This window comes from Misgurnus anguillicaudatus, chromosome 19, assembly GCF_027580225.2.
Source record: "Misgurnus anguillicaudatus chromosome 19, ASM2758022v2, whole genome shotgun sequence".
Classification (NCBI taxonomy): Eukaryota; Metazoa; Chordata; class Actinopteri; order Cypriniformes; family Cobitidae; genus Misgurnus; species Misgurnus anguillicaudatus.
This window is the reverse complement of record NC_073355.2, coordinates 20,478,485-20,543,495: the sequence shown is the minus strand read 5'-3', so window position 1 is coordinate 20,543,495 and position 65,011 is coordinate 20,478,485. Positions and strand designations below refer to the sequence as shown.

General features: G+C 41.7%; 3 protein-coding genes, 1 long non-coding RNA gene and 1 pseudogene across 4 annotated transcripts in view; 4 read left to right on the top strand and 1 right to left on the bottom strand.

The window, feature by feature from the left end:
• Positions 1–4,333: 4,333 nt before the first annotated feature.
• On the top strand, positions 4,334–8,986 carry LOC141351040 (uncharacterized). The gene is made up of 2 exons (XM_073857112.1): positions 4,334–4,711; positions 4,924–8,986. Exon 2 carries the CDS (start codon positions 7,442–7,444, stop codon positions 8,984–8,986), a length of 1,545 nt encoding a protein of 514 aa, XP_073713213.1. The 5' UTR covers positions 4,334–4,711; positions 4,924–7,441.
• Positions 8,987–10,980: 1,994 nt separating this feature from the next.
• On the bottom strand, positions 10,981–14,716 carry LOC129435093 (uncharacterized). Its single transcript, XR_012359183.1, has 5 exons — positions 14,435–14,716; positions 12,957–13,016; positions 12,766–12,854; positions 12,599–12,672; positions 10,981–12,405 (listed from the first exon to the last, which is right to left on the bottom strand). It is a non-coding gene; the product is annotated as an uncharacterized lncRNA (long non-coding RNA).
• A 12,319-nt stretch (positions 14,717–27,035) lies between these two features.
• On the top strand, positions 27,036–31,188 carry LOC141351038 (polyserase-2-like; annotated as a pseudogene).
• Positions 31,189–56,776: 25,588 nt separating this feature from the next.
• LOC129424741 (transmembrane protease serine 9) lies at positions 56,777–60,447 on the top strand. Its single transcript, XM_073857111.1, has 10 exons — positions 56,777–56,998; positions 57,117–57,137; positions 57,219–57,381; positions 57,457–57,725; positions 57,823–57,965; positions 58,059–58,329; positions 58,558–58,729; positions 58,819–59,075; positions 59,345–59,442; positions 59,581–60,447. The coding sequence occupies exons 1-10, from the start codon at positions 56,944–56,946 to the stop codon at positions 59,896–59,898; spliced, it is 1,767 nt and encodes a 588-aa protein (XP_073713212.1). The 5' UTR covers positions 56,777–56,943; the 3' UTR covers positions 59,899–60,447.
• A 3,998-nt stretch (positions 60,448–64,445) lies between these two features.
• Positions 64,446–65,011, top strand: part of LOC141351039 (polyserase-2-like) — a 3,628-nt gene continuing 3,062 nt past the window's right edge. The window contains exons 1-3 of the mRNA XM_073857110.1: positions 64,446–64,584; positions 64,705–64,725; positions 64,827–64,989. Of these exons, the coding sequence (XP_073713211.1) occupies positions 64,530–64,584; positions 64,705–64,725; positions 64,827–64,989 (239 nt within the window). The 5' untranslated portion in view covers positions 64,446–64,529. The remainder of the gene's footprint in view (positions 64,585–64,704; positions 64,726–64,826; positions 64,990–65,011) is intronic.

Genomic DNA, 65,011 nt, shown 5'->3' with positions numbered 1-65,011 from the left:
GAAGTATGTGATGGAGCACCATCCAGCTGCAGAATTTGGCCTCTTTTATGGTTGAGAGGCAGCTAAGATTTCTTGGTATTTTAGACTATTGATGTTGCCTTCCACCCTGCAGATTTCTCACACACCCCCATACTGAATGTAACCAGACCATGATTTTTCCGCCACCAAACTTCACTGTTTTCTGGGTGAATCTCGGACCCATGCGGGCTCCAGTAGGTCTCCTGCAATATTTGAGGTGAATGGGGTGTAATTCAACAAAAGATTCATCTGAAAAATCAACCTTCTGCTTTTCCAGCATCCATCCTTTTAAAAGGCTGTGGGCCCTGCCAAATGCCACACGTTCTTTTGTTTAGTGCTGGCTTCTGGGCACTGACTCAACCATGGAGGCCATTTTCAGACAAAATTTGACAAACTGTTCTGGTTGACAAAGGAAATGCAGGTGACCAGGTCTCGTGGAGCTCTGCTGCAGTGGAAAATGGGCTGACCTTGGATTTTCGAGCCAACAAACGGTCCTCTAGAGCAGTTATCTTGCGGGGTCTGCCTGACCTGGGCTTGCCAAAAACGTATCCAGTCTCTTCAAATCTTTTTTCTTCCTCTGTACTTGATGCTGAGACACATTGAAGGTGTCTGCCACATCAGCAGTGGATCTGGTCTTCAGCCTCTTGATAATCAAAACTTTAGTCTCAGGGTGAATCTCAGGGCATATTTGCAGAGGTCTAGTTACAGTTGATGTGAAGGTCTAGTGTACTGGAGTTCTTTTTATACACATGTGAGACCTAATTGATCCATTATTAGTCAAAGATGAAGCTCATATGACAAGGCGACAACACTTATGTCTTTGCAAAAATTGACTCAATGGGCTTTACCAAGCTGTGAATATTAGAATACTTTTTTGACAGTTTCGTTTCGCACTGAAACATTATTACAAAAGCGGTTGGGATTACATTGAGCCATTTCTTGAAAACAAATCTTGATTAGAAATATATTTCAGCAGCACTTCAGGTCAATTTGTACACAAGCGACAAGAGTTTTGTCAGGATAAAACTGATCTTAAACTTTTAGTTAAAACAATAAAATTTGCATACACCACATATACTACCTTATGATACCTTATAATCCTACCTTAGTATTATGCTGGTTTTAAACAATATTGTCATTTGAGGATAAAAATTAAGTAAGTGACACATCCTTGGTCAAGACTACTAAATTATGATTTCAGTAAATATCTGTATTAATCTCAAACCAAAGTTTAAGGCACTTTTGTAGCTTAGCATGTCAATGCAAATGACTAATTCCAGTGATCAACCAATAACAATGACCAGTTCCCTTTCTTTATTTTTTATCAGCTATTCTTAATCAAAGGAACATGTTACATAAAACCTTTCTATTTGTCTAGACCCTAATGAGAATAAAGTTTTCATACAAGATAGCAAGACAAAATGCGAACTGTACATTTCAGTACATTTTCAGCTGTACTAAAAATGATTGGTTTGGTTTATAGTTTATAAAGCACATTTCTACTGTCGTCAGGACAGCCCAAAGTGCTGTACAGAAAAACATTAAGATACAAAAATAACGGAAACATATCAATACATGAGACTTAAAACTAAGAAACTGTAAAAAAACATACAATAAAACCAGTAGAAACAAAACATTGAAGATAATAAAAAACAAGCATAATGGGGTAATCGGGTGGTGATACCCTCAAATGACTGTCTTTTAAATAGGCTAAAAGTCATTGTGACCGTTTAAAAGATTTCTGATGACGTGTGAAAGAATGAGCCCAGAGCTGTGTCGTTATTCGTATAACCCTCTGCATAATTAATATTATACAACAGTTCTTTCTGGTTCTCGAATCTGATTGGCTAAGAGCTATGCGATATTGTGCTAATATCGGCACTGTAACCGCTTCACCTTTCGTATCATTCCGCCACCTAGTGAATGGAGGTCCTAAGCAGGCTCATCTCTGAATGGAAAAACACAGACGCCTTGTTTTGAATCACTCTCCGTGTATCTCATTAGTTTACTAGCTCATAAATCAGTCTGTGAATCCCCAATCGGAAGTTATTATTGGATGTTACGTTAAAGTTAATGGGAGAAATGTCTTGTCACATCGTGTGGACGATTAACACTTGGACAGAGGAATATAAACACTCGTTTTTTTTCTGGAGCTATATCTCATCAGAACGCGAAAACACCGTGGAACTGCAGGTAAGCACCGCAGCTTTTAAATGTGGACATTGATCATTTACTTTATCGTGACGTGACTATTAAAACATGTTATGAGATATCGCCACTGGTATAACGTTATTTATAAGCAGCATGCAAAAACATCTCTGACACTTATAAAAACCGTTTTATATAGTACTGACAAGAACAAAGTTTAATAATAATAATCGAGTGCTCGTATCACGTTAAGAATAAATGAGAAAGCAATAGTTACGTTATACAAGTAGTTTTATTAACTTTTACCTCGCGCCAAAACAATAACAACACAAAAGACACTAAATATGAATTAAAAAACAAGTAATAGTTTGATCATGACACCAAATACTGCTGATTTGATATCATTTTGACGATCATAAACAAACAAGGCCCACATGAGAGCCAGGGTATTTCTGTCAGAGATGTAGCCCAGAGAGGGCGGTGGTCAGCGGGGCGAGTGAACACTGAAGTCCGCTCATGCTTTGGTTCTCATTCGTACCGAATCTCACTAAGCAAACGTTCAAACAGGCGCTATCTTTACTAATCGACTGCAGATTTAAATATAATACATATACATTCACGACTGAACTAATCTTAAAACTACACTTTGTGACCAAGAAACGGTAATATAAAGTAACGGCTTTTACATCCATTGAGTTGTTATGAGCTTCAAAGCAGCCGAAAGTTTTACCTGTCATTCTGGCCGCCCTCAAATCCGTGGCGGAAGAAGTAGTTCTCAAACAAAGAGGCTTTTAAAATAACTCCGTTGTTGTTTTCTAGTTTTCGTTTTTCAAACGTGTGCCGTCGAACTGTTGTATAAAAGCAATATCACTCTCGGAGTCGTGTGATATAGCTCTATATCATCACGGCTGTGATTGCCTCCGGCACTCGGCCTACGGCCTCGTGCCTCTGGCCTAATCACAGCCGTGATGATATAGAGCTATATCACACTCCTACTCGAGCGATATTGCTTAAAAAGCACATTTATTATGCACAGTAGACTTCAAATGTTTAAAGTGATTGGAACATATTAGACTGATCACCGCAAATTTTTCGGACATTTTTGTTGCATGATATTCTCTTGATTTTTCCACTTTCCTTTTTTGAACTTTTGAATGGGACACACACAAAAATGTCACATTTTTGCTCACACGTAAGTGAGAATTTTAACATGCTATAAATAATAAATGATCTGTGGGGTATTTCGAGCTAAAACTTCACAAGCATACTCGGGGGACACCAGACATTTAATTAACATCTTGTGAAAAGTGCCGTAATAGGTCACCTTTAACAATAAAAAATAAAAAAGTAAGATAATAATCATGATCATAGGCACTGATTTATTGTTCCACATTTTGTATGTTTCTTTCATCAGTGCAGTTCATAGAGATCTCTACTAATGAGCTGATGATTTGAATCAGGTGTGTTAAAGCTACAGTCGGCAACTCTGAAGGTTTGAGATAATTTAGAATGTTAACAATTGTCATGCCCATCCCACACTACCACCGAGCAACCTCCCATCGAGCTCGTCCTCGTCAGTGCGTGTGCACCAGTATTACCCACCGAATATACGTAAATAAACATCGTCTGACTGAAACGCTCTTATTGCTATTTTGGTATATGCAGCAGACATGGTCACTACACATTATACTACTGGTTATATAACTCAGCTAGTACACACATTAACAGTAGCTAACACAGTTCATCTCGTAGGAAAGCTCGAGTAGCATTGCTTCTTGCAAAAAAGCCAATCATCCCTGCATCTGAACATGCAAAGATAACGACGACGCTGACCCACCAAACAAACCCATTTAGGCAAGCATACTTATTCCTATTTAAAGCTTGCATCTTTAATTAAAATGTATAATATATAGGTATAAAATATTTCATTGTTTTGTAATATTCACAGAGCACATTCTCTCAGATCGTAGTTATATTTCTTTTTTTACTTACATTTTAAAGCATTTTTTTGTTTGTTAAAGTTTTTATGATAACCAAGCGGTTAGCAGCCGGCAGCAAGTTGACGACATGTTTGATCAGTTGAGCCTCTCAAATCAACACTTAACTTGCCTACAATAACATCTATATAAAATATATATTTTTTCAGCATATCACAATGTTAATGTCACAGGGTGACGATCGCTTAGGGGCGGAACTGAAAGTTGGAGAGTTTTGTTCCGCCCGGAAGCGTTTCTGTTCAGACGGAAGATCACGAACACCGGAACTTCCGGTAAACCCCGCAAGCGCAAAATCAGCAAATCCGTCGCAGGTGCGGCTGATTAACCGTAGCGGTTGCTGATTGGGGGAAACAACGGATCCGGGGAGTATAAGGAGATCATCTAAATACGCAGTTGGGAGTCGATTGTTGGAGTCTTTGTTGGCGTGAGTTCGCGTTGCTGCTGTGTTGTATATTCTCTTCAGGCTGGGCTGGCGTGGCTGTATTGGGACAAAGGAAAGCATACTGCTGGAAACCTGAAACGAAATAAAGAGAGAAATCGGCGTCAGAGTGAGTAACAAACCATTTGAAGGAAACAAGAGTTACTGACCTTATTGGTGTAAACATCGTGCTGTAGGTGTACACGCTAACTCGACTGCGGCTGTGGATGTGAACTTGTGTGTGAGGAAAGACTGCCACGGAGCATACTGTGCGGTGCTTGTGAGTACAAGTAACTACCTTTAGACATTGGCTGTTAACCTGTTGTGTGACAAACTGTTTAGTGGGAAAAAGGACGGCCCTACCGCGGAGCAGTGTGGTGGGAGTGCCGGAGGAAAGCCAGCTCGGGTGACTATAGCCTCTAGTAACGTAAACTGAGTCGTATAAACAACGCCATACCGAATTCCGGGGAAGAAGGAGAAGACGGGGTTTTCCAGCGCTCACTTATAGCGTGGTGCGGTGAGTCTATATTGTGTGGAACTTTTCACTTGAAGTTGTGCAGTGTCTTGGCTTTGCTGTGTGTGTGTACATTATCTGCCAGTCCCCCGCTGTCATCTTCTGAACTGTGGAGAGCGTAAAGGCTGTCGACGCCAGTCGCTGTATCCTCTCTATATATGCTGTGGGTGAGCCCGAGTGGAAACGCTCTATCGAGGCTGGGCATCAACAGACTTTCTGTGAACTTGGGTGGTGAGACGGAGTGGTGGTGAAGCATTGGCCGCGAGGAACTGTGTGAGTAACCTGAAAGATACAAAGTTGCATGTATTATTGTGATTCATAATCTGTGCTGTGCGGAGTGAAGCGGAGTCGATCTCCTCTGTCCCGTAGCCTCTTCAGAAAGGGTGCCCCTGTCTAGTGTTCACCAGCGGACGAAGTGGAGAGAAGAGGGTAGCACTCGGCACGGTGTGACGGAGTGAGTTGTGCCCCCGCAGTAGTCACAGTCGTCGAGAGGCGTTGTTCCTCGACGCCATTATTGTCATCTGCCTTAAGGCCTTCGGCGAGTTGAGGAGTTACGGCCACTGTAAGTCCATCTTTTTCGTCTCACACTCACCCAAACGAAGCCTATACCTGTATTTATTGTCGACTAGCCACATGTGGAAGTAAGGTAATTATAGAAGAGGAAATCATACCTACCATACTTACTGTATGCCGTGTCCGCTGGAGAGGTGAGAGAAACCCCCAGTGTGTACTAACCATTCTTTGTGTCCCAGCCAGCAGCCTGTGTGAAGAAAGAGAGAGAAGGAAAGATCATACCTACCATACTTACTGTATGCCGTGTCCGCTGGAGAGGTGAGAGAAACACCCAGTGTGTACTAACCATTCTGTGTGTTCCAGCCAGCAGCCTGTGTGAAGGAAGAGAGAGAAGGAGAGATTATACCTACCATACCTACTGTATGTTGTGTCCGCTGGAGAGGTGAGAGAGACCCCCAGCCGTGTGACACAACCCCTCTGTGTGTTTGACCAGCCACCTGTGCAGGAAGAGAGATATACCAGTGACTAGGGGTACTTTCCGGACACACACACGCGCCGCTGTCCAACATTCATTTTATCTCTGTTCTGCCTCCAGGAAGAAGAGGAGGGCGCCACGGGAATTACGAGCCAGGCGGAGAAAGCCTGAGATACACACCCCTCCCCTCTTCCATTGCTCTGGACCACGACCCACCTGGAGAACAGAGCGAGAACTTTAGTTTTAAATATTCCCTTTCCCCTGCCCTTCTCAAAAGTTATTTTAATTAAATTTATAAAGATATTTTTATACTTATTCACGCTTGTGTTGTTTGGTCATTGGGTTGGTTTTGGGGACCTCCTCGAGGTGGAAGTTAAACAGGGGCGTGGCCTAGTTACATTTGTGGCCACCCCCGGCTTGTGACAGATTTTGGCGTAGTCGGCAGGGTTCCACCTCGAGTTGAGTAACCAAGGCCGCCCAATGACCGACAACGAAGCGCCCGCAGCCCAAGCCCAACCCCGAGTAATGCCCGTGTTCATGGGTAACCCCCGGATACAGAAGTATGGAGGAGCAGAATCCGAGGTACGTCTGTCAGAATGGAAAGCCCAACTAGAATATTTGGCCGACCTGCAAGGCCTGAGTGCGGCCCAGCGGTTACAATTCGTTCTAAACTCCCTAGAGGGAGAGGCGCGGCGAGAAGTACAAGCCGCCCCCGAAGCTGTTCGAAACACCGCCCAGACCATATTCCAGTTCCTTACCGAGCAATATGGCGATCACACCCCCGTAGCTGTCCTCCGCTCCCAATTTTTTAACTGTAAGCAGGGCCCCCGCCAACCTATTAGAGCTTTTGCGTTGAGACTGCGAGAGCAGTTTACCCGACTACAAGGACGACGTGACCATGGGCTGGGAGATGGAGAGGCCCTGTTACGCGATCAGTTTCTCCTAGGGATGCGAGAAGGACCAGTAAGGCAGAGCCTGAGGGTACAATTCCGAAGAGACCCAGGACTCACATTCGAAGATCTGAAGAAGGAAGCGGTGGCATTGGAGAGCGACGAGACGGAGGTCAAAGAACCCCCAGTGTGTGCAGAGGTGAGTGAGGTGACGACAGCGAAGCCTGAAGGTATAGACTGGAAGCAAGCGTTAAAGACAGAGCTCTTGAAAGACGTTCAAGATCAGATGTCCACACTGTCTAAAACCCTCCTGGGGGAGTTACGCCAAGGACGGGCGCGAGAGGAGACGAGGCCGGCTCCCCGAGACAGAGTGTACTCGGAAGGGGGCCGAGAGCCATATCGACGGCCAAACCGGTTCAATCGACCTCGTTTTGAATGGGATGAGCAAGGGAGGCCCATCTGTAATCGATGTGGAGAGCCAGGCCACTACAGTCGCCAGTGCGGGCCCAGCAGAGCATCCGAAGGGGGTTTTTAGGTCGGCCGGCCACAGTGGGTCGTGTGGCCGGGACCCCCATAGAAGACCCTTTGGGAAGAGATAGCTCTAGGAACCAGATGATAGGGCATAGCCCGACAGCAGAAGTTAAGGTGTGTGGTAATAAGATTCAGTGCCTGGTAGATACGAGCTCACAAGTCACTTTGTTTGCAGAAAGCCTCTCGCAAGAGATATTTGGAAGGCAAGGAGTCCATGGAACGGAGGCCCCCTGGCTCACCCTGAAAGGCGCAAATGGCCTAGATATCCCGTACATCGGCTATCGATTGGCAGACCTGGAAGTTCACGGTGTGGTAGTTCCCCAGAAGGGAGTGATAATTGTACAGGACCATTGCTTGGGCACGCACCGAGCCCTCCTGGGGATGAACGTCCTTTCAGAATGCTGGGAGGAATTATTTCGGGCAAGGCCCGTTCAGAAAATACCACCCGCTGAACGGCCTCAATGGGAACGCGTGGTGGCCGACTGTCGACGGGTACAAATGGCCCAGGTCCGAAGAGACAGAGAAGACGTAGGTAGAGTGGCATGCCGGTTTGCATTATCTATCCCCGCAGAGAGTGAGGCGATTGTCTGGGTACAAGTGCCGTCGCGAGTTGTTGGCCCCGAAGAATGGGTGCTTATAGAGCCCCATGGAGACTGCCAGCAGGTGGAAGTGGCACGAGGTCTGGCGGCGGTCCGACGAGGAAGGGTCCCCGTGAAGGTGCGAAATGAACATCCCTATGCAGTGCATCTGCACCGGCACCAACAGTTGGCCCGGCTAATGACAGTCACATCCCACCAGGTACGGGAAGGGAGAGACGTGAGCTTTCGTCAGGTGTGCCCCACCGTCGTTGAGGTGCCCCTGACACAGATGGACCTGCCCCCTAGTGATGCCGAGAGAGGCGTACCGGGCCATATGAGGGGTGAGTCCCTACAGGGAGAAGATCTAGAGCGGGTCCAAACCCAGAAGCTGCAGGCATTACTCCGACGATGGCAACATGTCTTTGCAACGCACGACGAAGATTATGGGTGCACCCAGGTAGTGGAGCATCACATCCCCACGGGGGACGCAGGCCCCAGCCGAGAGAGGTATCGGCCCATTCCACCTACCTTATACACCGAGGTACGTGCACTGCTACAGGGCTTGCTGGAGCGAGGCATTGTCCGGGAGAGTAGCAGTCCCTGGGCTGCCCCCATTGTACTTGTGCAGAAGAAGACGGGGGCTTGGAGATTCTGTGTCGATTACCGTAAGCTCAATTTAGTCACCAAGAAAGACGCCTTTCCTTTGCCGCGGATTGAAGATTCCCTGGCTGGCCTCACACAGTCCCCATGGTATTCCACCTTGGATTTGGCCAGTGGCTATTGGCAAGTACAGGTGGCCCGGGCAGATCGGGAGAAGACTGCATTTACAACCCCGTTTGGATTATTTCAGTGGGACCGGATGCCCTTTGGCTCTGTAACGCTCCGGCCACTTTCCAGCGCCTGATGCAGCGGTGTTTGGGAGGTCAGTTAATGGAGTCAGTATTAGTGTTTCGGATGATGTGATTGTCTATTCCCCAGATTTGGAGTCCCACCTCCGGCACCTGGAGGAGGTCTTTCAGGCTATGGAAAAATACGGATTGAAGTTGAAGCCCGAAAAGTGCCACCTGTTACGCCGAAAAGTCAAGTTCCTGGGCCATGTGGTAAGTGCTGCGGGAGTGGCAGTAGACCCGGAAAAGGTCTCCGCGGTGAAGGATTGGAGTGCCCCGAAGACAGTGAGACAAGTACGGTCCTTTTTGGGCTTTGTGGGGTACTACAGGCGTTTTATTAAAGATTTTTCCAAGGTTGCCAAGCCCTTGAACCAGTTGCTGGTTGGTACGAGCCGCTCTCGGGGCCGTGGGTCGCCCACGATCGAATGGATTACAGACTGTGAGGCTGCCTTTAGAAAATTGAAACAGGAATTGTTACAGGCCCCCATCTTGGCTTATGCTGATTTCTCGAAACCCTTTGTCCTTTATACAGACGCCAGCAACCTGGGGTTGGGGGCAGTGTTAGCCCAACGACAAGACGGGGCCGAGAGAGTCATCGCTTATGCGAGTCGGAGTCTACACCCGGCAGAAAGAAACGATGCGAACTACAGCTCTTTCAAGTTGGAACTGTTGGCACTGAAGTGGGCACTCAGTGAAAAGTTTAAAGACTACCTCTGGGGCGCAAAGGTAACTGTGATAACCGATAATAATCCATTGGTGCATTTACAGACGGCGAAATTAGGAGCAGTGGAACAGCAGTGGGTGGCCCAACTGGCAAATTTTGATTATCAGTTGCAGTACCGTCCGGGACGTGAACACACTAATGCCGATGTACTCTCGAGGCTCCCCAAAGTGGAAGACCCCAGGAGCCGGGTCGGGCCCGAAACGGCTAACGCCGAAGGAGATTTTATGGTAGGAGTGATCGAAGCACCAGGAAGTCAGCGAGAGGCTGTGCCTGGGAGCTGGGGATGGGACCCCCGCCGGTGGAAGGAACGACAGGCTGAGGACCCAGAGGTAAACCTCATTCGAGAATGGCTAGAGCAAGGCCGACGGCCGACACTGGAAGAGAGGAAGGAGTACAGGAAGGAGTGCTGTGCAGGAAGGTAAGGGACCCGAAGCTGGGCGAGGAGATGCGCCAGATCGTGGTGCCCGAAGACCAGGTGGCCGCATTGATCACGGCCTACCACGACCAGTTGGGACACCAAGGACAGGAGAGGACTGTGTCCTTGCTGCGGCGGCATTTTTATTGGCCCGGCATGGAGGCGTCGGTGCACGCCCTGATCCAGGCGTGTCCCCGGTGCACGCTGTTTAAGACGAGAGGTGAGGTCCGGGCGCCCATGGTACCTATTCACGCCAAAGCTCCCCTCCATATTATGGCCATGGATTTCCTGACGTTGGGTCGACCCTCCGATCGCTACCAGAACATCCTGGTGATCACTCACTGCATGAAAAGAGGTGTATCCGTACTAGGAAACTCCTGTAAACACTACTGATTTTCGGAAGTATCTACTAGTTCCACTGAGGGTAAACCACTAATTCCACCATGTTAGGAAACTCCCGTAATGATACCAATTCGGATGTATCTTGCTGAGGGGATATCCCCGTGGTATATGCAGCCATTTGTTGCCATGGCAAATAATCCCATTGAAGATTTTGTCAGGGGACATTTTCACACCTACAGAGGTACTGGAATTTCACACCTTTGTACAATTCTAGTGTCCCCATTGGTGTTTAATCTCAACACTGATTGGTTGCTTTTAAAACCCCCTCCCAAAACTCTGACAACTATTGGGACAGTACTTTGAAATTTTCCAGTTGAGATGATTTGATTGGTTACACTTTGTATTAAGCCCAACCCAAGCCCTGTAGTGACTTGATTGGTTATTTGCCTGCTCTGCAGATAGACTACACCCCCCCCCCCACTATATACTACTATACATCCCCAAAACCCTTAAAAAAATAAAAACTTGAATTGAGTTTGAAATGTTTATTTAATAAAAAAACTGAACAATCCACAATTGTCACAATCACAAAATAATATTATACACAAATATTAAAAGTTGCATACACAAACAACACTATTTAAACTCATAAATATACAGACAGAGAAAGCAATATTAGAGTAAAATAAAACAACAAAAGAAACAATGAAAACTACATTCAAAGCAGTACAATGTAATGTAGCAGTGGCGCCTCGTGACTGCTCATCCGAGGGTTGCAAATTCAAAAGTGTTTGGAGTGCCATGTGTGTTGCTTGTGTTTTTAAAATGTGTGTTTGTTGCTTCATGTAAACCACGTGCATCACGTGTTTAGTCAAAACACGTGATGCACATACACGCGCTCGACACACAGAACACATATTTTGAAATTGGGAACCACACGAATGACGGGCTATATACATGTTCTGACAAACTTCGCATCGAGTGCTCACAAAAAAAGAAGTCACCAGCTGCCACTGTAATGTAGTAAATATATAAATAAAATGAACAACAACTATATTGATCTTGCTTTAAGAAATCAGTCCTACACTGCAAAAAATTACTTTCTTACTTAGTATTTTTGTCTTGTTTTCAGTAGAAATATTATTTAAATTAAAATGCTTTTTCTTGATGAACAAAATGACCCAAGAAAATAAGTCTAGTTTTAGACTAAATAAATAAAATACACACACACAATTTAAGTGAATTTGTGCTTAAAACAAGCAAAAATATCTGCCAATGGTGTGAGAAAAAAAATCTTAAGTTTTCTTTTTTCTTAAAAACTTAATTAAAACACAATTTTCTCACCCCATTGTTAGATATTTTTGCTTGTTTAGGCACAAATTATCTTAAATTGTTTATTTTTGCCTAAAAACTAGACATATTTTCCTAGGTAACTCTGCTCATCAAGAAAATACATCTTGATTTAAGAATTTTTTGTTTTTCCTACTAAAAACAAGATAAAAATCCTAAGTTAGAAAGTGATTTTTTGCAGTGTAGAATCAATCACAGAGCTCTGTCTTGGAATTACTCAAACATTTCTCACTGTAACACTGTAATTTCTCACATTTAAGAAAACCGGTTCAAGTTTTAAAACACATAGATTTGAGTACTGTGAACTTAAGTCTTGTGCAATTATGCACTTATATTTAGATAGTGTGAACTTAAATATAAGTGCATAACTGCATGTGACTCAATTTGTTTAAGTTCACATTACCCAAACACAAGTGCACAACTGCACAAGACCCAAGTTCACAGCACTCAAATGTATGCTCTCTAAAACTTAATGGTTTAAGGCAACCGATTTCCCCAAATGGTTTGAGTTAAGTTAACTGTTAGGTTTTACATTGTAAAGCATATACTTGTCAGCAAAGGTAACGTTGATGCACCCTCATCTGGACAGACATCTCTTTGGAGCCCTTTGGAAATATATGTACATATAAGTATTTGGCATAATACTAATACACATATACATATACAGATACACACACACACACACACACGACAAATCAAATGAAATAAAGTTGTACATTTTAGAAAGTTTACATTAAACAGTACAAAGATACAATAATATATGATCAAAGAACTTCATAATGTACATCTTCTTCTTACTTCATTTTCTGTGTTGATGTCCTCAGAGTCTCTGTGTTGTTCTGCAGCTTCATTACAGTAGGCAATATAGTTGTCTATCAAACAATAAAAAATACAATCACATACATCATAACACATCCATTTACTATTTAACCTCTTTGATTTAATAATTTCATTATTAAACTTACATAATTTTGGCCAGATTGCAGTGACCTCAATTTCTTCAGTGTCTGGATCAGTCTGATGTTTTAGCTTCCACTGTTACTTCATTATTTCTCTGTCAAACACAGAATTAAAAATCAAAATCACATACATCATAACACATCTGTTTACCATTTAACCTGTTTGATTCATTTCATGATTGAATGAATAAACTTACATCATCTTTACCCAGAAACCTCTTCAGCGTCCACAAAGTTGACCACAGTGTACATGACCTCTGTAAACACAAACATGGATAGACTTCATATTTAAAGAGATGAAGAACAGCAAACATATTACGTTAAAATATATTATGACTCCAAGCTTCTTTACAATTAGCATCTAGGTTATCTCAAAGTGAATCTGGCTTTGTTACAAATCAATATAAAGCTATTAAACCGTCTTGAAAAATAAGCAGCATCTACCAGCACTAAAGCAATGAGCTTTTAAACAACAAAAGATCGTCTGTATCATTTAAAATAGCAGAGAGACACTTGCTAGCTGCTAACATTTCCAACACACAAGATACTGTTGTTTTGTTTGTTTTAAGTAGGTATGTTGCTAACTCCGCTGTCGCGGCTGACTTTTTGGTTCCACTCAGCGAAACTCAAGATTTTCTCAGGCGGCGCGCGGTGTTGTTGAAAATAATGCTTCTGCTGGTTTGTTGATGGCGAAATTTCTGAGTTTTTATTGTTAACACCACCGGAAGAACCATAGGTACCTTCTCGTTTTCAGTCACAACCTTTCATGTTTAACCACTGGCCGTGCGAGCTCGCCAAAGTCTGCTGTTTGTAAAATCGTCGTTGTTTTTGCTGAAGTTGAGTAAAGACATTCTTGAAATTGTAAAGACATTTAGTTTAATTGCTAAACTACAAGTGAACGAAATTTTAATAAATTTGACCGACTACCACAGGTGGTTTTACCTCTACCAAAATCTGCTTGAATGGTAAAGAATGGGATGCAGCCGTATAGCCATGTAGTAGATGTCTGTATATATAGACTGAATAAAGAGTGTTATTTGGTGTAATTAGTAGTTTGTTTTATTATATATCCGACTTTTCACAAGTAGAATATGTAGAGGATATATCAAACAGCTTATCCTGAAAGATTCAGGTCAATATCTTAAAAATTTTAAAAGTAATAGCAAAAAACTTAATATTTTCATGATTCGGTCACACATTTTCTTGAATTTTAATGGAAAACATGGGACCAAATAAAGTGATGATTTTCGAGTTTCAAATGGCCAGTATTTTGTTATTCTTGAACCCATAAACATGATCTTTGTCTCATTTAACAGCTTTTTTCAAACTCTTTCTATCTGAACAACTAGTTTTAGCATTTAACCATTTTGAAAATTTTAGCAACATACCTATTTTAAGCAAAGAACGTCTCATCTTGGCTTCTTTAAAGTTTTGTTTTAAAAAATGTAAACATCGAATTGATTCTTTTAACAGCCCCGTTTGAATGTTACTTCGCGTATTTTTAACCTCGTGTTTACCGCTGTGTACCACGTATAACCTTAATGTTTTACTGTTTGTGCTTTAAATTCAAACAGTTCTAGTATAAAGAAAAAAACGAATCATAGTAAATAACATAATATGAACAAATAGGCAACCGATCAGCGCGATGCAGACAAATTAATTAAATCAAACTTACCTTACTGTTGATGAGCAAACAAACAAAGACACCGAGTAGTACAGGCTGTAACGGTTCACGATTTTGAATTTTCCCGTCAAGCCCATAGGTGAAGCGGTCGCACCTGAAGGGTGAGGGCAGATGAGTGGGTGCAGGTGCATTCTGGGAAATGTAGTCCTTTTCTTTGGCGTTGTCACTGCTGTAGCATAGATATGCTGCTGTAAGTTAGATGTAAACGGACTACGAGTTCCAAGATCCATTGGATGCAGTGCACTACATCATTTCAACCCAAGTTTGATTGATCCTCTGCTCGCACTTTATATACTTTTTTTATAATCCGCGTTTTCACACTATGCATTGTTCTTTATACTTGATCATTAATAAAAAATAAAAAAATATTTCTATAAAGTTTATAACGTTGACAAAACATGTTTAGTTGACAAACATGTTAACAGTTATTTTGAATGATGCTCAGATTTTCTTAAATATAAAATCTTTGTGAATCAGCACTTTCTTGATGAAATACAAAACTCTTTAAACATGCCTCAGGAATTATCTCTGGGTTTAGTGGATTAACTGCTCATCATTGGAAACATTGAACGTATACCTAAATGAATTCTTACTTAAATATAAGTAAATATAAACTAATGCTGAGTTAAGACATGTAACTTACTGAACTTACTTAATTACAACATGAACTCAAATTAATTTATTGTAAATGAATGCATTAACTAACAATGAAAAACATGTCATGTTAATGATGACTCTTCATTAGTTTATGATAGTATATGCCTTAACTCAGCATTAGTTCATGTTAAAGTAAAAATACATGTATGTCTTTTATCACTGTGATATATGGACCATTATTATATTATAAAGTCCCCATCTCTTTTATTTAAATTGATTGATTGAAGACAAACATGATTATATGTGGTCTGACTTTGTACAAGCATGCATTATCATATGCTAACAGTTCCTCAGATAGACTATACATTGATTGGTGCCCGAGCATTTTCCTTACAAGGGCCAAACCTGACTGAGGGCCATGGGCCAAATTGTAAATGTTGGTGTGTTATATTAAAATTAAAGTTGCCCTGATAACCCCTAATTTATAATTTTCTAATATTTTAAAAATAAAAAAGCAAACATTACTCTGTTTATGCATAACTTATCCAGTTTTATTTTCCAATGCTTTTTGTAAAAAAAAAGAAATAATTTTTCCAATCAATTTTAAATATCCTTTTCTCTGTGTGCCACTGCCAAAACCTCTTCATTTTTAGCCTGTAGTACCCAAGTTCATTAAGTTTCGTGATGCATTTTATACACCTTCAAGTATGCATGGAACATAAAAAATCACTTTAATCCCTTGCATTTAATATTAATTTACATTTTTGTAATGTAAAAATACAACAAAAAATGATACATTTTAGAAAATGTTTAATTAAAAATATGAACATCTGCGTCAATGACTTTTATTCTTTTTCCTTATGTAACGTGGCATGATGGGCCAAATTAAAGATCTATTGTGGGCCAACTTTGGGCACCTCTGGATTAGAAGTACAGTAGCTGACAGGTATCTGCAGATATGTTTACCCGAGTTTATCAGTCTGTATCACCCAACATGTTTTGCATTCACATGTGAAAGACTGTCTTTTAGATTATGGACCTGTCTATTGATATTTTTGTTTCTATTTTAAAAGATTTAATGATATGTTAGGGTAGAATTATAATAACAATAGAAACAGTGAACTTCAAATCATGAGACATCAGCAAAATCAAGCAGCTTTACATTTCACTGACTAATTTATCAACATCCTAGCTAGCAAAAATGTGTTACATGATGTCATTTGAACGGCTTCTTTTAAACGATGTATGCAGCATTGAGACATACGTGCACAATATTCTAACATAGGGCAGTTGGAGACATGTTTTCAAAGTGTTGAAAATAAATCTTCTGAAATAACATTTGTTGCATTTCTCTTGAGTCAGAGACATAATTTTCACACATTAAAATTGTAATTGTGTCCATTGAATTTTAGTTATTTTGAATGATGCTAAGTTTCTTAAATAGACTAATTCAATTATATTAATAATAAACATATTTAGAAAACAGTTTTTATGTACCACAATACTGTATGTGCTGTCTTAAAGAGACATGGTTAACCCCCCACCCCACCCCACTCAGCTCTGAAAACAAAGGCTATGTTTACATTAATGCGTTTATCCTTAAAAACACGTTACTTTTGCTACGTTTACGCCTTTCATCTACACTACATCACCGTTTTCGACCCTCATAAACGGATTCGTTTGCAAACGCTGAAGACCCTGTTTTAGTTTGAGAACTCAGACGTTGCTCTGAGTGTAAATGAACGTAGACGGAGTCTTATGTAAACGAACAGCTGATGTTAACGTGACAGCGCATCATTTTCAAAGAAAAAAATATTTTTATTCAGGTAAATGGAGGTTTGCAACGGAGGTTTTGCCAAAAATAGTAGGCTAAACATCTACCAACCAGCTATTATAAACGCTATATCGGATTGTTTTAACATGCATCCTTATAGATAATGACAATGTCTGTTTTATATTAATGTTTAAGTATTGTTGCGTTTAATGTGTTTATGTTTTGTTTAAATTTAGTTAGCTTACGAAAGATAGACTGTAATTTTAAACGCAATATAGGGTGTTGCAAAGGCCAATATGAAGGGAGAATTGTAATGGGTCAGACATTATTTTCCAGTTTAATGTAAGTTTTGTTTGCTACTTTAAAATGATTTTCGTTTCAGATAAATTGTCTCTTAATTTTAATCGATGTTTTGTTGATAAGTTTTGTGAATATAAATGAATAAAAACAATAAACTCAACGTCATTAATATAATGCTTGTTTAGGCGCTTGCGCTTTTATTTGTGTGTTGCTACCGTATAGGACGTGCACAGACCTCGCACACTTTTAAAAATTAATGCAATAAGCATTTCGGGTAGGCTAAAGCAACACTTCACCTCTTACTATGTTTGATTGAAGTTTGCATTTGCTGAAATTTATTTTTGCTTTAAGTTTGCTACTATTTAGTACTGTTCACTTGAATGCTTTCTTTTAAAATCATAAAGACCTTTCTGTTTAGTTATAAAATCAAAATTAACCTATTAATCGTGTTAATATGTTGTAGGGGGGAGATAGAACAGTATAAGTGTTTATGTTTTGTATAAATTTAGTTAGCTTACGAAAGATAGACTGTAATTTAAAACGCCATATAGGCGTTGTAAAGGCCAATATGAAGGGAGAATTGTAATGGGTCAGACATTATTTTCCAGTTTAATGTAAGTTTTGTTTGCTACTTTAAAATGAATTTCGTTTCAGATAATTTGTCTTTTAATTTTAATCGATGTTTTGTTGATAAGTTTTGTGAATTTAAATTAATAAAAACAATAAACCCAACGTCATTAATATATAATGCTCGTTTAGGCGCTTGCACTTTTAGCTAACCTTATTCTGTGTTGCTAGCGGAGGACGTGCACGGACCTCGCACACTTTTAAAAATTAATGCAATAAGCATTTCTGATAGGCTAAAGCAATACTTCACCTCTTACTATGTTTGATTAAAGTTCGCTACTGTTTAGTACTGTTCACTTGAATGCTTTCTTTTTAAATCATAAAGACCTTTCTGTTTAGTTATAAAATCAAAATTAACCTATAATCATATTAATATGTTGTAGGGGGGAGATAGAACAGTATAAGACTTTCCCAAACACATTTTTATAGGTTCAAAAATAATGTCTGTTATAGTTGCCAGCAAAGGACCCATGTATGACTTTTTGTCAATATCGCACACCCCTAGGCTGCGTAAACGCGCAAAGGTAAGCTATTATTAGAGTAATAAGTTATTTTACACTTTTATGCGCATGCCCAGTTACATGATTGGTCATGTTTCATGCGTTTATGGTCGTGTATAGTGTGGATGAAGATTCTTTTTAAAATGCCAGTATAAACGAGGATCGTTTTCATTTTAAAATGCCGTTTTAAAACGCAAATGCTCTAATGTAAACATGGCCAAAGAAGACACCTCTACCTGTGGGTCATTAACATATAAAAAGCCCTTCACACCTCACACCCACCGCTCCTCACAACCAGCTGTAAGGATTCCTGGAAACTTCCACCAGTTCCTATATACATCCACAAACGTAAAGTTTCTGGATGTTTCACAAGTTTACTTTGGTGTATTACCTTTCCAAGCACTCTTCCTAAAAAATCTGGCAAACCTAAAGTTTAGCAGGGATTTCCCATCCCGTATTTGTCCATATACAGCTCTTTTCATGCAGTGACTGATCTGTTCACGAAATATGCATGGGCTGTCCCTACTCTTGACCAGACAGCGACCACCACTGCCATGGCCTTATGGAGGACGGTCTTCCAGACGTTTGGATGCCCGGAGTTTTTACATTCAGATCAAGGGGCGAACTTTGAATCACGAGTGATCCGGGAGCTGTGTAGCTTGTATGGGTGTACAAAAACACATACTACCTCTTACCATCCTCAGGGGAACGGTTGTTGTGAAAGGTTCAACCAAACCCTACTAGGGTTGCTGGGTACCCTGGATCAAAGGAGACAAGACAACTGGGTGAGTGCTTTACCAAACCTTCTTCAAGCATATAATAATAGTGTACACAGTACAACGGGGTATGCTCCTACTTACCTGATGTTTGGCAGACATGCACCGACCTGGTGCTGGGAGTGACGGCGAGTCAGGAGGCAGCGAGTGTGACCGAGTGGGTGGGGCGTCATAATCAACGCCTACACTTCGCATATGAACAGGTATCCATACAGATCCAGAAGACAGGAGAAAGAAACAAGCGACTGTATGATCGGACCGCTCGAGACGCCCCCCTTCTGCCGGGCGAGAGGGTCCTGGTTAAGGATAATCGGAGACCAGGGAAAGGGAAACTGAGCGACCGTTGGGAGCCCGTCCCGTATGTGGTCTGCAGGCAGCAGAGGCCAGGGCAGCCCGTGTATACGATCCGGCCCGAAGGAAGGCCTGGACCCGACCGAGTAGTACACCGGAACATGATTCGCCCGTGCCCAAATTATCCTGAGACCGTGAGAGTAGCTCCTACGGAGCCAGCGCCCGTGACCCCATGGGTAGGAGGCTGGGTCGTAATCCCAGGAAGACCTGCCGTGGCGCCACCCCCGATTGCTCCGGTGGAGCCAGAAGCTATGCCAGCGCACCCCGAGCCCGACTCACCCCCCAGGCGATCCCAGCGAGAGACCCGTGGCCGCCCCCCTGCCCGCTATGGTGAGTGGATGACCCGAGGACGTTCTAGGGACTAGAACGCATTGGCGGAGGAGGATGTCACAGGGTGACGATCGCTTAGGGGCGGAACTGAAAGTTGGAGAGTTTTGTTCCACCCGGAAGCGTTTCTGTTCAGACGGAAGATCACGAACACTGGAACTTCCGGTAAACCCCGCAAGCGCAAAATCAGCAAATCCGTCGCAGGTGCGGCTGATTAACCGTAGCGGTTGCTGATTGGGGGAAACAACGGATCCGGGGAGTATAAAGAGATCATCTAAAAACGCAGTTGGGAGTCGATTGTTGGAGTCTTTGTTGGCGTGTGTTCGCGTTGCTGCTGTGTTGTATATTCTCTTCAGGCTGGGCTGGCGTGGCTGTATTGGGACGAAGGAAAGCATACTGCTGGAAACCTGAAACGAAATAAAGAGAGAAATCGGCGTCAGAGTGAGTAACAAACCATTTGAAGGAAATAAGAGTTACTGACCTTATTGGTGTAAACATCGTGCTGTAGGTGTACACGCTAACTCGACTGCGGCTGTGGATGTGAACTTGTGTGTGAGGAAAGACTGCCACGGAGCATACTGTGCGGTGCTTGTGAGTACAAGTAACTACCTTTAGACATTGGCTGTTAACCTGTTGTGTGACAAACTGTTTAGTGGGGAAAAGGACGGCCCTACCGCGGAGCAGTGTGGTGGGAGTGCCGGAGGAAAGCCAGCTCGGGTGACTATAGCCTCTAGTAACGTAGACTGAGTCGTATAAACAACGCCATACCGAATTCCGGGGAAGAAGGAGAAGACGGGGTGTTCCAGTGCTCACTTATAGCGTGGTGCGGTGAGTCTATATTGTGTGGAACTTTTCACTTGAAGTGGTGCAGTGTCTTGTCTTTGCTGTGTGTGTGTACATTATCTGCCAGACCCCCGCTGTCATCTTCTGAACTGTGGAGAGCGTAAAGGCTGTCGACGCCAGTCGCTGAATCATCCCTATATATGCTGTGGGTGAGCCCGAGTGGAAACGCTCTATTAAGGCTGGACATTAACCGACTTTCTGTGAACTTGGGTTGTGAGACGGAGTGGTGGTGAAGCGTTGGCCGCGAGGAACGGTGTGAGTGACCTGAAAGATACAAAGTTGCATGTATTATTGTGATTCATAATCTGTGCTGTGCGGAGTGAGGCGGAGTCGATCTCCTCTGTCCCGTAGCCTCTTCAGAAAGGGTGCCCCTGTCTAGTGTTCACCAGCGGACGAAGTGGAGAGAAGAGGGTAGCACTCGGCACGGTGTGACGGAGTGAGTTGTGCCCCCGCAGTAGTCACAGTCGTTGAGAGGCGTTGTTCCTCGACGCCATTATTGTCATCTGCCTCAAGGCCTTCGGCGAGTTGAGGAGCAACGGCCACTGTAAGTCCATCTTTTTCGTCTCACACTCACCCAAACGAAGCATATACCTGTATTGATTGTCGACTAGCCACATGTGGAAGTAAGGGAATCATAGAAGAGGAAATCATACCTACCATACTTACTGTATGCGCTGTCCGCTGGAGAGGTGAGAGAAACCCCCAGTGTGTACTAACCATTCTGTGTGTCCCAGCCAGCAGCCTGTGTGAAGAAAGAGAGAGAAGGAGAGATCATACCTACCATACTTACTGTATGCCGTGTCCGCTGGAGAGGTGAGAGAAACCCCCAGTGTGTACTAACCATTCTGTGTGTTCCAGCCAGCAGCCTGTGTGAAGGAAGAGAGAGATTATACCTACCATACCTACTGTATGTCGTGTCCGCTGGAGAGGTGAGAGAGACCCCCAGCCGTGTGACACAACCCCTCTGTGTGTTTGACCAGCCACCTGTGCAGGAAGAGAGATATACCAGTTACTAGGGGTACTTTCCGGACACACACACGCGCCGCTGTCCAACATTCATTTTATCTCTGTTCTGCCTCCAGGAAGAAGAGGAGGGCGCCACGGGAATTACGAGCCAGGCGGAGAAAGCCTGAGATACACACCCCTCCCCTCTTCCATTGCTCTGGACCACGACCCACCTGGAGAACAGAGCGAGAACTTTAGTTTTAAATATTCCCTTTCCCCTGCCCTTCTTAAAAGTTATTTTAATTAAATAAATAAAGATATTTTTATACTTATTCACGCTTGTGTTGTTTGGTCATTGGGTTGGTTTTGGGGACCTCCTCGAGGTGGAAGTTAAACAGGGGCGTGGCCTAGTTACATTTGTGGCCACCCCCGGCTTGTGACATTAATTTAACGTTTATTATCAACACGCCCTATTTTCAAAAAGCGGAGGCAGGTTGCTCTGCTGCTCGCATTTGCAACGGGTGCAGAAAAATAATAAAAAGGGCTATACAAAACAAAACAAAATAAACATGAAACGGAATACACATGCAGGTTGTCTTATCTTACAACTTTGCTATGCATAATTTTTTTTAATGTAAGGACTTTACCACAGAACATGGCTATTCATGTATCCCACAGTTAAAACTAAGAATAAAGTCTATCCATTCACAAACAAGAAAAAAATGACAGCCTTCTTACATGAATACATGGAGAAGTCTTTTATAGATTATGTCTTGGATGCTGTTTGCATAGATTATGTGCAGTATCCAAGGTTTTAATCTAGTCATCAATTTATAATTTTTCCCAGTGCGCTGTTAAATACACAACAGCTGCATTGTAAATGTGCAGCTGTGTGTAGCGGACTCATGCAATAGGTTAAACGTCTGCCTATGTTTGTTTTACAATCATCAATGTCTGTCGAAAGGTTCTTTTAATTCAATAGAAAAATATAAAAGATGTAGAAGTCTAAAAAAGCCTGAGGTTCGGCCTGTGTATCAGCTGTGACATTAAAATTGGCCCGAAACCCGACCCGAGGGGCGTAAAAAGGTTGGGCCCCGTCGGGCTTGGGCTGAAATGCCGGGCTCTAGTCCGTAATCCCCAACCCCAAGCGACAATGGTAAAAAATTTGGAACAAAAATTGAGTAGTTACCGTCCAGAAGCGGCATGATCCTGCCGATCATCGTATAACGTGACGGCATCACCTTCCGGGATTCCCTTTCGTCTATATCCGACGCTGAGGGATTAGCATGAAAGCAATGGAGTTCCCATTTCGTCGATATAGTGACGCATAGGGGCACCCTTCGCGTCTTCATACTGACGCTGAAGCCATTTGAACATGCTTCAGATTTTGACGCCTTGGGGAGTGAGAATGGGTTGAAATAAAACTCAAAACTAAATGTAAAGTGTGTAGCCTGTGCTCATCTTTAATACATTTAATGACTAACAAGAGCAAAATATGTTCATCACAATTTGTCAGGACTTTTCAGGAACAGAACCCAGATGCAGGCCAGATAAACACTTAAAGACTTTATTAAAAACAGGGAAAACAAAGACCCAAGAGGGGGCAAATTAGGGTAAATACAATAAACAATATCAAACATGCTAGACTTGACAATACTACTCAGACAGATACTGACAAAACAAAGACTTGCATAATACTCCTCTACAACATTCACACAGACAGAACCTCACAGGTATGTGACACAGTAAATACACAACCAATCAGCACAGGACAGCAAACACAAGGACATTAAATAGGGGAGAACCAATGAGGGCAACAGGTAACATGAATCAAACAATAATAGAATGATTAACCAGAGACGAGGTGGCCGGGGTCATGATCCTGCCTCAAGACTAGGGCTGCACGATTAATCGCATACGATTGTCACACGCATCTCATTAGTAAAGCCGGTTCCTTGATAAGCAATAAATCCCCATCAGCTGCTTTCAGATGGAGCGGCATTTACTACTGTCATAACTCTGTTCTGTGTTCCCCTGTCCTGTGCTCTTAGTTTGAAGTTATGTCTGAAGTTATGTTGATCCTTGTGTTGATTGTTTCCCAGGTGTGTCTTGTTATCTTATTACCCATGTGTATATAGTCCCAGTGTCTCAGTTGTCTGTTGTCAGTCGTTGAATGTGTAATGTTGCTGTTTGTTAGCTCTGTGTTCTGCCTTGTTTACCTGCCTGTTTTTATATGTTTTGTGTTTATTTAATAAATACATTCAAAACTGCACTTGGATCCTCAACTCACCATTACAGACTGACTGACCACAAAACCAGCGATGCACCTCCTCATGCTCCGCCAGGGCTCTCGCTTCCCTGAGGATCACACCCAGGACTTTTTAAACCTTGCACCATAGACCCACTTCCCAGATAAGTCACTTATTGTTTTTTACTGTGCCGTTTAAATGATCCTCTTTGTTCACAACTATGTCAATATGACCCTCAAGAGAGTTTTGAGAACTTCATAGACCTGGCCCTGGTGTTGAGCAGATCCTACTTCACTGTGGGCGAGGTTGAAGAGGAGGAGGTCTCGCCTAGACAGTTTTTTTTGGGGGGGGGACAGTCAGCACCAGGCTCTACAGTTTGTGGAACCAACAAGCCAGTTACAGGAGCCTGTGTGCACCACGCCCAAGATGGCCGCTGCCATGTCTGCACCTGTTCCCAAGATGGCCGCTACTAAGCCTGTCTCTTTTCCCAGAATGGCAATCAGGGGAACACCCTTCTCTAAGAAGGCCGCCATGCCTGTATCTGTTCCCAGGATGGCCACCGCCATGCCTGCAACTGTTTTCAAGATGGCTGCGACCATACCTGTACTTTTTCCCAAGAGGACCGTTGCCATGCCTGCACCTGTTCTTAAGATGGCCAATGCACTCGAGTCACTTCACAAGATGCCCTTCATACTTGAGTCACTTTACAAAGAGGGCCGCCGCACCTGAGCCAGTTCACAAGATGGCTGCCACACCCGAGCCAGTTCACAAGATGGCCGCCGCACTTGAGCCACTTCACAAGATGGCCCCCACACCCGAGCCACTTCACAAGATGGTTGCCTTACCACCCGCTCCAGTTCATGCTAGGACCCAGCGGTTGAGGTTTAGTCTGGCGGATACCCAGATGATGTCTGTACAAGCGGCTAGGATCCCAAGTCCTGGTGTTTCCAGTTCTGTGATCTCTATGGCATCGGAGGTATGTCCTATGAACTCTGTGTTACCTTGTATTTGCCATGGCTTTGTGGTGTGTGTGTGTGTGGTCTGCTTTCTGCTCTTCTGTTCCACAAGAGGTCTCTCAAGCCCATAAACCAGAGTCACCTGAACTTCCTGTCATGGCTGAAAAGTCTGAACCTGAATCTCTTGCACTTCCTGTCACAGCTGAAAGGTCCGAACCTGATTCCTCTGCACTTCCTGTTTTGACTGAAAGGTCTGAATTTGAGTCCCCTGAGCTTCTTGTCTCGCTTCTTGTCTCGACCAAGTTAGCTGAGCCTAAGTTCCCTAAGTTTCCTGTAAAGGCTGAAATGATTACTCCTGAGTTTTCTGTGTCCTGTAGGTCAGCCAACAAGGTCGCTCCTAAGCTCCATAGACTCTCTTCGCTTGTCAAAATGGCCATGCACAACTCCCATAGACTCTCTGCCCTGGCCACAATGGGTCCACCTTCATTCCTCCACCCACCTGGACTATTGTATTGTTATTGTGAAAGCGTCTGGAAGCCGCTCTTAAACGGGGGCTCTGTTATGAACTCATTCTTTGTTTCCCTAGTCTTGTCTCTTTTTTTTGAAGTCCTTTTGTTCATTGGTGCTTGTGTTGATTGTTTTCCAGGTGTGTCTTCTTATCATATCTTATTACCCATGACACTTAACTTATTTCCTCCAGCACTCAATAAGACAAAAAGTTTTTCATGCCTAAGGGGATATGCACACCAAAGCTTTTAAAAGCATCTAAAAACACCTTGGAGGACAGCTGTTTTTTCAGCTAAGTGCTTTGGTCATTATGGCCATTGTATGATGCAGCGGTTGGTTGCTCTGGTAATGTCCGCCCCTCCTTCATTGTGATTGGACGGCCATGTGAGAAATGACATTGACGAGCTGAATTTTTCACCCAAAGTTGAATCTTTTCCAACTCTCGACATTCAGCGCTGAGCGCGGAAAAAACGCAAAACGCCGGTTTTCAGTGTGGAAGAAAACCTCTAGCTGCTGTTTTTTTTTAAACAAAAACCTAAGGGGGTGTGCACACCAAAGCTTTTAAATGCAGCTGAAAATGCATGGAGGATGCGGAATGCCAGCTGTTTTTTTTTAGAGCTTTGTAGCTGTGATACTTCTGCTTTGTTTATCAGTCGTTGTACAATGCGCCGGTTGGTTGTTGTGATATTTGTCCCGTCTCTCTTCCACTGTGATTGGATGGCGTGTTAGAAATGACATTGACGAGCTGAGTTTAGACCCAAAGTTGAATATTTTTAAACTCTCAGCATTCAGCACTGAGCACAGAAAAAACGTTGAGCGCCGGCTTTCAGCGCGGAAAAACGCTAGCTGCTGGCTTTTTTTGAAAAACGCTGAGCTTCCATTGGAAACGATTGAAAACATACGCCGGCCACGGGTGTAAAAGCTTTGGTGTGCACGCCCCTTACTCTTTTGTTCTGTAGAGAGAAGTTTTCATTGAAGAATGAGGAATAACTTCTTTTACCTGTACCAGAATCTTGATCTTTTGTGTGTTGTCTGTTTTAAACAAGTAAATTGAACCTGCTGTTAAGTTGACGTCTACATAATATCACAAATGAACCTAATTTTCTTTACACACTCAGTTTTGTGATGAAACTTTCATCAATCTATAAAAAATGAAAATCTGAAAATGCACATTCCTTTCTGAAACAGTAGTCCTAGATTTACCATTCAATGCATTCGCGGGGGGAACAAGCCATGCCCTCTATTTTACACATTAAATATTTTGTTTCCCTAGGAAATGTGTCAATTTACTAATAAAATTTACCTTAAATTTACGCATGCTGTATTCATTTTGATAAATCAGTTTCCAAGGAATGGTGAGGAGAGAGAATAATGACTAAGACTGGCTGGAGTTTGTCTATTTTAATACTGAAAATATACTTCATGCCCTTGTGTTTTTGTAACCCAGCTGACTTGTAGCTCCAAGGTCATAGGTTCAATCCCAAGAAACACATTTTAAAGCGATATGGAACTGTAAACCAAATGCATTTAATACATTTAGCTTCAGTCCAAAGTTTTTTTTTTTTGATTGCTTGGGTCATGCTCTACCAAGCCCACAGGCAAGAAATGACTCTCATATTTCCAAAACAGATTATTCAAAAAGTTTAACTCATTGACTGAAAGTCTCCACCAAGTGCCTTATCGCAGTTCCTAAATTCCTGTTCATTTTTGCAAAATTCTTTATGTGCACAAACAGGTTGTTCAGTAGCACATATGATGACCAAAAAGGATTACAGGCAGAAGGCGTGCCTAAGTTAAATATCATAAGTGAGCATGTGCCTATAAAAGGAGTGTGGGTGTGTGAAAAATAGGGTAAAATAGGGGACATTTAAAAGTTGAAGCCAGTCTTACTGTTGTCAGAGACGATGAAGATGTTTCACGTACTGAGTGCCGTGTTCGCTGTCATTCTCCTAGCGAGAGGTAAGCCTGATATGAAAAAAGTAATCAGTACCTTTAGTAGTTAATTTACGCTGAAGCATTCATTGTGACATTGTTTTATAATTGCATATCTTTTGGAATGAATACTAACTGCACTTTTTTATTCTAGGTTGTGGTGCACAACTTTCAGGTAATAATAATTTTTTTACCTAATACTTTAAAATGAAAAAAAAAAAACGTTGCTATCGATTATGCAGTATGAATTTTTGTGATTGTCATTGTCAGTATGTGGCAGGCCTACATTATCCACTAAAATAGTAGGAGGACAGAATGCTAATCCTGGTGCTTGGCCGTGGCAGGTCAGTCTTCACACGAGCTCTCAACATTTCTGTGGTGGATCACTCATCAACAATGAATGGGTACTGACAGCAGCTCACTGCTTTTCCAGGTAGCCACATAACCATCAGAAAATTCCTAATAAATATGCATTTTACTCTTCATTTACTCTCATTTGTTCTTCAAGTATTACAGCCACTGGCCTGACTGTGCTCCTGGGCCTACAGACACAGTCAGGATCAAACCCAAATTCGGTCACACGTACGGTCTCTGAAATCATAAAGCATCCAGACTACAACAGCGAAACTAATGACAATGACATCACTCTTCTGCATCTGTCTTCACCTGTGGTTTTTACTGACTATATAAAGCCAGTCTGCCTGCCGGCAATTGACAGCACGTTCTACAGCGGCACATCAAGCTGGGTCACTGGATGGGGAAATATTGGCTATGGAGGTAAGAATTTAATGAAACTTATGAATCGACTTCAGGTTATTTTGCAGTACCTGGCACACATTTGATTTATCCATATGTTTCTCAGTTCCTCTGGCTTCACCAGAAACTCTTCAGGAAGTAAATGTGCCTGTCATTGGAAACAGAAAGTGCAACTGCCTTTATAACAGTGGTATCACAAACAACATGATCTGTTCTGGACTGATACAAGGGGGGAAAGACTCCTGCCAGGTAATTGGAAAACTAGCAGGTTAAATGGCTTGTATGTTGTCAATCATTTTTACATGTACATTGCCAGTAATGATCTTAACCTGTCCTTTGTAATACAGGGTGACTCGGGTGGACCAATGGTAAGCAAACAGAACTCAGTCTGGATCCAGTCTGGGATCGTAAGCTTTGGAGAACAGTGTGCTTTAGCTAACTATCCTGGTGTGTATACCCGAGTTTCTCAGTACCAGAGTTGGATCAACCAGCATATCACCACCAACCAGCCAGGATTCATTACGTTTACCTCCAGTGGTACTGACAGTGACCTAAGCGTGAGCTGTACCAGTGTACCCGCCATTACATCAACTGCTGCAACTGTTCCGACCCCTGCACGTAAGATTGCTTTAGGTTACTTTAATAATAAACCAATGTGACTGTTACTGAGACATCCAAAGCAACTTACAATGCCATAAAGCTAAATATTTTTTAAATATCTGCATTCCCTAGAGAGCAGTGGTCTCCAACACAATGCCCGCGCAGAGTCTGTGAGGTGCCCGCCAAAGCACATTCTACTAATAGCCTCAATTTTAATATTTATTTATTACATATTTTTATATTAGCTTGACTTCTTTTATGTATGTACAATCAAATAAAATCAACAAGTAATGCCAGGTATACACTGTGCGATTTTAAATAGTCCTTTAGGATTGTTGCTTTCCACACTGTGCGATCAGGATCGTAGTTAAGTCCATGTCACACTGTATGATCTCAGTTTCCATCAATGTCATACTGCACGAATTTAAGACTTTTAAAAATCAGACGCACGTAAACAAACGCGTCCGCAGTTTTAAGTCATCGATCGACGATGGCTGGGCAAACACACGCTGAAGCGAAGGCTAGCAAACCGAAACAACATCTACCGTTCATTTTAATCATGACTTTTCTTGAGCATAAAAATAAGAAAAAACAAAGGAAACGCGTACCTGGCATTTGAATTTCCAGCGCGATTTCTCTCCAGGCTGCTTAATTTTTATCCGATCCTGGTACAGTGGTGATGACACAAACACTCTTTATTTTTCCATAACTCCACAAGTTTCTCCTCCTGCTGTACAGTCTACCTGGCTCTTTTTGACATTTGTCTACGTTGATTTGTTGTTGTCACCGCATTAATTGTGTCATCGGGTTCTGCGCTTCTATTGGTTATTGAGCTGCCGGTTGTCGTAGGGAGATGTCACACAGCAGGATTTTGTCTCAAAATTTCTGACACTGCCAGAATTTTGTTGGAGGATCATTTTGATCGCAACAGTCATTAATCGGCTGTCTGTGAACATGTCAAACTAGCGATCAAAGATGGCAGATTTTCCTAGGATTCCTGAAATCTTTTAGGATTTCAAAATTTGTCCCAGACAGCTAAATCGTGGCTGAAATCTCACAGTGTGCACCAGGCTTAAAACAAAAAAGGTTTAAGTAGATTATCCAAAAAAGAAGCCCTCCAGATTGTTTCATCCATTGTGGAAGCCCTTGCTCCCAAAAAGTTTGGAGACCCCTGCTCTAGAGTTTGATCTCATGACCTTAGCGTTTCTAAGGAACAGATTGAGTGATATATACTACACTCATACAAAAAGAAACGCAGAAGAAGAAACACTAAATTTGGTAATTATCTCTTTGTATTGTCTTTTTTTAGCTGTGGTGTGTGGACAGGCCAAACTGAACACTCTTGATGGAGGAGATAACTCGCTCGCATCTTCTGGCTCATGGCCTTGGATGGCCAGTCTACAATTTAACGGCAGTCACGTCTGCGGAGGAACGATGGTTGCCGAGCGGTTTGTCATGACCACTGCCAGCTGTTTTTCTAGGTAATGCCATTTCATTGGCAAAGTTTTTTTTAACTGGAATCAAATCAGATTTGGCTGGATTCATTAGAAACGTCTTTTCTTACTCAGATCAACAAATGCATCCCAGTGGACTGTGATCCTGGGCCGTCTGAATCAGAACAGTTCCAACCCCAATGAGGTCTACGTACAAGTCGCCAACATCACCATCAGCAATTTGACAGGTGACAACATTGCTGTCGTGCAGCTGGCCAGCGCACCAAAACTCTCAGATTATATTCAACCGATATGTGTGGACCTGGGAGGTACTACCTTCAACGTTAATGCTACATGCTGGACGTCAGGCTGGGGTTCAGGATCAGGAGGAGGTTAGTATTTCATGTTTGACTGTCTTCCATATGATGTGTCCAAAAAGATATAAAAGGATGTGCTATTGTAACCATTAATTGCTAATGTTGTTTACATTGTTTACAATACAGTAGATTTGAGTGGCTTATACTTTAGTTTTATATAATTATATAGCTGCTACATAGTGGAAAAAATATTAAGGACACTTTATTATTCATTTATTATTCATATATTATTCAAGTTAATCTTTTTCCTTGTATATGCTTTCATTGTATTTGTTTTTTTTACAGTTACTCAAACCCTTCAACAAATCCAAACCACTGTTGTGAATTGTGGGAACTCATCTTCAAACAGCAGTATTTGTACAACTGCCATGAACTTACAGGAGGCAAGTTTATTCTGAATGAATAGAAACAGCTTACATCATTTTTGCAAACAAATAAAAATACTTGAGGATTTATATATATATTTACAGTCATTACAGTCAATAACATTGAAATCTCTTTCTGTGTCTCTCAGGGTCATCAGGGTGGTCCTCTGATGTGTAAGCAAGGTCTGTCATGGATCCAGGCTGCTGTTGTGACGATACAAAACAACAGCACTAACACAAGCGTCAGTAACTCCACAGTAGCGAGCCGGTTCGTTCCCGTACAAGATATCCAGAGATTCACTAAAACCTCAACTTTTTCGTCATTCCTGAAGTCTGTGGTGGGTTCTTTTCCCCCAAAACAAACAAACAGAGTGCAGCTGTAGGAACACAAACCCAACTGTAGGAAGCACACCAAGTTCCTCCACCAGCGTGTCTCCCTTTTCTTTATGTTTTACAACTGCACTCCTGTTTTCACTTACAGTGCTCCAGATCTTTCATTGTGAATGAGATCAGTGAAGTATGAGTAGAAACATTTTGATTAACCTTAAATGTGACTGTAAAATGTGACTAAGAGGAAAAATGCAGGTGTTATTCGATTCGTCTGACTGATTATAGCCTGTTAATGCTTTAATGGTTTACTTGATCTATGAGAAATATTCTTGTACAGAGATCAGTTGTTATATCTTACTGGCTGTACGTTCAGAATGACTGCTTAAGTTTAAACTGTACTCATTGTCTTCTATGCATACACATTGCGTTGTACTGTACAAATTGCATTGTAGCATTTCTATGCAAACTTGCACTTTATGGTAATGTCCCAGTTTGAAGTGTTTCAGTTCTAATAGTTAAAATACTGATACTGTATTTAACACGTTACCTCGAGCTGTACCACATTGGGACATTGCTGTAAGATTATAATGATCTAAATTAGAGAGAACTTCAGAAAATATTCTATGAAAAGTTTTGCTATGATTTCCAATGAGCGAACTCTTTTTACTACACTTTTCAAAACTGTAAAATAATCAAAGGTTTGTAGTAAACTTTTTTATTTTGAAATGAAAATATAACATTGATGTTAAAGTCATTGGCATGGATCTATTCTTTTCTCAAGTTCCTATAGGAAAAACACAAAAGCAAGTGATATGAATACTAAAAGTGTCACAATTTCGATTTTAAATGGAAATTGATCAAAATTAAGTCACAACCTCGAACTTCTAAAAAAATGGAATCGTCAATGCTGCCACACCCCTATGTCATGCCCGGTCGTCTTGCCAAGCGGAAAAAAAAACACGTGTTGAGTTCTGCGAATCAACCTCCTCTAACTTAGCTAGCCACAGCCAGTCAAAAGATAGCATGGCAGATGCAGGAGACAACACGCAAGCTGCTCTTTACATTGGAAACAAAAAACAGCAAGCGCCTCCTGCCTTCAGCTGGCAGGGCATCTTGTGGGTTCAAGGTCAGATATTATATTTCATAAAAGTCTAGTTTAAGAATGGCATAGCATTTTTTGTGCTTTCAAAGAAAAAAATGTAAAAATCGAGAATCGAATCGTGTAAAAATGTGGGTGGGCAGCCATTTCTCGACAAAAATTATTTATGCACTAAAACGATGGATGTTTCAATCCAACTTTATTTTGCATCTATCTTATAATATGTCCTTTTGCATATTCAAATTTTACATGTAGATGCACCGCAAATGCAATTAGATTTATAATGATTTATAATGATTACACTTCATGTAGTTTTACACATTAAAGGGGTCATAATATGAGATTTTTTAAAGGGGCCATGGCATGAAAATCTGCTTTTTCCATAATTAAGTGCTATGATTGGGTCCCTAGTGCTGGTTTCAACCTAGAACATTTGAAAAAGATCAACCCAGTAACTTAGTTTTGGTAAACCATTTTCTACAAGCACATGAAAAAATAGGTCGTTGAAATTTTGCTCTCCTTATGATGTCATAAGGAGCTCTTATTATAACAATACCACCCCTTAATCCAATCACAGCACTGACATTTAGTGCAGACAAAAAATAATTCACAGAACAATTGATTTTCAATTTCAACAAACCACCATCATTGTGATCAGTGTTTGCACTTCATCCGCTCATTTGCATTTTAAAAGACACCCAAAACGGCACATTTTTGCACACACCTACAAAGTGGGAATTTTAACATGCTATAATAAATTATTTATATGGTATTTTGAGCTAAAACTTCACATATGTGCTCTAGGGACACCAAAGATTTATTTGAGATCTTAAAAAATTCCTGTGAAATGGCCCCTTTAAGATCTAAAATAAATCTTTGGTGTCCCCAGAGTGTGTATGCAAAGTTTTAGGTCAAAATACTCTTCAGATAATTTATTATAGCATGTTAAAATTCCCACTTTGTAGGCCTGAGCAAAAATGTGCCGTTTTGGGTGTGTCCTTTAAAATGCAAATGAGCTGATGAAATGCAAACACTGATTACAATGATGGTGGTTTGTTGAAATTGGGACTCAATTTTGCTGTCAATTACTTTTTCTCTTTCTCTCTTTCTCTTTGCACTAAGTGGCAGTGCCGTGGTTGGATAGTGCAGATTGAGGGACGGTATTATTGTACTTGACCTTGCCACCTACCTCACAAAACAGGCGAATTGTGAACGACCTCATTTTTCACATGTTTGTAGAGAATGGTTTACCCAAACAAAGTTACTGGGTTGATCTTATTCGTGTTTTCTTGGTTTATAGAAGCACTGGGGACCCAATTATAGCACTTAAACATGGAAAAAGTCAGATTTTCACGCTATGATCCCTCTAAGGTGTTTGTTTTAGACATAGTTCTGTTTATTAAAATTAGAATATGCAGTTTGGTTGTGGCATAATATATAGTAGATATAAATGATATAAGATGGTTTTACAGTACATTTATAGTATTGTAACAGCTGAGCATCATGTGCAGTTTTAAAATCAAATTTTGGCGGTTTTGTCATCGTCATTCGTCAGCTCATTCTGCTCAAATTTGAGAAAAATTTCAAAAATCTACCTTTTAAGTTCAAGAGGAGCTTTCACTCCGCAAGGTCATCGTGAGGTAAAACTTTGTAATGTTGCGTTGTATTATAATATCTAATTTGCTGTGTTATGAACGAAGCAGTGAGATTTATCTTGGTCTCGTTGCAACTCACACTTACAGTACTTTAAGGCTTGTGCTTTTGTCTGGTGCTGTTATCAGCAAACAGGATAACCTTTGACGAGTTTGCCATCAATTGAATGATGTTTCAATTTAGATTATTTAAAGCATTGTGCTTTGTTGTGATATTTTATGGTTGTTGCTGCAGCAGCATGTATGATAGGGTCAAGAATTAATATAAAAATATAGCTTATCACATATCAAATTGAAAAGACATTAATTTTTAAATGAATGAAATGTTTGAGAAGTGGAAATAAAGTGCCTAACAAGTGTTTATTTAGAATAAAGGCATATATTGGGTAGGGTAGGGGTCGGTATAGGGATGGTTTTTATTTATGTATAAGTGAAATAATAGATTAAATGCAGTGTACAGATTAATAAAATATAGCTATATGTAAAGCTTTGCGTTCATATCACCTGCTTGCCTGATTTCATTAACTGGGACTTAAAAGCTGCTGGAGACTTGCCATTGGCTGTTGTATTTGAAAGAATAAATAATGAAGTGAGTCTAAGAAAGGACAAGGAGCTATTTTGGGCATGTTTTACTATAAAAAAAGTTTCATTTTAATATGTATTGTGTTATTACCTTCTTGGTTCGTTCTTTTAAGGTCGCCTTGCAAGACCAATCTCCACTAGAATGCAAGTCCATTCTTTGCTTTCTTGGAATTGAGAAACAGCCAATGATTAAACCATAAAGACAAACAAGGGAGCGGGGTAAAAGTGACGTGGTCTGATTTGAAAAAAGCTTGACTACGTGTTTCCACACCAAACATGGTAGGCCTACTGCCAGACAATGAACTAGATATTAATACAAGACAAGACTCTAGCAGGATACTAGTACCTCTGTTTTACCTTATCATTTTCATTTTATTTTTATGTAATACTAAATTGCATTGTTTCCAATATATATTTTGAAGATGCGTTTTTTTTTACCGTTGGAGAGAATAGTAGTACTTTCCCTGTGAGTTAAATACTGCTGAAGAGACCTCTAAAGTTTGAGTAAGCTAACCCGACATTAGTGGGCTAGAGCCATAATAACTAGTGTTTGCGAACAGAAGATGTTTTTTGTTTAAAGAGACTACGGTTTTTATTTTTTGGAGGGCACAGGGAAAATCCAGACCCCCCTAGACCCCCCCCCCCCCAGTTGCATAAAGCACCTTAAGCGTAATTTTCCCTTAAGTTCAACAATAGTGGCAACAATAGTATTTTTATAACAGCAAACCTGGGTCGCTGTCATGAAACACTTAACGAATACCCTTAGGAACCATTTAAGGGATTATACTGTATGCAACACCCTTAAATTGTTCTCTTAGGTAAAAATGTACCTCTTATGTGTCATACTTAAGGGAAAAACTTGTCCTTCCAAGTTACTTCCTTCAGAGGCTAGGGGAGACTCCTCTTTAGCATTCGAAGAACATGTAAATGGAACAGGCTAGCAAGTGCATGTCATTGCGTCATTACGTCAATGAAAAGGTCTATACATATGCATCATTTCCTGTATATGTGATATTTTTCGAAAGATCATGGACATTGGAACAGTCCTTCGATTGATGTCAATGACGTAGCATCCTCGAAATTCTGGACTCCGAGAATCCTTCCTTGACATTGAGAAAAACCTAAGGAACTTTAAATAGGGAGGAACTAATGAGGTGACAATGTCTGTTTCTCAATATGCGTTCTTCAGCAAGCTTGCGTCCTTGTTTTCTCGCTTTACGTCATCATTAACCGTCGAAGTTCAATTCCAATGAACTAGATATTAATACAAGACAATACTCTAGCAGGATACTAGTACCTCTGTTTTACCTTATCATTTTCATTTTATTTTTATGGAAAGTATCCCATCAGAGTAAGTGTCAAATGCTGGCAAAACACAATCATGCATAATTAAGATGATGTATTATAATCATGTCTGGATGCATACAGTGTTTATACATGTATTAGTCCAAAATAACAGGTCTTAAGTTTATTTGGGTGATGTCACATTTGTTAAAAAATGCAGCATGAAGTTAAACAACTTGGTTCTCCTGAATTACTTGTATGTGTTAAAAAGTGGAGAGATATGCTTCAAACAGATGTTTAACGGGAGCGTCTCATTGGTGTGGCTGTTGATGAAGTGCACAATGTTGTTCTATGGTGAATGTTGTTTATTTAGATGCTATTCGGTTGCGGCTGGTTATGTCACAGGTCAGAGCGGACCACATATGTCGTGAGTCTCGCCCCTCCCTAGTTTCCACCTTGAGGAGGTCCCAAGAACTCCCCAATGACTAGACACATGAGAGAAAGTGAGTATAATTAAAACAAACTTTATTTAAATTATTTAAAAGGTGTTGAGGGAAGGGAAAGGGGAATCTAAAATCCACTCTCGGGGCCAGAGAGTATAGGTCCGAGTTGCTTCTTACTCATGGGGGCTCTCAGGTAAGTCTGTCGATGATTTATGTCCTTGCCCTCACGTGACTCAACAGGGTTTTTCTCAGTAGTGCCTTTATATTTATCCCACAGGAGAACCGTCGGTGGGGCCCTTCCAATTCCTGCATGCAAAGTAAAGAAGGTAAGTAACTCTGATGAATTGGGTGGGGTGCATACCTGACACTGTTCGCCATGAGATACTGGCCCCGCTGTTGGAAACGCCTGAAAGGTCCACAGGTGAGTATGCAGATGGATATATTGGGGTCTTGGCCTTCGGTGTGTAGGTAAGTATGCAAGAAAGATACACAATCCTTAACTTCGATTTGTCGTCTAGGTAAACCCTACAAATGGAGTTTGCAGTTGAGTATGCAAGGGCGATACCCTGGTGTTTCGCTCGGGGCGTACAGGTCAGTATACAGGAGGACAACTGGGTCTTTACTTTGGACGTACAGGTGAGTATACAAGGGCAACTAGAGTTGGACTTCGGGCATACAGGTATGTTTACTAGGGCTATGCACTAGCTCTTAGCTGTAGACGTACAGAAGGGCATTCAAAGGACAAATGGAGTTTGCCTTCGGGCATACAGGGAAGTATACAAGGGCAATACGCTGGCTCTTAGCTTTAGGCGTACAGGTAGGTATACAGGGACCACTGGAGCTTGACTTTGGACATACAGGGAAGTATACAAGGACAATACGCTGGCTCTTAGCTTTAGGCGTACAGGTAGGTATACAGGGGCCACTGGAGCTTGACTGTGGGCATACAGGTGGATATTCAATGACAATACTGAATGGATACAACTCACAGACCCTCGAAGAGGTGGACGTCCGGCTCTAGCCCTTTTGAACTCGGGTGTCTGAAGCAGGTGTATTTGTCACGACAGCTGTTCTCTTCTTCACTGGGGCAGACTTTCCAGACCAACACTTAACACGGTCACCTCCAACTGTGGAACCACTCCAACGATGACTCAGAGCCTCAAGCTCAGACCTGTAGGGCTAGTATCAGACAGACAGAGTTCCTTCACAAATTTACTTAGCTTTAGTGAACGTATGGGAAAGCAAACACACCACCTCTCGAATTTAACCAGGAGTAGATAGAAGTACAGATTGAATTTGCTGCACGTTGGGCCTTCCACTGCCTTAGCTGGTGCCATCACACTGGGTGACTTCAGGTAGGTTTGTGCCACCGGGTATGTACCTCAGGAATGACTCGAACGCTTCCTTCTCCTCTCTTCCAGACACCGGACCGAGATCTAGACATGGGCGAACCTCTGAAAGCACTCCACAAACAGGTAGTAATACACAAGGGCTACACAGCTGGATTTTCATATAGCAGCCAATACTTCTCTCAGTCGACATCCCCCACAATATGCACACTGTTCCTTTCTTGCTATTGTACACACGTCACCACTCGGTGGATGAATATTTCAACATACTCGCGCTTTCATTAACACTGGATATTTCCACTTCTCTTTCAGATACCCAACATCCGACACAACCAGCAGTACAATCTCCTTCCTGCAATCCTAGCAGATCTTCAATGTGTGTTAACTTCACATCACACAATGCATCTGAACACAATGCTCCAATAAAGATAATCGTATACTCAGCCCTGTGTGTGTATCTCTCTTTGCCCAAGCTCCACAGTACACCATACACTCTCTCTCTCCAACTCTCTCCTCCGATCCGTTGCGCCCACAATTACTACTGGGAATCACCAAACGACTTCCTGTGTTTCTGATGCCCTATTTATGTGTCTCCTCTTCACCGAATTGCCCAATCAGTGATCGCCACACTCAACAAGACACCTGTTCCCAATAACACGCCGATTTGGGTTTGCCGGCGTTCCCGGAAGTGGAGGTGTTTGCGACATATGGTCCGGGCGGAAATAATCTTCCTCATTTTTGGTTCCCCCCTGTCACAGTCACTCCGTGACAGTAATTTCAATAACTGACTTGTTGCCAGCCGGCTCGTTATTGTGGGGAGTCCGAAACGTGACGCTAGACGAAACAAACTGTGATTGTTTGTTTGACATGTCGGTCAAACAGCTCGTGGGCAGGCTTTGTCCAGAAAAAGCAGCGATTGAAGGTCTGGCTACCCGAGACTACCGTTCAGGTGATCAGTGTTTCCTTTGGTATGCATCCACCACATACAAATCATTGTATTTCTCTCCACATAACAATGATACAAGTGAACACAGTTTGTTGTCTGCTTCTGTAGAGAATTAAGTAAATTCATTGATTGACATATCAGTCCTGAATACCTTTCATTATAGGAAATAAATAATACAAGTACAACTGGGTACAGATGAGTTCAATCTCTGCAGGCTTTTATTATCTTTAGTAGTCAACCAAATTAGGGTTAACACCAGCAAATACAACAACGAGGGCAAGGCAATACTCTTGGTCATAAAACGTTGGTTACATAGGTAACCATGGTTCTATGACTGGCGGAAGACTGCCAGATGGACTGAGTGGATACCTTCCTCTTTTAATTGAGAACCCAATATAACAGCTGTCACCTTAATGACGTGCCTGTCTATAAATAGCTCCCTACACGTCATCACTTCCTCTAAAGTCTTCTCGAGGCTCTGGCGGTCTTCCGCCAGTCATAGAACCACGGTTACCTACGTAACCAACCTTCTATTTCCTTGGCTACAGACCGCCAGATGGACTGAGTGGAAGACGAATATAAAATCTCTCACGAGGGTCTAACAACATGCAACACCCTTAAATATGGTTACTTGATTACCTGAATGACTTCTGTATAGGTAATGAAATAACAACAAAAATTAAATGGTATATCCATACTGGTCTGTAAGTCGTTCTGCATAGAATCAACTGCCAGACGTTATAAATGTAAATAAAAATTAAACAACCAAACCACAGAAGCAGGAGATTCTTTCATTTATTCTTAATATCTCAGTTTCAATGATTATCTCCAGATGTGTGTGAAACCATTTTTAGACTGGCAATTATTTGGAACATCAACCACATTAAGTCTGTAGAATAGGGAAAAAGTGGACGGTGAGGCCCAAGTTGCTGCTCCGCAAATGTCTGCGAGCTGCACTCCCCGCAAAGCCGCCCAAGATGTTGCCACAGAGCTGGTGGAGTGACATTTCACTGGATCGGGCAGAATTCTGTGAGCGGAGGCATAAGAGCGCGTAATGACTTCCGTTATCCAATAAGCCAGTCTCCCTTTCGATAGAGAAGGCCCTTTACTGCGATCTGAAAAACAAACAAATAACTGGTCAGTAGTTCTCCAAGAAGCCGTCCTGTCCACATAAAGACGCAGAGATCTCACAGGACAAAGCTCCTGATTCATTCCCCTGTCAGAGTGAATTGCCGATAGTATCAGAAGTGTGTTAGCGAAATTACTCGACAACACCTTCGGTAAAAAGGCTAGATTCGGCCACAACATCACTTTTGAGTCTTTTGGGCCCCATTTAAAACATTGCGAAGCCACAGAGAGTGCGTGCAACTCACTCACACGTTTTGCCAACGAAATTGCCAACAAAAAAAGCGTTTTTAGAGAAAGGCATTTAATATCAGCTGTAGACAGTGGTTCAAATGGTAAGGTACAAAGACTTTCTAGGACAATATTAAGATCCCATCTACAAGGGGGGTTTAGTCGGTTAACACCTCTTAAAAAAGCAACCACTAATTTATGCGTCCCGACAGAAATACCGTCTATGAGACCTCTGTGCGCTGATAATGCTGCCACATAAACCTTTATTGTGGAGTATGACCGACCCAAAGTTAACAAGGTTTGCAAAAATTCCAGAATATTGGTTATAGTGCATGACTGGGGACTATACCACACCATATACATCGCCACACCACCACGAAAACAGTTTCCACCTGTTCTGATACAGCGCTCTAGTCGATGGTGCCAGAGCGTTTATAATAGTGTCCCTGACCCCCTGCGAACAGACCAAAAGGCTGGGGTCGCCCCCAACGGCCAAACGCACAATTTCAGAGTCTGAGGTTGGTTGTGCTGTAGTTTGCCATTCAGCTGTGTCAAAAGATCTGGGCTGCACGGCAACCGGACTGGAGAACCCATTAAGAGACGTTGAAGGAGAAGAAACCACGGTCTGCTCGGCCAACACGGGAGAACTGAGAACTAACCAAATCAGGAGAAATGGGGGAAATATAGGATATAGGAGCATATAGGAGATGTGTTCCAGATTAACTGAATTATTTCTGGGTGGAGTTGCCATTCTCCTGACAGCGGAATACTCTGTGACAGAGCATCCACTACCGTGTTCATCTGCCCCGGAATGTGAACTGCCCTCAATGAGGCTAGATGTATATTTGCCCATAACCAGAGCTTGTGCGCAGCCTGTAGCAGCTTCAGTGATCTTGTGCCCCCCTGATGATTTATATTGAATACTGCTGACATATTGTCCGACCGTATTAACACATGTTCGTGGTTCAGCTGATTCTGAAAATATCGTAGCGTTAGGAACGCTGCTCTCAACGGTTACACTTTATTTTGATAGTCCACTTTAGACATTCTACTAGCTATAAATAACTTTGCAACTACATGTCAACTAACTTTCAATAATTTGCAACTATAGGTCAACTAACTGTCATTAGAGTATTAGTAGACTGTAAGGGTTGGGGTTAGGGAAGAGGTTTGGGTTAGTGGAATAAGTTGACATGCACCTGCAAAGATACTTATAGACAGTGCTTTAAGTGGACCAAAAGAGCTGCCGTTAATCTATTTTGTTTTTGTTTTTGCTGTCTCGACTCATATATTGAAGGGGTTTTATATTAAGCAGTCAACAGACGACCTTGTAAAAAATAATTAATCCTTTTATAAATGTGTGGATTTGCTTGAGCTAGAAATAGCTACTGAACATAAATAAAATGTGCAAAAGGATTTTGAAAAAATTCCATTAGAAAGAGCTATTGTAGAAAGAGTTTTTGAACATAAATAAAATGTGCAAAAGGTAGATATGTGAGTAAAATTTTCAGCATGGTTAAATGCTAAAAGTAGTGGTTCAGATAGAAAAAGCTTGAAAAAAAAACATTAAAATGACACCAAGACCATGTCTATGGGGTCAGGAATAACAAAATACTGGTCATTTGAAACTTAAGTCATTTATTTTGTCCCATTTTTTTCCATTTTGCGGGTGGTAAAACTACTGTGCATGTTGTTCAAATTCATTGAAATTTCGTTTACTTTTAGTTTAGCAATTAAACTGAATGTATATTACAATTTCAAGAATGTTTTCTGCACATCGCCTGAGGAAATCCGAAGTTGCGTCGAGGGGAACCAAACTGACAGCCGCGACAGCGGAGATTATCACGTACCTACAAGGCTTGCGTCTGACCTGCAGCTATCATTCTGGCTTGGTGGGATGTCAGCGAGTCCTCTGATTCTGACCTTGTTCTTTTACTACTCAGAGTCTAAAACAAGGAGGGCATATTACGTGTTCATTGTATTTTCATTTTAACCGAGCAGCTATGGTTGAGCGTTTCACACACACACCTCTCCAGAGCACGTTGACACTGACTGAAGGACGCATGCGCTTTTAACTTGTAAACGCAAGTGTGTATGGGTAATGTAGTCTCTGCTCTCGGTGGAACGAATTAGGAAGCGTACATTAAGGGCGCTCCGAAAAGCGGGAGCGCAGCCAAATGATTAAATTAAACCTCTGATTTTTAAACAGATGAGCGTTCCGGTACGCTAAAAGCACGTTCTGGGTGCACGTAGAGGTGGTGGTACGCTCAAGAGCTATTTTTAGAAGTGGCGGTACTGAGTACCGGGGCGTTCCGGCCCACTTAAAGCACTGCTTATAGACAGTTGAATGTCTGTTGAGATATCATCGCAATAAAGTGTTAGTAAATATTAAGCAGACAGTCTACTAATTCTCTAAAGATTGGTAGTTGATAAGTAGTTGCAAAGTTACTTATAATTAGTAAAATGTCTAAAGTGGACTATCGAAATAAAGTGTTACCCTTTCAACTCTAGATAGTTGATATGCTGAAAATGGAGCTTCTCTCCCCAAATTCCTTTCACTCCTATCTGTTTCCATACTCCTTCCCACCCCTGCTGACTCGCATCTGTGGTAACAATTACCCTCTTCGCCGGGGGTGGACCCTGCAAAGGAGGAACTCTATGCTGTGCCAAGGCTGTAGTGCCCGTTGCGCAGTGTGCGTCACTCTCACTAGTGTGTACTAATGAGTTTTTACTGACAGGTGTCTGCCCGTCAGCCAGCACTGAAATGGTCTTAGGTGCAGCATACCCAACCTGATCACAGGTGGTGCTGCAGTCAGCATGCCCACTAGTCGTAACAGGGTGAGATATCTCACCCGTCCTTTAAATCTACTTTCACCATCCAATCTCGCCGCTCGACTGTTCGCAGAACATCCGCCAGCTGCAGCATACAAAAGGGTAGGAATTTTAAAGTCTTGTTTAGATTCCTCAAATCCAATATAGAACGAAAGACTCCGTCTTTTTTTGGAATGACAAAGTAAACAGAGAAAAACCCCTGTGTTGCCGCAGGTGGTTTTACTTCTTCAATTGCGTCTTTCACCAGTAATGTTTGAATTTCTGTGCAAAGAATTTTGTGCTTTTCTGGGCTCGTCATGATTGAAAGACGAATCCCAGTGTTCACGAGAGGCCGGCGATGAAACTGTAGGTTGTAGCCTTATGAAATTGTATTTAGAATCCATTGATGTGTTGTTATTGAATGCCAAAAACAGATTTGTGAAACTGAAAACCTGTTCGTCGCTGCCGGCCACAACGAGTCAACGCTACCTACGAGAGGATTTTGTATCTCTGGGGGGTGGTTATCAGAGGCACCCATATATCTCAAGCAATTAAATGATCTAGGCGGAGGTCTATATGGACGGGTTTGCTGGTCTCTGTAAGGTACACTTGGTGGCGGCTCCCGACCGGGAAACTGGTGGCGTGAGGAAAACGCAGACCTACCCCGGCGGAACGAATAAAGCGGATAGCCGGGTGCTTTAAATGAAGTGCATTGTTTTCCCAACTGATTCTGTGCCTCGAGGCAACCAATCTACAGTCTAACGCTTCTTGAGCCGCTGGCCCGAATATCTGACCGGGGACCAACGGAAGCTGACGTAAGGCGGCTCTACAAGGTTCAGAAAAAGGCGACTGTGCGATCCATACCTGACGGCGAGCCTGAACTAACAAACCCATTGCCTTCCCACAGTGACCTGCTATTGATCCCACCGACCTAAGGGCTACATTAATCAGCTCTGCAGCTGTAGCGGCTGGTGAGTTGAGCGAGGCATTGATTGCTAATAGGAAATGTGCCAGTGTATTAACAGTTCTCCCTAAACAGGCTGTTGAGTTATATATTTTCCCTATTAAATTATCTGTCCTTCTGCACTCCATATTCGGGCATCTCGGATCCTGCCTTAATGCTTCGTCGGGTGGCACAATTAAGGATGCCACTGCAGGTTCTACTGTGGGCATTGCCCCTAGTCATATTGGACCAGGTTCTTGGATTGCTGCCAACAGACGTGAAACACGATCTAGCCTGGTTGAATGAGCTGATTTAAATGCTTGTGAAAATACCTCCGTAAAATCTGGCGATTGAGGAATATTAAACACATTGGAGCATGGTAAAGAATGACGATTCGTATGCGCGGTTTCTGTTGCTGAAGTGGAGTCCATACCTAACTGCGCTAAAGCAGTCTTTATTATCCTAACTAGATCATCAGATGAAAGCGAACTTTCACTATGATCGTCCCCCTCATCTTCACTATCAATCATCCCTGGTTCCTTATCTAAAGGAAACCGATCTTCCGAGAATAGCGAGTCTGTTGCTGCCACGGAAACACAGTCAATATCATCCAAGGATACTGTATAATCAGGTTGTGGAAGGGACGGGGCTTCAGACTCCTCCCTACCCGTTTAAAAAATCTCAGAAGCTGGCTGTAGTTGTAGTTTAGCCAAAAACTGAATTTTCCCCATACCATCAGCCAATTCATCTACTCTACGCGCAAGATCCCTCTTAGCTTCTTTTTTCTTTTGACAAGGAGCGGAAGCCGATGCTTTTCGTTTTACAGCCCCCTCCTTAATCATTTTAAGTGCCGCAAGTCGAACGTGTCTTACTTCTAGAGGCATCACGCTGCAATGCATGCATGGATCCTCCAGCGCCTCTTTAAGATGATCACTGCCGAGACAGTTCGGCATTGGTCATGAGCATCCTCGAGCTCCATGCCCTGTTGACAAGACAAGCATTGTGCGGACAAACTCATGGTAATTGTAGGTAACTGGAAACACCACTACCTCTGTCAATAAACAATTTAATGTCAATCAATTCCTACAGGCGTTTGAAAAAACCACTCTCACCCTCTTAAGTAATTGTCTAATTATGCAGGGATACAGCTTGTGGAACTTTGTCCTAGATAGCTGCACTCTCACCGCTGCAGGTTCTCAAACTAGACGAGAAGACGAAAGAGGACGTGATGACGTGCAGGGAGCTATTTATAGTCAGGCACGTCATGAAGGTCACCAGGTGACAGCTGTTATATTGGGTTCTCGATTAGAAGAGGAAGGTATCCACTCAGTCCATCTGGGGGTCTGTAGCCAAGGAAATAGAACAGGCAAACCGGGATAAACAGAGTAAACTATGTCCCGCAAAGTCTCAAAAGTCATCTTGATCGTGCTAGCATGTGTGGTGCAGCTGCTGTGAGAGCATAGAGAGTGTCGAGCGAGCGCTCATCCAAGCTTTTGCTCGTGTGACTGCATTTATGCGCGCTGAGCGGAGGTGCACTCTCGCGAGGACGCTTTTCCACGTGCAGATAGTGTTCTGCGCACTCGCGAGGACACTTGTCCGCGCGCGAATTCTGTTCTGCACGCTCGTATCTCTCGCTCGCGCGTGGTTTTTGTGCGTGCGACTTTTGGGTCTGATTAAGTGCCATAGTTAACGCTCAGAAATGACAACTGTGGCAAATCAAGACTTCACACTGAGGTGAAGTTCAAGTGCAGCTTAAATAGGCAGTTCATGATTGGTGTCAGGTGGCAATGTAATCAGTTCCGGTGTGTGGGTTTATGGGAAATGCAGTCAGAATAACATTAATACTCGGGAAAGGCTCCCTCTGGTGGCGATCGGAGGACGAGGCCTCATAATTGTCTATTTCAAATTAAACCAATGGTGGGGCATTTTGCATACTAATTTATGCCTACTGCATAAATTGCTGCATCGTCGAACTTGACGACGATGCAGGCGCGAATGTCTCCTGCTCGTGTCACGTCCATTTTCATAGAAATGAATGAGATTAAGCTGAGTCAATCGCAAACAAAGTGGTGGCTTTTAAACAGGATTTCCCCCAGGGGCAACCCTTTTTGCATGTGCAGGGTTACATGCACATGTCTTTCTGTCTCAAGGCCCGAGGTTAGGTGCAGTATGACAGTACGCCATTTGACATTATTGAGAGATGCATCTCTTTTAGGCTGAGGATTTTTTATGGAGGGCCAAATGGACAGCACAGGCACAGGGTTGTCTCCTGCTCATATAGAATCCAGCCTTTAACAATGGGGTTCCTTGAGGGGCAACCCATTTTTTATTATTAAGGTCACACGCAAATCCTTTGTGCCTTAGTATTATGGAAGAAACCATGGTTCCTTTCCCAAGAAGGCCAATATTGGGGGCACAGAGCTGTCACATCAGGCTTACGACAGATACATCCCTCTAAGGCTGGGAAGTCAATGTAAGTCCACATAGAGCAAACGTTCTGCTGAGGCAGAAGCGGTTCACAGCAGGGCTGTCTCCTTTGACCATTAAGGTTATGTGTCAGCTATAACTGCCTTCCATACCTTAGTGCTCGCTCCCTCATTAGGTAGAGACCAATTAGTCATGCGTTTCCTGTGTGGCACTTGGAGGCTGAGGCCATGCGAGTCACTCTAAGATCCCTGAGTGTGATCTGTTTGTGATGCTGGAGGGTTTATCAGGGGCTCCATTTGAGCCGTTGGATACAGTGTCTAAGAAGGTTCTCACACTGAAAGCCATATTTTTTCTAGCCATACCTCCCTTAAGAGAGTAGGAGATTTGCAGGCTCACTCAGTTTCACCAGCCGTTCTCGAGTTTGCTCCAGGCATGGTTAAGGCTTTTTTATACTCAAGGCCGGGCTACGTTGCAAAGTTCTTAGCAACATACCATGCCCTATAGTTTTGCAAGCGTTCTGCCTTTCACCATTAATGGATATGAGCCAAAGGAAGTTTAATTTACTCTGTCCAGTGCCAGCTACCAAACAGATTTTGAGTAAATGGATAGTTGAGGCTTTCTCTTTTGCTTATGAAGCCTCTGGATGACCCTCTCCTTTAACCATCAAAGCACATTCAACTAGAGGTATGGCAGCATCTAAAGACCTTCGGGCAGGTGCCTCGATCCAGAGTGTGTGATGTGGCAGGCTGGTCCTCACCGCTCACTTTTGTACAGTTTTATGAGTTAAAACTCACTTCTATTCCTGGATCTTGGTTGCTTAGGTCTTAGTTGTGCCTTTTAATACACAGACAGGCACTCGTAGAATGGCGGATTGGGTATAGCGTTCCTAAAGCATCATTATGGCGACGCAGTGTGAGTTTCGTGGAAAGGGAACGTTTAGGGTTATGTATGGAACCATTGTTTCCTTAGAAGGAAACAAGACGATGCGTCTCCCTTGCCATACTTCCTGCTTACCTGTTAAGCCATTTTCGGCAATATTTCAGATAGTTCAGCTGTTTGTGGTGGTTCTTCTCTTGCGCTAGTTGAATCCCTTGCAATGCATGTTGATGCAATTCCATGCAATCTGGATCAGAATGAGGTTTTTAGTTGTCTTCCTGTAATTTCAGCCCTTAGTGAGGATGACCTGAGAGAAAAACAAAGAGCTGATCCAGTTCTTTACGAGGTTATTCGGCAGTTAGAATCAGGAGAGACAGCTCCTCCTTCTTTGAGACAAGAACTTCCTTTGCTCCCCTTGCTCTTGAGGGAATTGAAAAAGTTAGAGCTGCAAAATGGCATACTCTACCGGACAAGACATGACGGAGAACATACACTGTACCAGCTGGTCCTCCCCGAATCTTTACGTGGTATGGTTTTAACAAGCCTACACAATGACATGGGACATTTGGGCATAGAGCGCACGCTTTACCTGGCAAGATCGAGGTTTTACTGGCCTAGAATGGTTGCAGATGTAGAGAGTAAGGTGAAAACATGCCCTAGATGTGTATGTCATAAAGCTTTACCTGAAAAGGCCGCTCCTTTAGTTAACATCAGAGTGACTCGACCTCTTGAGCTGCTATGCATAGACTTTTTGTCTATTGAGCCAGATTCGAGCAACACTAGAGATGTACTAGTTATCACAGATTTCTTTACCAAGTACGCCGTTGCTGTACCTACTTCCAACCAGAAGTCGCGTACCGTGGCTAAAGCTCTCTGGGAGAATTTTATAGTCCACTATGGGATTCCTGAGAAATTGCACAGCGATCAGGGGGCTGATTTTGAATCAAAGACCATTAAAGAGCTCTGTGAACTGATGGGAATTCATAAAATCAGGACAACCCCTTATCACCCCAGGGGAAAGAAACCTATGACTTGGCAATGAGATATGCTGCAAAAGTTGGAGAGAGAAACAAATCTCGATATGACAGGCATATTTCTGAATCTACTCTGGACATTAGGGATCAGGTTCTAGTCAGAAATGTACGCCTAAGAGGTAAACATAAGCTATCTGACAAATGGGAGTCACTTCCATATGTTGTTGTGAACAGAGCAGGTGATCTTCCTGTATATACTGTTAAGCCAGAGGGTGCAGATGGTTCCTTAAGGACATTGCACAGAGACCTTTTACTACCTTGTGGTGAGTTACAGTTACCTGAGGAGGTAGTTGATTTACCCAAAACTCGTAAACGTCCACCTACTCGCAGAAACCCGAGTAATGATGTACAAGAGCAGCCAGATATTGACATTGACGATGATAGCAGTGAATATTTCCTGTATCAAGATCCCCCTGTTCTAAAAGATACCAAATTTATCCCCCCAGAATACCCCAATATCTGTATCTCAGAACAATTCGTCCTATGACTTACCTGCTGAACATTCAGACTCATCCCTTGAGTGTCTTCCTGTGTCAGAGCACCCTGAAATTCGAAGTATGCCTACCTTGCGAACTTACCTGTTGATGATCCAGAGTCTGTAGAGCTTGATACCAGTGTAAACTTACCTGTTGATGATCCAGAGTCTGTAGAGCCTGATACCAGTGTAAACTTACCTGTTGAAATGTCAAGGTCTGTCGTAGATCAGGAAACACCTGTAAGGGAAAAGGAAAAAGTCTGTGAGAATGAAACTGAAAGAGGACAAGTTGAGAATGATGACCAACTCATCAGAAGGTCTAACAGAATCAGACAAAAACCAAAAATGTTCACCTACCCTGAGTTGGGTAATCCCTTGGTTTCAATAGTACAGTCTCTTTTCCAGAGTCTCAGCATGGCTGTTACCGATTCCATTACTGATAATAGTGTCAATAGCTCTGCTAAACCTATAACTTAGTTACATGCACAGGGACGTGCATAGAGTTAGCGGGGGAGGGTGTAACCCCGAGTAAATAGTTGTGTCTATAAATAAGATTAAAAAATAGTAAACCACTGGGGGTTACTAAAAAGTTAAAAGCAATTTTATTTAAGGTAAAAAACATTTTATAATAGTTCTTTACTACTACATTAAATGGGTTATAAGTGCTAAAAATGTTCAGTTTAAAGACATTTTAAATCTTTGTTTATGGGTGTAACAAGGTATACTTTTTATACAATGTTTGTTCTATTTTGTGTAATCTTTTGTAAATGTATGTAAAATATGTAGTGGTGCCTTTAAGAGACGCAAGAAGCGTAGTGTTGGCCAATCAGGCGAGATGAGCGTGAACAGCGTGATGACGTAAGCGAACGAGAGGAAAGCTCGAGAAGACGCGTGAGCACCGTGAGATCGGCGGAGAAGTTTTTGATATCATATAGAGAAAAATAATCTAGAACCAACCGGAAAGATTCATGAAACATTTGTTTCTTTTGTTTTATTTGAACTTGAGTGTTTTGTTTTATGAGGGACCGAGATATCAGCAGTTTTGTCTAGAATACGTTGATGACGCAGACTGAGTTCATCACTGCATGGATTTCAATGGCGAGCCAACCACAGAGTCTTGAACGTGTTTAAAACGCTAAGAACATCGCGAAGGATTCGTTGCTCAACAGGATCGCGGAGGATTCGTTTCTCAACGCGATCACGGAGGATTTGTTGCTCAACTTTCCACAAACAGAGGAGAACAGCTGCGCTGGGAAACAGCGCGGATTGACGAGAAACTTTCCCAACATCCACGTTGTGTCTGTTGCTTCCTCCATTACACGGTAGGCCTGAACTGTTTCAATATACGCGTCGCTAAGGACACGGATGATCGTTTGTTTACTTGCTCTTACTATTTCATAGACTGTTAAGTTTATATGGACATAAATAATTGAACTGTGAACTGATTGCATTTAAACAATTGAGCTGTGAACTGATTGCATTTAAAAGTGAAAGTTATTTTGTTGTTTATTGAACTGTAACACTGTGATTCGGTTGACAACGTGTTGCCTTTGTTATTGTGTTTAAGATCTAAACGGGATCATTTTATTTTATTTTATTTTTGGTAACTAAATTGTTAATCTGGGTATTTCACTTGAATTTGAAGTTAAAGAGAAGAGTGCTAAAGAGTTTAAACCAAACTAACTGTGACTACTAATAGGAGATAAGTAGAAATAAATAATTAAGCTATATTAGTGATACATTTAATTAAGCATTATAAAATCAGAGAGTAATATACCATAAGGAGATCTGAAAATTAAAAAGTCAGTTTAAATAAGAAAAAGTTAAGTCAGATTCCAAAAGGAGCAAGAAGACAATAACTAGGTTCCAAATAGGAATAAAGCACATAATAGGGAATAAAATTCATTAAGATAAACAAAGAGACAACACAAAAAGATAAGTTTTGATAATTGTTTTTTCCATTTTATTTGTTATTGTAATTCAGTGATTTAATTATTTCATTTTATTTTTTCCATTTTGTATTTCTTTTGTTTTTCCATCCATTTCCCTGAAAGGAAAAGAGAAAAGTAAATTTAAAAGACTCAAACACACAAAAATTTATATAAACATTTTCAGTTTACTTTATACTTACAGAGTCTGTCTGTTCATTGCTCTCTCTCTCATTTGGCTCCACACGAACCTAGCAAAACCTGGCCTAAGATTTCCCTCAACATCTATCGCCCTGTTTGCATGTCTGTCCGTGGCGTGTGGTGCTCTGAGGGAAAGGGTGGTTACACATAGCCGAGACGAATCGTGTGTAAAAGCCAATGGGACAGGCTGGGAAGCTGTTGCCAAGCCTCCATACTGTGCAAGGGGAATTAACGGCACAATTGAAGTACACACAGCGAGCGGAGTGCAGGTGCTCGTCGACATATGCTCTTTGGCTACGTTGACAGAAATATTGTGTAGAGAAGCACTCACTTGACTTCACAGACTCTGATGAAGACGTCCTGGGCCGCTCGACACATCGGCTGGCGAAAGAGTAGAGGAAGGACGTAGGGTAATGAGCCCATCGGTCACCCTTGACTGCCTCTGAAGACCTGGAGGAGGAAGAGAAATTTTTTTTTGTGGTTATGTTGGTGCCGGAACTGAAATTAAAGGAAACCAAGTATTCCCCACCGGTCCTCCTCTGGGAGAAGAAATCCCCTCCACGTCCAGGTCACCCGTCTCAAGGCTGCTTAGACTTATGCTTTCCACCAGGCTTAGCGGGCAGGGCGGGCTGCTGGCGGTTCCTCGCTTCTTAGAAGAGCCCCAGGCAGGAACGGAGGCGGCCGCCGATACAGGATGCCTACGGTGAGGGGCAGACCGAGGAGCCGACGTCGACAGGACAGCTGTAGGCTTCTTTTGGCGCTGCATGATGTTAGCGAGAGCCTTAGTCTGCTTTTGGGTAGCCAAGACCTGCTGTGCAAAGTCTTCGACTGCCTCACCGAACAGCCCGGCCTTGGACACCAGAGCATTCAGGAGCCGGGTTTTATCAGCATCCCATATGTCCGCCAGGCACAGCCAGAGGTGGCGCTCCTGGACCACCAAGATGGACATAGTACGACCTACGGCCTGTGCCGTGTCTTGGTCGCACGAAGCGGCAGATCTGTAGCAGCATGAAGGTCTTTGAAGACCACCAAATCGTGACCTCCCTCGTGCAGGTTCTTCAGAGGCTTGGCCTGATGAACCTGCAACAAAGCCATGGCATGTAAGGCAGAAGCCCTGTATGCAGACTCCGTCAAAGCTGACAAATGCCTGCAGTCTTGTGAGGGAAGAGTCGAACGGTCCTTCCAGTAGGAAACGCCAGCAGGACACAGCTGCATCACTACTGAATGCTCCACTGTCAGGATACCGGCGAACCCTTTAGCAACCTCGCCATCGAGGGAGGTGAGAGGTGATGGCTGATGCGGCCGGTTTTGGGAGGAAAATGGGGTTTTCCACGACCAAGTCAGCTCATTGTGCACCTTGGGAAAGAATGATACAGGTGGAGATGGCTGCGATGTTCTAGCAGTCCCAAAGTACCAATCACCTAGGCGGGACGGTATAGGAGGGAAAGGAGCTCTTCACTCCAACCTGACCGACAGAGCAAGCATGGACGTCATCTCAGGGTCGAGCTCAGTAACCGCAACCCTACCCAAAGGAGGGAACGGAACCGGGTTGAACCGAGAGTGACGGCCCCCCCTCCGATGCTACGGCAGATATCGAATCCTCTGGAGACTCCACAGAGGTAGAGAGTGACGTAGAACACGCACCCTCCGTCTCCATCGGGACCTCAACAGGTTGCGGATCGGGTTGCTGAGGGCCACTGGACCCTCCGTCTCCATCGGGATCTCAACAGGTTGCGGATCGGGTTGCTGAGGGCCACTGGACGGACCAGCTGACCAGTTTAGCACCGTAATGCGGAGGTCGTTTTTCCGGAGCTTCATAGCGCCTTCTTAGGGGCCTCCCACGAAAGCCAAAACACGAGAGACAGCAATCATGTCCATCACGGGGAGCCATGTACTTGCCGTATCCAGGAGTTGAACACGGACAGAAAGACATCTTTAAAAAGACGTTTTACGCCCATGGTGCAGAGAACGTCTGTCTTTAAAAAGTCACAAGTTCAACTGCAAGCTATTTTAGGGAAACACTCTTCTAGTTGTGTACAAGCTGATGAAGCACACAGTGAAGTCACTTAAAGTGAGTCAAAAAAGAAAAAAGATGGTGGAAACACTTCACGAGCACTTCACCTCGACACACAGAGTTCTATTCCTTGAGAAAGCAGAGAGATTTGCTTCTCGTGAGCAGATTGCTGCAAAATAGGCACCAATTTATATTTCTGCTGGTGGATCCTCCAAACAACCTCCACAACCAGAGACGAGAGCTTTTATCAGTTAATGAAATCAAATGCAATGCATATGACAGTCCACTTCCACACTTAAAGCCCTAATTCTGTTTGTACTCAAAAAGTTAGATTTTTAACTAAAAAGAGTTTGAATGATTTAATTTCGGTCAAAAATAACTGATGGGACAAACAGTTAATAAAATTGTAACATTATTGATGTTTTTGTTGTAAATTATAGTTTTTTTATATAAAGTCACCATTCAGGTGATCAGCGTTTCCTTTGGTGTGAATCCACTACTTTCAACTCACTGTATTTCCCTCCACTGTAATAAAGATACATCTGAACAGTGCAGTTTGTTTTCTGCTTCTGTAGAGAATTCAGTTCATTCATTGATTGACATTTCTAAATACCTTTCATAAAAAGGAAATAAATAATACAAGTACAACTGGGTACAAATGGGTCGAATCTCTTTATAATATTAAATGAGAGGAAAACAAAGACTAATTATAAATATTAGAATAATTTTATATCCTGGCATAATTCTGTCCCGGGGCCATAACCTAGTTAAAACTTCATGATGGCACTTCAAATAAGTCAAACCTTTATAGGTTGCTTAGTTCCTTTCATTGTTTGTAATGTGGAATCAGAAAAATCCAGTTGGTGCTGATGGTTGTGACAAATGTAGCTAGTTTAAATTTTGGATCTGGACCAAGAGAAATTCCCTTTGGGTGTTGTCTGTTATTTTAAACAAGTCAATTTAACTTGCTACTTTTAAGTGGAAATCTACATATCACAAATGACTACTTATGTTAGCACACATTACTAGTTCCCTGTTGAAGGAATCAGCACTGTGTCGCCATAGAGACGCTTTAGGAACACCTTCAGGTGTGAGTGCAGTAAGAATATGGAAAGATTTCGGGTTTCTGTCGCAAGGCCAAAGGTTAGATGCAGTCTGTCGCTGCATGACATTAACAACAGATGCATCTCCTTTACGCTGAGGATTGGTTATGGAAGGCCAAAAGGGCAAAAATGTCCAATCCAAAGCAGATGCTTTGTGCCTTAGTGTGGTAAGATGGTCAATGTGGTGGCTAACTGACAGCAAAAAAATGGCAAAACTCCAGATAGTCCAAGGAAAAAAAAAACGTTTATTTAGGTGTCAAGGCGAAATATCACTTGAAAAATCAACATTAAACAAACAAAACAAAATAATAAAACAAAGAAAACTTCAAAGAAAAACTCAACACATATTTAACCACAAAAAAGGGTTTAAACAAATCGTTGGCTACTGTTCCAACAAACACCCCTCTTCCTCTTCACCATTTCCTTGGTTCTTTTATACTCTTGGTTCCCGCCCTTTACATTCAAACGGAAGAATCATAACACTCCATTTGTTATAGAACTATATTTTACACATCACAGATTTTTCCATTTTACATGTCACACCAATACAAGGTTTACATGGAACTAAAGGCATTATCCTTTATTAGATCACCAAAACATAAACACACAACACATTATACTCCCTGCGTGCTTAATTGGGTATCTCCTCCCCTTCAGGATGATATAAAACTGGCTTCCTGTTCACCGGCCACTCCTTTTTGGCCTTTACAGCACCGGTAAGACATAGAAACATTTACATTAACACACAAACATGTATGATAGATTTACCTCTACATTGTATGCTTATGATGCTAGCAGTTAGTATGGAATGTGCATCTTCCATGTGACTGCCTCTAAAGCAAAAACACAAAATAAAGTACTTACCAAACTCTCTTGTGTATTTATTTATCATGAGCTTTGTATGCTACATCACACTTAGTATTATGGACGAAACCATGGTTACTTTCTCAAAAAGGCCAGTGTTGGCCTTTCCGCATGTTCAGGGTTACGCGCGCATGTCTTCGTGCCCTAAGAATATGTAAAGGTGCGGTCTGTCACTGCATGACACTAACGACAGATATATCTCTGATAAACGTATAGCGGAAGATTTTCTTTTTCCGGGTGGATCATCTAGATTATTGGTCATCCCAGTTGTCATTTATTCTGATATGTTGACGTATAACCGTTGTACGTGCTCGTACCTAGGTTTGCTTTCTGCACATGTGCACTTTCAGGTGTATATGCACACTGAGCATCTAAAACGCTTTGGGCAGGTGTATTAGTCCAGGACGTCTGTGATGCAGCAGTCTGGTCATAGTAGCTCAATTTTGTACAGTTTTATGAGTTAAATACATCTTATTATGGCGGATTGGGTATAGCATTCCCAAAGCATCACTATGGCGACGCAGCATGAGTTCCCTCAAAAGGAAACGTCTCAGGTTATGTATGTAATCCTTGTTCCCTGAGAAGGGAACATGATGCTGCGTTTTCCTTCCCATACTTCCTGCGTACCTGTTAAGCCGACATTGGCAGTATTTCAGATCCCGAGGGCTTTTTTGAAGTCACCTTTTATACTTCCTGGCTCCCGCGTCACCCCACCGGTGAAAAAATACTTCATGCCCTTGTGTTTTTGTAGCCCAGCTGACTTGCAACTCCAAGGTCATAGGTTCAATCCCAGGAAACACATTTTATAGTGATATACCTTAAAGGCACTTTAGGTCAAATGCACTTAATTAGTTAAAGGCAGGATATGCAAAAATTGTCTAAAAAACTTTTTTCCAAATATGTTTAAACTGTCTTTATATACCAATACATAAGTTAAGTACTCTGAAAAAGGGAGTATAAAAATTGAGTGTCTCAGACTTTTCACGACCATTTGGGATGAAACAAATGATTGGCTTGGGCGCCTGTCACTCTCTCTCGCAACCATGGCTACCACCCTTGTTGCTACAGGATCTGCCCACACTAGAGGTCTTCACGGGTCCACTTAGATCTGAAAACCTAAGCTCCGTCCTGAGACCCGATCAGGTTCGGGTCTAAAAGTTTCACATGTGCCTCGGACATAATAGCAGCAACGGGTCTCAGGTAATTTAAAATGAATGTGTTTTTGCTGAACGGACCTGAGAAGACCCGAACTCTCTCGAATGTGTGCGTCAATGCCCTTTTCAAACCTCTCATCTGTTTGCCAAGGGCGCTTGCGACATTTTGTGGCTGGCGGTAGGTTAATTTTCGTTGAGACAGACATGTCAGTCAATTTTAAATGTACATTTTAGCGCTTATGGTGTCGTCGTCAGATAACAAAGTAAAACGAATGGAGCAGCTCGCCAAATTGGGTGCGATTGCTATTAGTTCGGGTCGGACTCGGGTCAAATTTTCTCTGGTTTGTCTCGGGTCGGGTCTTTCTTGAAAAAAAATATTTATACACGTGGGGTTCGGGTATAATGTGATTCGGGATATTTTGGGTCGGGTACATTTCTTTGGACCCAAGAAGACCTCTAGTGCACACCTGATTGATTTGAGAGTGCACGAGGCACGAAATCTAGGAAGAGCAAAAGTACGGCTGAGAAAGAGCATTCAAAATTCACAGTACCTGCATATGCAGTCAGCGAAATAAAACGAGGGTAAATATCACGTGGCTTTTCCTCGAGTCGACTATGTGGTAGCGGTATTGTCTCCGGAATGTAGTCCTCTTCAGAGTCAACAATGCTTTCATCATGGAAACTCTTACATGCAAAACACTGTATATGTTATAATTCTTCCATGAAATCCACCATCATCACAGTGTAACTCATGGTAATGGAAAAACGTGCATCAATGCAACCTGTTTTTAGCTTTGTCTTTTAAATGTAACTAGCTCATTCGTTACCGAATCAAACTAAATATAATTTAAACTTTACCAGTATCAACATGCTAGCTTGATAGTGAATACTAAAAGCCATCCTATTTGTTTATACTCATAGTGATAAAGTTAGGTGTATTATTACATGTGATTCTGACATGATGTTACTACATACACCACGCTCCTTCCTCTCAGCTTGTCTCATGTGTTTTGGGGGCGTGGCTTTAGAAGAAGCCCAGAAGGGAGGGGGTGGAGTGAATGGAAAAATTAGCTGTTAGAGGTCTGCAGACACTCGATTTTTGTACTCTCTTTTTCAGAGTACTTGCATTTTACTTGTGTATTGATATATAAAGACAGTTATTCAGCCTAACTGAGAGTCTCCAGCAAGTGCCTTATCACAGTTCCTGAATTCCTGTTTATTTTTGCAAAATTCTTTATGTCCACAAACAGGTTTCTAAGTAAATAACACATTGAAGACTGAAATGGATTACAGGCAGAAGGCGTGTCTTAGTTAAATCTTTTAAGTGAGCATGTGCCTATGAAAGGAGTGTGGGTGTGCAAACAGCAGGTTAACAGTACAAAAGTTGAAGCCAGTCTTACTGTTGTCAGAGATAATGAGGATGTTTCACGTACTGAGTGCCGTGTTCGCTGTCATTCTCCTAGCGAGAGGTAAGCCTTATATGTAAAAAGTAATCAGTACCTTCAATAGATAATTTAAGCATTCATTGTTATGTTGTACAATCGCATCTTTTGAAATTAATATACTAACTGCACCTTTTTATTTTAGGTTGTGATGCACAACTTTCAGGTAAAACTTACCTAATATTTATAATGATTTTTTTTATCGATTATGCAATTAATGTATGATTTTAATTTTTCTCATTGTCAGTATGTGGCAGGCCTACATTATCCACTAAAATAGTAGGAGGACAGAGTGCTACTGCTGGTGCTTGGCCGTGGCAGGTCAGTCTTCAAACAAGCTCTCGACATTTTTGTGGTGGATCACTCATCAACAATGAATGGGTCCTGACAGCGGCTCACTGCTTTTCCAGGTAGCCACATAACCATCAGAAAATTGCTAATAAATATGCATTTTACTCTTCATTTACTCTCATTTGTTCTTCAAGTATTACAGACACTGGCCTGACTGTGCTCCTGGGCCTGCAGACACAGTCAGGATCAAATCCAAATTCGGTCAGCCGTACGGTCTCTGAAATCATAAAGCATCCAGACTACAACAACAAAACTAATGACAATGACATCACTCTTCTGCATCTGTCTTCACCTGTGGTTTTTACTGACTATATAAAGCCAGTCTGCCTGGCCACAGAAGGCAGCACGTTCTACAGCGGCACATCAAGCTGGGTCACTGGATGGGGAAATATTGGCGTCAATGGTAAGAATTTGATGAAATTTATGAATCCTTATTAGAGTCGACCTCATATTATTTTGCAGAACCCGGCACACGTTTGATTTATCCATATGTTTCTCAGTTCCTCTGCCTTCACCAGAAAGTCTTCAGGAAGTAAATGTGCCTGTCATTGGAAACAGAAAGTGCAACTGCCTTTATAACAATGATATTACAAACAACATGATCTGTGCTGGACAGATACAAGGGGGGAAAGACTCCTGCCAGGTAATTGGTCAAACTAGCAGGTTAAATAGATTGTACGTTGTCAATCATTTTTACATTGTTAGTAATGATCTTAACCTGTCCTTTGTAATACAGGGTGACTCGGGTGGACCAATGGTAAGCAAACAGAACTCAGTCTGGATCCAGTCTGGGATCGTAAGCTTTGGCATAGGATGTGCTCAAGCTCAGTTTCCTGGTGTGTATACCCGAGTTTCTAAGTACCAGAGTTGGATCAACCAGCATATCACCACCAACCAGCCAGGATTCATTATGTTTACCTCCAGTGGTACTGACAGTGACCTAAGCGTGAGCTGTACCAGTGTACCCGCCATTACATCAACTGCTGCAACTGTTACGACCCCTGCACGTAAGATTCCTTTAGGTTACTTTAATAATGAACCAATGTGACTGTTACTGATTAATCCAAAGCAACTGATAATGCCATCAAGTTAAATATTTTTTAAGTATCTGCTTGATCTAGGGTTTGATCTCATGACCTTAACATGGCTAAGGAACACACTGAGTGATATATACAGGCCCAGACAAACAGAAACGCCCAATTTGGTAATTAACTCTTTGTATTGTCTTTCTTTAGCTGTGGTGTGTGGACAGGCCAAACTGAACACCCTTGATGGAGAAGGTAACTCGCTCGCATCTTCTGGTGCATGGCCTTGGATGGCCAGTCTACAATTTAACGGCAGTCACGTCTGTGGAGGAACGATGGTTGCCGAGCGGTTTGTCATGACCACTGCCAGTTGTTTTTCCAGGTAATGCCATTTCATTGGCAAAGTTTTTTTTTTTAACTGGAATCAAACCAGATTGGCTGGATTCATTAGAAACATCTTTTCTTACTCAGATCAACAAATGCATCCCAGTGGACTGTGATCCTGGGCCGTCTGAATCAGAACAGTTCCAACCCCAATGAGGTCTACGTACAAGTGGCCAAAATCACCATCAGCAGTTTGACAGGTGACAACATTGCTGTCGTGCAGCTGGCCAGCGCACCAAAACTCTCAGATTATATTCAACCGATATGTGTGGACCTGGGAGGTACTACCTTTAACGTTAATGCTACATGCTGGACGTCAGGCTGGGGTTCAGGATCAGGAGGAGGTTAGTATTTCATGTTTGACTGTCTTCCATATGTTGTGTCAAAAAAGATATGAGAGCATGTGTAACTGTATAAGACCAATGTTGTTCCGACTAAAGGAGTTGTTAGACAAGCCACGAATGACGAATGACAGATTTTAGTGGTTCAAATTTAAATTTGGCTTATATTTAACTACATAGCTGCTTCATAGTGAAAAATATTAAGGAAAACTTTTTCAAGTTATCATCTTTTTCCTTAAATATGTGTTTATATTGTATTTGTTTTTTTATAGTTACTCAAACCCTTCAACAAATCCAAACCACTGTTGTGAATTGTGGGAACTCATCTTCAGTCGGCAGTATTTGTACAACTGCCATGAACTTACAGGAGGCAAGTTTATTCTGAATGAATAGAAACAGCTCACATCATTTTCACAAAAAATAAATAAATTCCTGGAAACTGAGACTATAATGTATATTTACAGTCAATACAGTCAATAACATTGAAATCTCTTTCTGTGTCTCTCAGGGTGATCAGGGTGGTCCTTTGATGTGTAAGCAAGGTCTGTCATGGATCCAGGCTGCTGTTGTGACGATACAAAACAACAGCCCTAACACAAGCGTCAGTAACTCCACAGTAGCGAGCCGGTCCGTTCGCGCCCCAGATATCCAGAGATTCACTAAAACCTCAAGCTTTTCATCATTCCTGACGTCTGTGGTGGGTTCTTTCCCTCCCGCTGTAGGAAGCACCCCGAATTCCTCTACCAGCATGTCTCCCTTTTCTTTATGTTTTACAACTGCACTCCTGTTTTCACTTACAGCGCTTCAGATCTTTCATTGTGACTAAGATCAGTGAAGTCTGAGTAGAAACATTTTGATTAACCTTGAATGTGACTGTAAAATGTGACGAATAATGCAGGTTTTCATTCGATTCATCTGACTGTTTATAGACTGTTAATTCTTTAATCATAAGGCTTTCATATTTCTTTTTACTTGACTTATGAGAAATATTCTTGCACTGAGATCAGTTGTTATATCTTACTGGCTGTACGTTCAGAATGACTGCTTAAATTTAAACTGTAACCCGGGCATTTGTCTTCTACTATCTATGCATACACATTGCATTGTACTGTACAAATTGCATTGTAGCATTTCTATGCAAACTTGCACTTTATGGTAATGTCCCAATTTGAAGTGTTTCAGTTCTAATAGCTAAAATACTGCTACTGTATCATATTTAACTCATTACCTCGAGCTGTACCACACTTGGGACATTGCTGTACATTTATAATGATCTAAATTAAGATCTCTTTTTACTACACTTTTCTAAATGTGAACTGTAAAACAATCAAATGTTTGTAAATAAACTTTTTGAATTTGAAATTAAAATAATACATTGATGTTAAAGACATTGCATAAATCTATTCTTTTCTCAAGTTTCTATAGGAAAAAAAGTGGTATAAATATGAATACATTGTAAGCAATTTCAAAATATATAAACATCAGTGACTGACATGAACCATTCTTAACTTGTTCTTAATTTCTCTTTCTAACACTAGTACCTCTGTTTTTCCATATCATTTTCTATTTTCATTTATTTTTTCATTTAATCCCATCAGCGTATGTGGCTAATGCTAATGGAAAAACATGGTCACGCAAAATTTAGATGATGTATTATAATCATGTCAGGATGCAGACAGTGTTTATATTAGTCCAAAATGACAGGTTGTTAAGTTTATCTGGGTGATGTCACATTTGTTGTAACCATACAGTACACTGTAAAAATATGCAGCATGACGTTAAAACAACTTGGTTTTGCAAGTCAATTCCACCTAATATTTTAAGTTTTGGCTTGTGAAAAGTTGACATAACTTGTAAAATCAAGTTAAAATAATTTTTTAAGTTCAACTAAAATTTATGTTGATTTGACAAAAATGCTACATATTTTTACAGTGTATTTTTCAATCTCTTGCAATCTAAAAGGAAGTTCAATTGGCATTTGCAAAATAGGCACCAATTTACATTTCTGCTGGTGGATCCTCCAAACAACCCCCACCGCCACAGACATGAGCTTTTATCAGTTAATGAAATCAAACAACTGTCCAATGCATATGACGTCACATGCATTTTGTTTGTACTCAAAAAGTTTGTGTTTTGGATCCATAACTTAATTATCTTTGTACATTTAACTTATTAACTTACAAAAAACATAAACTTAAAAATGATCAGTTCAAAATGCTGTGAGGTGTACCGATAAGGCCTTGCTCCTGAAAAGTTAGAATGATTCAATTTTGGTCAAAGAATAACAACTGATTGGACATATAAATAAATAATTACATTTATTTTTTTATTTTTCAAAGAGCTGAACACTGCATTGTTGATGTTGTTGTATATTATAGTTTTTTGTTGAGTCACTGTTTGGGTGATCAGTGTTTTTTATTTTGTATGCATCCACCACTTTCAACTCATTGTATTTCTCTCCACTATAATGAATAAGATACATGTGAACAGTACAGTTTGTTGTCTGCTTCTGTAGAGAATTCAGTTCATTCATTGATTGACATAGAGTCAGTCCTGAATATCTTTCATTATAGGAAATAAATGATACAAGTACAACTGGGTACAGATGTGTCCAATCTCTATATGATATTACGTGAGAAAAGAAACAAAGACAATTTCTATATTAATTATAATTATAAATATTACAATTCATAAATGTATATCCATAACCTAGTTAAAACCTCATAATTACTCTGCAAATAAGTCAAATCTGTACAGGTTGGAAAAATTCCCTTTGTGTGTTGCCTATTGTTATAAACAAGTCAATTTAACTTGCTACTTTTAAGTGGAAGTCTACATTATATCAGAAATGACTAGGTATGTTAGTAAACATTACTAGTTCCCTTTCGAGGAACTTTGGAAACATCTCCAGGTGTGAGTGGGTCTGAATGTGCATTTTAAATTCAACCAATGATGGGGCGTTTTGCATACTAATTAATAAATACTCATGCATATTGACGATTGGCTAATGTTAGCCCAGTCAGCACAAATGGCAGCACAGCATCGAGACTGAACATCAAGAAATGTATTTTAGTCCAGACGCAGGTGATCACATTTTGGGGGTAATATGGAACTCGACGACGAAGCTGGCTCAATCGCACACCTATTGGGGGCTTGAAAACAGGGTTCCCCCCAGGGTCAATTGTTTTTCCATGTTCAGGGTTACATGCAAATGTCTTCGTACCCTAAGAATATGGAAAGATTTTGTGTTTCTGTCTCAAGGCCCGAGGTTAGGTGCGGTCTGTCGCCACATGTCATTATCGACAGATGCATCTCTTTTAGGCTGAGGATCGGTTATGAAAGATCACCTTAATGCCAAGCAAAGTCTGCCTTTCCAGCACAGAGAACCTCTTTTCTGGGCGTAGTATGGATTTCAACAACTGCAGGCTCGGTTGTCTCCTGGACGTACAGAATCCGTCCTATAACTATGAGGGGCAACCCATGTCACATGATCAAGACCTTAGTATTATGGGAGAGACCATGGTTACTTTCTCAAAAAGGCCAGTGTCGGCTTATGAGGCTTATGAGCCTCCGGACGTCCCTCTCCTTTAACCATCAGAGCGCATTTAACTAGAGGTATGGCAGCATCTAAAGCCCTTTGGGCAGGTGCCTCGGTCCAGGATCTCTGTGATGCGGCAGGCTGGTCCTCACCGCTCACTTTTGAACAGTTATATGAGTTAGATCTCACTTTTGTTCCTGGATCTTGGTTGCTTAGGTCTTAGTTGTGCTTTTTTCACAAAGACAGGCACTCGTATTCTGGTGGATTGGGTATAGTGTTCCTAAAGCGTCATTATGGCAACGCAATGCTAGTTCCCTGAAAAGGAAACGTCTCGGGTTACGTATGTAACCATTGTTTTCTAAGAAGGGAATGAGACGCTGTGTCTCTCTTACCATACTTCCTGCTTACCTGTTAAGCCATCTTCAACAATATTTCAGATAGCGAGGGAGTTCTTTTGGATCGCCTTTTACTTTCTGGCTCCCACGTCATCCTGCCAGTGATGTCACACCCCACCATTGGTTTAATTTGATATACACATTAAGACCCACTCATACCTGGAGGTGTTCCCATCTGTGCAAATGAATCTATAAAAAATCTAAATCTGTACACATTCTTTTCAGAAACAGCAGTTCTTCATTTTCGATCCAATGCATTCACAGGAGGGGGAACAAGCCATACCCTTTTTATTTCACATTGAATATTATGTTTTACTTGAAAATGCATCAGAACTACTAAAGTCAGCCTTAACCTGATAGGGAACACTGTGCCATACATGGCACCCCCCCCCCTCGGAAGTGAGGCAGCCTAAACTTCATTGTAACATTTAAGCATTAAATCTTCAAAATATACGGTCAGTGTTTAGACGCTCAGCACTCCATTAAGCACAACACACATGTCATAAAAGTCATAAAACTGTATCTTGTTGTTAGTTACTTGAACCGGGCGGCGCCAATTCAGTTTGTTTGTTTACTTACCTTCAAATTCTTCCCTTTATCCACGTTGGTCGGTAAAATTGTCCAAAACAAATAGTTTTCATAAATCCAAGGAAATGGTATATTCAAGCCTTTTAATCCAAAACGCTTTGTTTGCCTCACAATCTTAATGTTTCTGATCGAATTACGATATAAAAACTGTAAACAAAAGTTCACTACCGGACATTCTTTCAACTCTCACTTTTCATTCGAGACTTATAATGTTACATTTGGGTGTCACGTTTGTTGAGCAAAGTCTTATGAATCAAACAAAGCCCTCTCATTAAAATTTGAGCTGTTCATAAAAAGTTAAATTTATGCAGACTTTATTCATTGTGATAAATCGGTTTCTAAGGAATGTTGAGGAGAGAGACCAATGACTAAGACTGACTGGAGTTTGTCTACTTTAACACTAAAAATATACTCCATGTCCTTGTGTTTTGTAACTCCAGGGTCATAGATTCAATCCCAAGGAACACATTTTATATCATTAAACCTTAAAGGCACTGTATGCCAAATGCACTCAATTAGTTAATAATACATTTCGCTTCAGTCCAAAGTTTTTTATTTTTTTTAAAGTGCAATGACTGGGAATGCTAATCTATCAGGCAAGCTTACAGGGAAGAAACAACACTCACATTTCCAAAACAGGTTATTTTAAAAGTTATAAGTTCTCATACTTTGAATTTTTCAGTTTGCCAGCTGAGATTAACACATGACTGAGAGTTGCCAGCAAGTGCCTTATCACATTTCCTGAATTATTTTTGAAATTCTTTATGTCCACAAACAGGTTGTTCAGTAAATAGCATGTATGATGATCGAAAAGGATACAGAAGGCGTGTTTTAGTTAAATCTTATAAGTGAGCATGTGCTTATAAAAGGAGTGTGGGTGTGTAGAAAATAGAGTAACGGGGACATTTGAAGCCAGTCGTACTGTTGTCAGAGACGATGAAGATGTTTCACATATTGAGTGTCGTGTTTGCTGTCACTCTCCTAGCGAGAGGTAAGCCTCATATGTAAAAAGTAATCAGTAGCCTACATTCAATAGTTAATTCACCTTGTGACGTTGTTTCATAATCGCATATATATTCGGATTTATACTAACTGCACTTTTTTGTTCTAGGTTGTGATGCACAACTTTCAGGTAATAATCATTTTTTCAACTAATACTTTAACATGAAAAAACATTTTCAGAACTGTTGTTATCGATTATGCAATGTGATTTAAAAAAAAATTCATTGTCAGTATGTGGCAGGCCTACATTATCCACTAAAATAGTAGGAGGACAGAGTGCTACTGCTGGTGCTTGGCCGTGGCAGGTCAGTCTTCATGGGAGCTCTGGACATTTCTGTGGTGGATCACTCATCAACAATGAATGGGTCCTGACAGCAGCTCACTGCTTTTCCAGGTAACCACATAACCATCAGAAA

Coding starts and splice junctions, on each gene's coding strand:
- LOC129424741 (XM_073857111.1), top strand. CDS start 56,944: ATGAGGATGTTTCACGTACTGAGTGCCGTGTTCGCTGTCATTCTCCTA. Junction 58,330..58,557: donor AACTGTTACGACCCCTGCAC/GTAAGATTCCTT, acceptor GTCTTTCTTTAG/CTGTGGTGTGTGGACAGGCC. Junction 58,730..58,818: donor ACTGCCAGTTGTTTTTCCAG/GTAATGCCATTT, acceptor TTTCTTACTCAG/ATCAACAAATGCATCCCAGT.
- LOC141351040 (XM_073857112.1), top strand. CDS start 7,442: ATGTGGAGAGCCAGGCCACTACAGTCGCCAGTGCGGGCCCAGCAGAGC.